The sequence below is a fragment of the Astyanax mexicanus genome, unplaced genomic scaffold (genome assembly GCF_023375975.1).
Source record: "Astyanax mexicanus isolate ESR-SI-001 unplaced genomic scaffold, AstMex3_surface scaffold_45, whole genome shotgun sequence".
NCBI lineage: Eukaryota > Metazoa > Chordata > Actinopteri > Characiformes > Acestrorhamphidae > Astyanax > Astyanax mexicanus.
This window is the reverse complement of record NW_026040055.1, coordinates 502,315-573,969: the sequence shown is the minus strand read 5'-3', so window position 1 is coordinate 573,969 and position 71,655 is coordinate 502,315. Positions and strand designations below refer to the sequence as shown.

At 40.8% G+C, this 71,655-nt stretch overlaps 5 protein-coding genes and 1 long non-coding RNA gene across 6 annotated transcripts; all 6 read left to right on the top strand.

The window, feature by feature from the left end:
* Window positions 1-1,713: 1,713 nt before the first annotated feature.
* On the top strand, window positions 1,714-3,321 carry LOC125795231 (E3 SUMO-protein ligase ZBED1-like). The gene has a single exon (XM_049473729.1). It carries the CDS (start codon window positions 1,714-1,716, stop codon window positions 3,319-3,321), a length of 1,608 nt encoding a protein of 535 aa, XP_049329686.1.
* Window positions 3,322-23,193: 19,872 nt separating this feature from the next.
* LOC111194580 (uncharacterized) lies at window positions 23,194-28,922 on the top strand. The gene is made up of 12 exons (XM_049473728.1): window positions 23,194-23,282; window positions 23,477-23,701; window positions 23,800-23,964; window positions 24,083-24,230; window positions 24,357-24,451; window positions 24,588-24,705; window positions 24,857-25,051; window positions 25,167-25,292; window positions 25,413-25,489; window positions 25,686-25,889; window positions 25,998-26,209; window positions 26,346-28,922. The coding sequence occupies exons 1-12, from the start codon at window positions 23,236-23,238 to the stop codon at window positions 27,281-27,283; spliced, it is 2,550 nt and encodes an 849-aa protein (XP_049329685.1). The 5' UTR covers window positions 23,194-23,235; the 3' UTR covers window positions 27,284-28,922.
* Window positions 28,923-29,064: 142 nt separating this feature from the next.
* On the top strand, window positions 29,065-40,654 carry LOC125795238 (uncharacterized). Its single transcript, XM_049473741.1, has 4 exons — window positions 29,065-34,984; window positions 35,095-35,305; window positions 35,420-37,289; window positions 38,365-40,654. The coding sequence occupies exon 1, from the start codon at window positions 29,704-29,706 to the stop codon at window positions 30,703-30,705; it is 1,002 nt and encodes a 333-aa protein (XP_049329698.1). The 5' UTR covers window positions 29,065-29,703; the 3' UTR covers window positions 30,706-34,984; window positions 35,095-35,305; window positions 35,420-37,289; window positions 38,365-40,654.
* Window positions 40,655-47,002: 6,348 nt separating this feature from the next.
* LOC125795230 (N-lysine methyltransferase KMT5A-A-like) lies at window positions 47,003-51,353 on the top strand. Its single transcript, XM_049473727.1, has 3 exons — window positions 47,003-47,010; window positions 47,082-47,233; window positions 47,362-51,353. The coding sequence occupies exons 1-3, from the start codon at window positions 47,003-47,005 to the stop codon at window positions 47,961-47,963; spliced, it is 762 nt and encodes a 253-aa protein (XP_049329684.1). The 3' UTR covers window positions 47,964-51,353.
* A 4-nt stretch (window positions 51,354-51,357) lies between these two features.
* Window positions 51,358-54,156, top strand: LOC125795241 (uncharacterized). Its single transcript, XM_049473746.1, has 7 exons — window positions 51,358-51,988; window positions 52,185-52,409; window positions 52,508-52,672; window positions 52,794-52,941; window positions 53,067-53,224; window positions 53,347-53,490; window positions 53,610-54,156. The coding sequence occupies exons 1-7, from the start codon at window positions 51,942-51,944 to the stop codon at window positions 53,614-53,616; spliced, it is 894 nt and encodes a 297-aa protein (XP_049329703.1). The 5' UTR covers window positions 51,358-51,941; the 3' UTR covers window positions 53,617-54,156.
* Window positions 54,157-66,031: 11,875 nt separating this feature from the next.
* Window positions 66,032-70,326, top strand: LOC125795244 (uncharacterized). Its single transcript, XR_007434249.1, has 2 exons — window positions 66,032-67,569; window positions 69,442-70,326. It is a non-coding gene; the product is annotated as an uncharacterized LOC125795244 (long non-coding RNA).
* The last annotated feature ends 1,329 nt before the right edge of the window (window positions 70,327-71,655 follow it).

Sequence of the window (71,655 nt, the reverse complement as noted above, 5' to 3'; positions counted from 1 at the left end):
TTACATAGGCTGAATAATTAACTTGCATGCCTTGAAACTGAAGCTTGTTGGTTCAAATCCTCCTTTCAATACCTTTTTTTGAGATTTTACTTCAATATCCACTAGGGCTGGGGCGACGCGTCGACATAATCGACGTCATCGATTACGAAAATTCATCGATTTGCATAACGTGCGTCGGCGCGTCGTAAACATGGCGGCGCCTGTGGAGAGCATGGACTCCGGAGAGCAATCTCCAGCTATAAAAAAACGCCAGCGGGCATCTAAAGTTTGGCAGCATTTTACTCAAAAGGGCAACAATGTGGTCCTCTGCCATTTGTGCAAAATGGAGATGGCTTATCACAGCAGCACAACTGCTATGCAGGAGCACTTGAAGCGAAAACATCCAGGAGCCCTCTGTCAACAAGGGAGCAAGACAACACAGTAAGTACCGTTTACATCAGGGTCTCCGCGGGTGTCCTTAAAAAGACTTAAGGCTGTCTACCAAAGGTTTTAAACCTGCCACAGGCAGAAATTATACATTTTTGGTTTATATTTGTGCATGGCATTTCGCAATTTCCAGAAACAGTAGCATTATTCATAAGTTCAGGTGTTTAGCTAGGCTAGCTGCCTTAAGTTATTTTAGCTAGCGCCGTCGGCGCTGCGGTGTTACACCGTTTTCTGTCACCGTCGGAATTTAGTGACCAGTGCTCACGGTTATGAGCGTTCATTGGCTCAACTTACCCTCAGCCCCTAAGCTTAACCGTTTTGGCCAGTCGAAGTAAACATTAGAAACGAACACGTTTCGAATCGGCCAGTGCACCGGTCTGCTGAGAACTATTGCCCGTGGTCACAAAATCTAGCGGTCACAGAAAACAGTGTAACACACGTTTGTGGTGTTTGGGAGCTTAAACCTGCCACAGGCAGTAATTATACATTTTTGGTTTATATTTGTGCATGGCATTTCGCAATTTCCAGAAACAGTAGCATTATTCATAAGTTCAGGTGTTTAGCTAGGCTAGCTGCCTTAAGTTATTTTAGCTAGCGCCGTCGGCGCTGCGGTGTTACACCGTTTTCTGTCACCGTCGGAATTTAGTGACCAGTGCTCACGGTTATGAGCGTTCATTGGCTCACCTTTCCCTCAGCCCCTAAGCTTAACTGTTTTGGCCAGTCGAAGTAAACATTAGAAACGAACACGTTTCGAATCGGCCAGTGCACCGGTCTGCTGAGAACTATTGCCCGTGGTCACAAAATCTAGCGGTCACAGAAAACAGTGTAAAACACGTTTGTGGTGTTTGGGAGCTTATCCATTTTTAGATCTGAACAACGTGCTGTACATGTAGTGATTATAAGTGTGGGGTTTGGTTTAGTAGGCTTGTATTGTTGTTGTTGTTATTATTATTATTATTATTATTATCATTATTATTATTATAATAAATATAACAATTTATCGTTTTGTGTAGATAAGCCGTATAGTGAAATGTGTAATTGCTGGTTAAAATTAGTCTAATCATCTGGCTGGTTTATGTGTATTTTATTATTGTGAAAGTTGTCTCTAATACCACTTAGAGACAAATTTAAGTCTTAAAAAATAGATTCCTTTTTAGGTTAAATGTTTTTCTCATAAGAAATCTCATTGTTATTCTAACATGCTTTATGTTTCTCTTTGTGATGATCAGGCAAAGCAGTGTGGAGCACTATTTCCACAAAATGAGCCAAAATTCTTGCACACCTAAGATGGCAGCTGAGCTTTCTGAAAGCATCCTACAGATGATTATCAAGGATATGAGACCCCTTGCTATTGTGGAGGGTCAAGGCTTTCGTGAAATGATCAACACTTTTCACTCAGGGTACACACTTCCCTCCAGACGCTACTTTACAGATTTAATGGAGAAGAAATATGAGGCAACTCTTGATAGTGTAAAAGACAAACTCAAAAATGTTGCATCAAAAATCACACTCACCACAGACGCCTGGACAAGTATTGCAAATGAAGCATACTTGGGAGTTACCTGCCACTTTATTAATAAAGATTGGGAGCTCACATCATACAATCTAACTACAATGCCGCTTGAGGAGCGCCACACAGCAGAAAATATCGCTGAGTGGGTTGAAAAAGCAGCAGAGAAGTTTGGATTCTCTCTCAGTGATGTACTGGCTGTTGTACATGATAATGCTGCAAATATTGTGGCAGCTCTTCGGATCTTGGAAGAGAAGTATGGAGTTGCTTCACAGAGATGTGCTGGCCATACTCTTCAGTTAGTAGTCAACCATGCCTTGAAAAAGGATCCCCAAGTAAATAAGACCCTTGGTGCTGCAAGGTCCCTTGTAGAGCATTTTAGGAGGAGTGAACTGGCCAGCAGCAAGCTTAAACAAAAACAAAAGCAATGGGGCACAGCTGAGCATAAACTAATCCAGGATGTTCCTGTAAGATGGAACAGTTCTTATTACATGGTGAGTCGGCTCTTGGAGCAGAGGTGGCCAGTGACTGCAACCCTTTCAGATCCAGAGGTCACACCACGAGGAAAGCACTACTTGGATCTAAAAGCTGAGCAGTGGACCCTTCTGGAGGAACTGGAACAGGTTCTCAAGCCCTTTGAGCAAGCCACTGTCTTCCTGAGTGGAGAGGCTTATGTCACATCCTCAGCTTTACCTCCACTCGTAAAAGGTCTCCAGAAATCCACACAAAAAATTTCCTTTGAGTCAGCTCCTGTCAACTCTTTTCAAACATCTGCAGGACACGAGATGGTTTCAAGGTGGGAGGGTGAGATCAAATTCAAAGAAGTTGGTAAAAATGTGTGTATAATTGCTGCAGCCCTTGATCCAAGATTCCGCAAGCTAAGGTTCCTGTCATCAGATGACAGCCTGAAAGTCCAAATCAAAGTTCAGACTTTAGCACTTCAAGCCAAAAAACATGAACAGGAACAGCTTCAACAACAGGCAGGTGGTGTTGGGCAAGATGACTCAGCCAGTGCCCAGCCACAGGGTTCACCCAGGAAAAGGTCTGTGCTGGACACATTGTTAGGCTCAGACTCAGAGGGGCATAACAGCAATGAAGAAGATGAGGACCATGAGGCAGACAGTGAAATAGTGAGGAACGAAGTACTCATGTATTTTGGTGATCAATGTATATCAAGAGATAAGAGCCCACTCCAGTGGTGGAAGGAAAATGCAGCCAGGTTCCCCACCCTTGCTATCCTAGCCAAATCGTACTTGTCAGTCCCTGCAACATCAACTCCATCTGAGCGCCTCTTCTCAGCTGCAGGAAACATTGTGACAAAAAAAAGAGCAAGCCTGACGTCAGAGCATGTGGATATGCTCACATTTCTCCACACGAATGTCTGAGTAAAAAACAGAACACATGAAAAGCCGTGCACTGTGTTCGTGAGCTAAAATATTTGATTTCATGACTAAAAAAAGCTAACGTTTGCTGAAATTGCACTTTATTTTATTTTGTGAATTTTCTGTGCTGGACACATTGTTGGACTCAGGAGCACAGCAGCATTTGAGAACATTTTATTTCTGGAGTTGAGCTTTGTCTTGAAATTTAATTTGGTTTACTAAGAGAATATTTTAGTTAAGTTTTTTCAACTGAAATAGTTTTTTTTTAGTTCATACTATGTGAAAAGCCGTTCATTCTGTGTTTGTGAGCTTAAATATTTGATTTCTGGACTAGTTTGTGTTTTGTATATAAAAAGGTAACATTGCTGAAATTGCACTTTATTTTATTTTGTGAATATTCTGGTCTAGACACATTGTTGGACTAAGGGACACAGCCGCATTTGAGAACATTTGATTTCTGGTCTGTGACTGAGTTAAGTTTTGAGCTGGAATTTAATTTATTTTACTTTATTTATTTTTATATTTATATTTTGTTTAAAGAACTTGTTTGAGAAGAAAAAAGTAGTATTAAAGGATTATTTTGGTTACACAGCTGTCCTTTTTTTGGCCAGGCAGTGTGTTACTCAAAAGTAGAATTCCTCCCTTTTAACCTCTTAAGCTCCAAGCCTATTTTTACCATTTTCCGCCTGAAATTACATACTCACATTTGAAGGCTTATCACTCCAATATTAAATTATTTAGAGTCAATTATATGAATTAATATTACTTAGAAGCCTTTACACAATTCATTTAAGGCATTTTAATTATTCAATTGAACATGTAATGGCCAAAATATGGTAAAAACCAGGAAAATTTTTAGGCGCTTTTCAGATTTTCTATTAATTTTTTTTATTTTCAGACACATAAAATGAACTATTTATATGGATGAAGGGTTTTGACAGCTCTATATTTTACTATAATGTGTTTACAATCATCATATAAAATTTTAAACTGCTACCTATTACTGGTTAGAAGTTATAGTGATTTGAACCAGTAATGGTCTTTTCTTTCTCCAAAGGACTGGAAACTTTATAAGAATAAAAAATACCACTTTTATAACTCATTTTGCAGTAAACTCTGGGTTTTTGTGTGGTCTACTCATATACAAACAGAAATCCGCAGTGTCTCTTTAAGAGCGGTTGTTCTGCTGAGTGGAAAATCTATTAGACTCAGTATCTCTGGCCAAGCATCTCTCTTCCTTAGCCTTTCAGCTGGCCGAGCTCGCCACCTGATTGGCTGAGAGACCTCATTCTCATACCGTCATGTCCAGTAGGCTCCGCCCTGTCTGGCTTTGGGCCAGAATCGGAGCAGCGTCGAATAAAATGCTTTTAATTCGGAATTAAAGTTAAGATTCCGTCTCACATTATTCCTCGCGCGGGGTGGATATAACTGTGGATTATAGGAGACTGGATTGATGGATTTTCTTGAGTCTGGACTCTTTTTGAAGGTAAGAGTGGGGGACGCGCTGATGGGTGTTGGGGGGGTGGGGGAGTGACTGTAGGTAGATACAGGACCAAACCTGTGCATTTTTCAACTCTGAACACGCGCTGCAACGCGCTCTTTCAGCTCTAATTCAGGGACCGTACATCCTACACTAAAACGGAGCACAGTTTCGGAATCCGGAGAGCCAGACGGTTCGAATGGTGTATAACATGTCCGCATTCGATCAAATATGGACGTCCGATAAACGGAAATATGAAAATTATGATATTTTCATAACCAAGGCATATTTCGCCCTAAATGTTTATTTTCTGAAAGGAGATACAGCTAAATAGGCTATATAACTGAAAAGCAGAGATTCTAAGCTTTAAAATGGTATATTGGGTGTCTATATTGAACCTATAACTATTCATAAACACAGCCAGATATTAAATATCATATTTTTCTGGCCCGCCGGCGGGCCAATAATTATTTTATATATGTTTCTCAATGAATAGATTAGTCGACTAATCGAAAAAAATAATCGTTAGAATAATCGTTTAAAAAATAATCGTTAGGGACAGCCCTAATATCCACATAATTATCCAATTATATATACCAAATAAATATCACGTAGGATGTAATTTAAGAATATAAAGGCTGAAATAAATAATATTATTCTGCCATTTTACAATCCTAAAATTTAATGATGAGGCTAAATGGACTAAGAGAGAAAATGTGTACTAGGACTGTATATCAGAAGTTGTGAAAATGAGAATAAATGTGGCATATGTAAACTTATGATTTCATTGGTTCCCTAAATAGCTATTTTCTATCCCTTCTGACTTCTCATCCTGCTCATTCCTTGCTTACTTGGAAACCTTGATTATTCCTCCACCCATCCTTATTTTTTATTAATTTCCTGTCATTTAATCTCACATTAACACACCCCACCACCACATTAGTTTATGTTCATCATTTTTCCGCTCTCATGGTACTAACAACACACTGATACACCCTAAATCAAGCTGTGTGATGGACGGCTCACAGTAAATGGCCAAAATAGGGCTCCTTGTGTGTAATGCTGTTTAGCTGCTCAAATAGGTTCTGTAGAAACTCAAAACTTACTTAATTTAAAAAATAATATGTGAGGGAGTGCTATAATGTGGGTTATACCAGTTACACACAATGTGATTGGCTGAGGGACATCTGAGATTATATATTGTTCCATGTTTTAACAGTGAAATTCATTAAGATTATTATAATAAAGATTATAGGACTAAAATGTACTGGCAATGTATTTTAAAGCAAGCCTGCATTCAGCACAAATCTAAATATATAGACGTTATATGAAATATAGACGTTATATGAAATAGAAAAATAAAATAGATGCATTCAAAAAGGCATAAGAAAAAATGTAGGTACTATATTTTATTTCCCCTGGTAAAGTTAAGATTAAGTTAGTTTTCTATTAACTTAATCTTAACTTTACCGGGGGAAATGCCTTGGATCTGAGATACCCCAAGAATCTCAAATACAGTTTTGAGTTTTTCCAAAAAGTACTGCTGGAGCTGGATTCTGGAAACCTTTCCACTAAGGTTCAAAGACTCAAAAACTACCTGCATGTGTAGTTTCAAAGTACTGATCAGAGAAATCTTGCTGTTGGAATTTTCCATTGTCAATGTATATCTGAGGGAAGGGTCCACTGTTCTCTTTAAATGCAGGTGGATATTTCTATTTGTACTGGAATTGATTGCTTGTTTAAAACCAATCTTCTATGCCATTTTGAGTTTTTGAATCACAGCCTGTGATTTGACAAGAGACTAATACAAAATGTGAAATGTAGCATTTGTCCTCAATTAGCAATTTCATATTTTAAGTCTGTTAACGCTCAAGTGTTTTTTTTTTTTTTTTGTGATTTTACATGTAAAAATCCAACAAATAATTTATGTAATTTTAAGGCAGGAAGATTTTATCCTAGCACAGAAGCTCACAGAACTCAAGCTTTTAATGTATGTCTAATCAGACTTTTTCAAGTGAGGATGTTCGTTGAAAATGGGCAAAAATGAAAGAGGAATTCCGGTGTGAAATTGACCTTGTCTGTAATAAAACATGAAAACATGACTAACCTTTGTTGAATAGCCATCTTCCGTTCTACCACAGCTTACGTATGCCCAGTGTAGCCAATTCTGAAAAGTGGAAAATATTCTGTATTCTGGAAAGCTGCGGGAGAACGTAGGTTGTCTAGTCAGCAAAGGTTAGTACCCTTATCATGCTTTTTACTACAGCCAGAGTCAATTTTACACCGGAATTGTACTTTAAGATAAAGAAGAGGGTATTCGCTTTCATGTCACTTCCCGTGCTAGTAATGTTATTGGAATATTCATTTATTTGAAGATTTATTAGTCTAAATGCATAAGGTGCTGGAACAACCAGTGGTTCCATGGAGTTTAGGTGTGTTTCACCCAGTGACTGTAGAAAACATTGATGCCATAACTTGGCCTGTTTCACCTTAAATGCCCTGTTCTGTTGGCTTAGAATTTTCTACTTAATTTTTTTGCTCACCTTTACTCAACTCGGAAGATTTATGTAAATGATTTCACAGATTTAAAGTCTACTCAATATTTTTAAGTGTAAAAATGTTTCTCCAAAAAAATTAAGTATAACACTGTTTTACTTTTTAGAGTGTATATATTTAATGATTTGATTAATAAAAGAAGAAAAATAATTAAAATGAATAAATAAAAAATATAAAATATAAACTAATTAAAAATTCGTTTAAAATAACCCAGGCTTTCTGCAGAATAATCAAAGTTTCAGTTAGTTTCAGTTTAAAATCATGAAAACAGCTCACCAAAACCTCAAACTATTCTTTATATTTGACAATATTTACTTACAGGTCCTTTGCTTGTACTTACAGGCCCTTACTTATTTTTATTCAACTGAACTGAGTTTTATATTATCTGTAGCCTCGCGCTGAATTCAGCTCCGCGCTGCGGAAGAGAGCGAGAGAGAGGCGCAGCGCATTTTGTCCGATTTATCTTGATTAATTATCAGTACATTTATTAGCTTTAATACCATTAATTTTACTACACTTCTCCGACCTTATTTATTAAAACGTTTATTTTAGAAGACAGAGGTTATTCTGCGCACAATGCCACGCGCTACGCTAAGCTGGCTTTGCGTGGCTAATATTCTGGAGCACTGGACGAGATTTTAATTAATAAATTAATATATTTATAATTTTAATAAATTTGCCCTGGCGAAAAGAAACGAATTATAAAATATAGCTTTATATTTGCATGTTTTAAGTTTTATATAATTGACGGGCAGCACCAGAGGCTGACAATGTGCTTTATTTTTCAGATATAATAGCAAAGTGAAATAAAATAAATTTATGTTTGTCAAAGTTATTTTCTCTTTTAATTTCTTAATTTCTTATCTTTTCAAAAACTCCAGCTATTGACTGAGAATAAGCATCTGTTGAAATTCTTAAACAGCAGAATACCTGTGTCTGATATATTAAGCTATAAGTCTGTGTACCGAACATAAATATAAATCTTTATAACTGACAGAAATAAACATGACTAATAATAATTTATAGTTACTGTGCAGATTTTTGGGAAAACAGGTCGTGACGTTTAGAAATCGGCCCGCAAAACAGCTCACACTGAGACAAGCGACCAAAATTTCTGGCATGTCAGAAATCCCTGGTCGCGTCCGACTGCTCATTCGCAGCTCCTATGGGAAATTAATCTGACATCGCTTCCCCTCTCACACTGCACGACAAACGACGCACGATCAAGCTAAAATTCGTCCCGATCATGAAATTCAGTCGCATCCGACCAGATCGGGCTTAAAATCGGGCTAAAATCGCACAGTGTCCGCCTGGCTTAAGACGGCCGCCGCCAAGCGATTTTCCGAGGAGGCAGTTCTAGCCCCCGAGGAACCAGCTCCAGCTGGTGGACGTCGACTTCCAAAAAGTGGAAGTCGACGTCCAAAGAGTGGAAGTCGACATACAAATTTGGAAGTCGGCGTCCAACTTCAATTTAGACGGAATATGGACGTAATTTGGACGCAGTGCGTTTATATTTTGGACGCAGCGCGTTCACTCAGTGGACGCAGTGTTTTCTGATAAATTTGGACGTTCTTTAGTGGATATTTAGACGCAATCGCAGTGGGACAGGGTCTTAACCCAGAGACAGTCCTCCTGCATCAGTAAAAGGTTTATTTCCTTTATTCATGACTGGAACTGATTGTATATACTTCCTTTGATAGCAATAATTTGAAGTAAAGAAGCTGAAGACCTCCGCGGACCAATGCGCGTTCTCAGGACGCGGCATTGCGCGGCGGGGGTCCCGAAGCCGAAGCGCAATACAGACAAGGCTGCAGGTAGAGACGGCCCGCAAAATCTAAACACTGTATTATTTAACTATTACAATACATCAAGCCTACAGCAGGCAGTAGGCTTTAGGTTATAAATGTATGTAATTTATTATGAGGACGTCGTTGCCTCGTTATTCCACGCGCGAGCATCCGTGCACCAGCGCATCTGCGCCAATTTATTTATTTTTTATTCAGACAATTGTTTTTTTTTTCCCCAGCATTTTATTTTTTACTCAGTAATGGGGAATACTTTTTTACAATTACTTGTGTCAAAATGTTTGTTACTTTCCACCTCTGGTAATAAGTTATTAAATATTGTTTGAGTATAAACATATGTCAGCAAGCAGAGAAGTTATATGAATAATGTCCCAAATGTTAACTGATAGTCGTTTAGAAAAAATGAAACGAATCAGCATGCAATGTCAATGTCACCGCGTGTGATGCTCCTTGCGATTGCTTTGCTGAATTTCATAATGGGCTGAATTTTAGCTTCATCATGCATTGTTTGTCGTACAGTGTGAGAGGGGAAGGATGTCCGATTAACTGCCCAAACGAGCAACCGATTGTTTCAAATATAAAAGCGAATTTCAGTTAAATAATAGCGAAGTGAAATAAAATAGATTTATCTTTAGTCAAAGGGCTTTTTTCTTTTAATTTTTTATTTCCAAAACTGCAGTTTCACGATGTGAGAGAGAATGAGTGAGAATAAGCATCAGGTGTATCTGTAATTCTCAAACGGCAAAACATTTCATCTATATATATATATACTGTGCACATTTTAAGTATATTTTATTTTATAGTTACGGCTGGTAAACAGAGGCATCTCCGCTTTCCGACGCCGGTCAGCAGGCAGTAGGCTTTTTATTCGCGATGTCTTCAGGATTTGCAAAAATAAAAAATAAATTATTTTTTAATAGCATCATTCGAGCTTCCACAGCAGTAGAGTTTAGATTATCAGCCCGAGCCTGACCCGATTCCCGACCCGAACTCACACATGCGCTCCTCCTCTACGCATTACGCACTTGTCTTGCAGAGCTGTGTGTAGCTAAATAGCCAACAAAATGGAGCCTTCTGAAGTGAGGAGAAACATTACATAAGGTGAGCTAAATTTGGTCCAATGCAAAGGACAGTCAGAGGTATGGAGCTAGTTGTTGATAGAAACAAAAGGTGTGTCGGCTTAGTAGAGTGTGTTAAGCTGCTATACGCTTAAATAATATAATATATATTAGGCCTGGACAATATTTCGATATCGGTATTTATCGCGATAAGAAATGTTTCAATAACGGTGATATCATTTTTGTGATATATCGATATGTATTATTTACAGACAGGCGTTTTTTAGCGGCGTCAGTTCACTGCAGCCCTGAACATAGCCGGGCTACGTCAGTGCGTGATGACGCAATCATACAGGCACGTAGCCAGCTAGGCTAGGCTAGGCTAAACCTGGGTCGCCTCCTCTCCGCACCGCACCTAAAATCTCCCGCGATGAAGCGAAACCGACCCTAACCGAGCGGATCTCCGCTCCGCACCTAAAACCCGCCCGCCTTGAAGCGAAACCGACCCTAACCGAGCGGATCTCAGCTCCGCTCCGCACCTAAAACCCGCCCGCGATGAAGCGAAACCGACCCTAACCGAGCGGATCTCAGCTCCGCTCCGCACCTAAAACCCGCCCGCGATGAAGCGAAACCGACCCTAACCGAGCGGATCTCAGCTCCGCACCTAAAACCCGCCCGCGATGAAACGAAACCGACCCTAACCGAACGGATCTCGGCTGCGCTCCGCTCCGCACCCAAAACCCGCCCGCGATGAAATGAAACCGACCCTAACCGAGCGGATCTCAGCTCCGCTCCGCACCTAAAACCCGCCCGCGATGAAGCGAAACCGACCCTAACCGAGCGGATCTCCGCTCCGCACCTAAAACCCGCCCGCGATGAAACGAAACCGACCCTAACCGAACGGATCTCGGCTGCGCTCCGCTCCGCACCCAAAACCCGCCCGCGATGAAATGAAACCGACCCTAACCGAACGGATCTCGGTTGCGCTCCGCTCCGCACCCAAAACCCGCCCGTGATGAAACGAAACAGACCCTAACCGAACGGATCTCGGCTGCATTCCGCTCCTCTCCGCTCCGCACCTAAAACCTCCCGCGATAAAACGAAACCGACCCTAACCCGCTCGTTTTCATCGCAGGACATTTTAAATGAAGAATGAGCGGATAGTTGAGGGAGGCAGGTCTAATTCAGTGGTTCGACTTTCAAAGGTTTGATAAACTTCAGACTTCAGCTTGCTCCAAATTGTTCTGGAGAGTGGAGCCGATCAGCAACAGTAATACATCCGTTCCTCCACCTCAAGCAGTTTCACTACACACAATATCTTCCTTATTCTGGCTAAAACACTTTTGTAGTTTATGTTGTATCCAAGTTATTTATAGTTGATATAGGTTTGTTTATTTGACAGGGATATCATGTTCCCTTTATGTATATGAAGGCTTTTTCTATTCCCTATTCTGGTTGAAGCACTTTTGTTTTGATCTGTTTAATATGTTTACAAAAGAATAAGAAGCTCTGCCTCTGTTGTAATGTAAAGTTATTTATATTGGTAATATGTATATAGGTTATAGGTTTATGTTTGACAGGGATGTCATGTTTTTATTTTGCTACATGCAAATAAAAGTGAGCATTGATTTATTCTGATCATTTTTTATTTATAAAGTATTATACAGTTTTTTGTGAGAGGAGGCTTTAAAGACTTCAATTTAAGATTTCAGACATTAGTGTACAGATTTCCATTGCAGGGATTCTTAGCAGTTCTTCTGAGGCCTTCAAAGTATTTTATATAGTTTTATATAGTTTATATCGATATCGAAATTATATCGTATCGACCGAAATTAAGGAATATATCGTGATATAATTTTTTGCCATATCGTCCAGCACTAATATATATATATATATATATATATATATAATAATAATATAAATATAAGCTATAAAATTAGGCTATATGCTTAAAATAAAAAAATCGTTTGTTCAGAAAGTATTTTATATTCTTAAACATTGTTAATGATATATTTATAAATTAGAATAATTATAAATTAATTATAAATTAATTAATTATTAATAATACAGTATTGTTATTGGCCTAATTTCGTTTAGTGTTGTTAAGAATGAACAAAATTTTGGGATATGAACCACGCCTCAATTTACCGAGCTCCTCCCCCTGGTCCTATATATATATATATATATATATATATATATATATATATATATATATATATATATATATATATACCTTCCAGGTGCTCACCTACGTGACTTTCGACCTCGCACGTGACGATCCTGCCGCCCTTGGCCTTGATCTGGTTGCCTCGGATTTCGAGTTGTTCTCTAACCGCTCATCCTCTGCCGCTCTCATCGCACTCCAGGCTGCGCTCCGTGGTCTCCCCGGCTCAGCTGGTCAGAGGCCCGGCCCAGCACGTTACCTGCCGGACTCTACTCGCTGATTCCACGCTTCAGCACCGGCGCCAGCTAAAGCAACTCGATTCAGCGAGTCAGCTACCTGGTTCGACTCTTCGGATCTTTGGCTCACCGCCAGCTTAAACTACTCGACGCAGCCAGCTATTCGGTTCGGTCCGTCAGATCCCCGGCTCTTTGCCGGCGCCGCTGCAGGTCTCGTCGGATCCCTGGTTTAGCGCAGGCGTCTCCCAGCGCGATTGCTTGGCTCCCAGTTAGCACGGGCACCCTCCCTCCCTGCCGGTGAGACCGATCTAATATTGAATTAATACATGGTTCCCTCGGTTAAATTTATTATTCCATCTATTAAATGTATTCTTCCCTTGATTTATTTTATTGTTCCCTCTGTTTAATTTATTATTTACTTGATTTATTCATCGTTCCCTTGATCTATTTCACTGTTCAACTTTATTTATTGTTCCCTCCATTTAATTTATTGTTCCCTCTATTAAATTTTTCGTTCCCTCTATTTATTCAATTGTTCCCTTTATTAATTTCCCTTAATTTATTTCACTGTTGTCTCAATCTTTCACTGTTTCCTCGATCTTTCAGTTTCCTCAATCTATTTCACTGTTAGAATAAATTTATTGTTCCCTCTGCTCATTGTTACCTCGGTCTATTTCTCAGTTCCCTCGATCTATTTCTCTGTTCGATTTTAATTTATTGTTCCCTCTATTTAATTCGTTTCCTCTATCTTTTCCATTGTTCCCTCGATCTATTTCAATGTTCGATTTATTTTATTGTTCCCGCTAATTCATTGTTCCCTCATTCTATTCCACTATTAGATTTAATTTATTATTTCCTCTATTTACTTTATTGTTTCTTCAATCTATTTTTTCGTTCAATTTAATTTATTGTTCCCTCTATTTAATTTCTTGTTTCCTTTATTTAATTCGATTCCTCTTTTTTATTCTTTGTTTCATCTATATTAAGTGTTTCCTTAATTTATATCATTGTTTCCTCTATATATAGTGTTCCCCCAATTTATTTAATTGTTCCTTTGATCCTATTTCATTGTTTCACTGATGTAAATTTTTTGTTCCCTCAATTTGATTAATTGTTTCCTCGATTCTTTTGTTTCCTCGATTCTTTTGTTTCCTCGATCCCAGCCGGCCAGGTGGAACCCTACGCCTGGCATTACTACATACATTTACAATGAAGGGCTGCGATGGTTCCTTCTGTTTCCTATATTCTTTTCTCTGTTACCTCTATCACAGCCAGAGAGGCGGACCCCACACTGTAAAAAAAAAAAAAACGGTAATTTTCCGGCAGCAGGGGTGCCAGAAAATGTCTGTAAAAAAACAGAAAAATTGTGTAATTTTTAAAACATACATAAACCGTAAAAAAACAGTTATTGTATTTACTGTAATCAATGTCTATTATTGTAATTTTACAAGAAATTGCCCTTTAATTACATGAAATCTTTTTATTTTAACATATTTTAATTCTTAGTGTCATGCACTCCTTATAAAATGGAATAATTCGTCATTTTACAAGAAATTGTCCTATAATTGCATGATTTTTTTTTACTTTTAACATATTTTAATTCCTAGAAGTGTCATACACTGTTTAAAAAACAGAATAATTATCTTTAACAATGATAAACAAGTTTAAGTACAGAATATTACTACAGAAAATACACATAAAAAAATTACTTTACGAAAGCCCAAGTTTTAAATGGCGGTCAGACATATTACAAGGGTTTTTTTTATTTTTTATTCTTCAAATACAAGAATTAACTGCAATTTCCATCTCTAAATGTGTTACATTTAAATGTTATGAACTAAAATGTTATACGTGTAGTAATAGCAATTACGTGTAATAATATTTGGAAAATATTTCACAATACACAGTTAGTTATACCAATACTCATTGATTCCTTTTTAAATTTTTATTATAATTATAAAAGTACAAAACACAATTTCTTTGTTGTGCTTAGTATAAAAACTTAACAATGGCTTCCATATCCTTTCAAGTTAACTTAAAATGTAAAAGTGGTGCCTGCTTTTGTTGGCCAAAAACCCACTCTGTAAATGTAAAATACTATAGTGTCACAGGGGGCAGAGTAACAAAGCTGGGCCATGTTCCCACTGAGCAGCGGCTCCATTGGCAGTAACCCTATCCACCCCCCATTCCAAACTTAAGAGGGTGAATAAAAAAATTCAACTCGTACATATACAACACATAAGGCCCAACAAATCAACATAATTCTCCCTAAAGAACTCTAAACATGCTCGGAATGCATATCCTTTTTATACTTTTCACATGCAACAGTCTTAAAACGTAGCATCAAAAAAAAAAAAAAAGAAAAAGAAAAGAAAAAAAAAGTGGTGCCTGCTTTTGTTGGTTGTAATTTTTAAGGCCAAAAATTTACTATCTACAACGCTTTTGCTTATACATAAAATATAAGACTCAATGAGTCAAATGACACCTATACAATAAATTAAAAAAAATATATATATATATATTTAGTAATTATAAACTACGCAATTATAAAAATGTTATTTACTGCCGACCCACCTGTATGTAATATCAATGTGAAAAATAGTGATTAAAAAAATCAGTTAGAAAAAATGTAAAATACTCTAGTGTCACAGGTGGCAGAGAAACAAAGCTGGGCCATCCACCCTTCACTCCAAACTCAGGAGGGTGAATAAAAAAATTCAACTCGCGCATATACAACACATAAGCCCCAACAAATCAACATAATCCCCCTAAAGAACTCCAACCAAAGAAAAAGGGCAACCATCAAACATGCTCGGAATGCATATACTTTTTTATACTTTTCACATGCAAAAAACTTAACATAAAAAAAACTGGTGCCTGCTGTTGTTGTACTCTCTACAACGTGCGTGTCCGTGTGTCTCTCTGAAAATTTGCCTTTTACTCTCTCCATTCAAAGTCTGCAATATTGGTGATCAATGACAGAACTTTGGGATTGATGGATAGTGTTTTCTTGGACTCCCTTTTCTCCACTTTGCTCCCCTTGTCCGGGTTGATCTTGAAAAGGCACCTGTTAAGAAACAATTACATTTGAATGTAGTGCTACAAATGATTAATAGTGCTATGAATCGTTTTGATCATCACAAATACTGTGGGTGATCCAGATTTTAACTGACTTTACACTACAGCTTAAAAACAATATGAAATGGAAAGGCAACACTGATCATAAATTTATCATATGTTACAATCATGAACCTTACATGCATTAAGATAAATCATACACAATGTGTGCCTTTTCATGTAATATAAATAAATGCCATTATTGACAGTTTTCTGCTCCATTGCTGTGCTTGTCCTTTTAACAGTAACCTTATGAGCACATTGTATAGGCCTGATTAGATGGATGGATGAACGTGTGTATGCATTTATGGATAGATGCATGCAGGTATGCATTGGCGGACATGTGGGTGTGCAGGTGGATGGAGGGAGAGGCAAGCGCTGTAAATAAAATTGTTTTACCTCTGCAAGAATTCCAGAGTTGCTGCCGTTTCTGCTGGATAACTGATGTTGAGGCAGTAGTATGTTGCAAACATCAGTACCAGGGCATTGCCAAAATCTGTAAGATTTCCATTTACGATGGTCTGATCAACTGCAACCATGAAGTGTTCAGATGTCAGGGCAGAACTCCCTTTGGTACACAGCAGAAAAATACAGTGACAGTCTATTAGATTTAACATAATGACTGACAAAGGACCACAATAAAAAAATAGATAATCACATTAGCACAATGAAGACAATATCCTAGGTTTTACCTTACGTTTCACTCAATATGTTAAAATATACTTTATGAACTTCTCAAAACTGAACATTGTACAATCAAATGTATTTAAGAAATGGTGAGGCACTTCCATGTACCACTATATTTTCTGATAACATTTAAGGGGACATTACACTAGATGTAGTTACTATAGTTCAAAAAACTGATTCCAACTTTCTATCTTTGTTATTAAATATAATAAGCTTTTTTTAAAGAGCAAAATCACATCTCAGAAACTCCATCAGCTCCCTTTTCACAGAGAACCAAATCAGTACAACATTGACTCCTTAGCTAAATGAATATTTATTACCATAGGCATGTCCATTAAAATCAAAGAACAGATTCAGGACAATAAATTGAATGATCACTGAATCGATTCTCTCAAACCTAGTTAAACCAATGAATCAGGCATGTTTGAGCAGTGAGCACAGATAGATTTAAGGAGTCACTGTTGTACTGATTTGGTTACCTGTGAACACAGCCAAGTTTCTGAGATGTTTTTACTTGTTTTAAGATACAACGCTGGAAAAAAACACCCCAAACAGTTTAGAAAGTTGAAATATGAAACATGTAACATATAATGGAAGACAGAGAAGCTGCTGTGTAATTTAAGGGATGAATTAACATTTGATATTCACTGGCTTATCAGATATAACATGTCAGATTATCTATTTTATATTCTTTATATTCAAAAACCAGTTTTAATCAAATGACTGTAATAAACAGGCCTTTATATTATCATCTTCAATAGTTTTTTGTTTATTTATTCTTTACTAATGCCTACTGAAAGAAACTAGCTTATTTCCTACTGGTATGTGTAGCAATTAATTTTCAGTATCTCCTTAAAGTGTGCAGCAGGATATTACAATAATGCACCCTGTAAACCAACGTCTCTATTTTATTTTAGATTTTATTTAGATTAGTACAGTAGTTATAGTAATATACTATACTGGTGCTACACTTGTTAGAAAATTGTAATTTATAAAGCTTAATTTTAATTCCGTTTTACTGATAGTGTTAAAAACTAAGTGAGGTTTGAGAATGTAAATCAGTCTTCTAAATTATGCTAAGTACTTCAAGTGTCTCATGTCCCCTTTAATGTAACCATAAGCCTTTCAGAAGTGAAACTTGGAAAAGAAAAAAAAGTCATACCACACACAACGATGCACGGTGTGCTTGGAAGCTGATCAACTTCAGAGGGCAGACATGTTTCATCAACTGTCAGGAACATCTTGTCCTGGTCTTCACAGAAATGGCTCAAAAGAAGCATCACACATGCAGGAATATCAGCATCTAGATGCTTAGCTTTGGCAATTGCCATACCTGTTAGGATGTCTTCAGTTTTTCTTTTTTCTCACAGGACAGGAGATATGAAACGACTCTCCCACATTTGCTTGACAGAGCTTCTCTATCAACATCCACTCCTGTTAGTTCTTTAAAGTGAGCAATCATGCCACACATTTCAAACAGATATGGCCACTCTGTGATCAGAAGAGGGGTTTCCATTCCGCTTATTATGTCACTTCTTTGAGTAAAGAAAGTTGACACCATTTTCTTTTCAACACTTTTGGTATCCTTGCTTCGATTTTTGTGCATGTTTTTTAAGTCTTCTTTCGTACATTTCTGTGTCTCCATGGTTTCACCCAGTGGCATTCGCTTTGGTTGCCAATTTACACAGCCATATGCATCAACTCTGATCTTCTTTAAAGGTACGTCTTCTCCCTCCTCACTTGTGCTAGATGCTTGTCTTTTTAAGGAAAGGGAAGTTTTCCCCCTTTTAAGATTGTCAGCTCTGCTCTGCAGCTGCTTGGTTAATGAATCATAACCACTGCCCACAACTTGACCTTCAATGACGTCTCTGAATGACAGAGGGTAGGCTGAAACAATCTTCCTAGCGATTGCATCAAAGTGTTTCTTCCCTGGTGTGGGGCAGATGGTTAGGACCTCTCCTACCACCAGGCGGATCATCTCGCGCCTTTCCCGTCCTGTTGGCCGCTCTTTGTTTTGGAGTTTTCTCATAATCCCTGATGGTATTTTACTCCATGGGAGTTCAAAAGTAAAGTGCCAGTTGTTGTCTACTGGAGTTAATCTATGAGGAGCTGAAGATGCAGTTGAGCTTGAGCTAGACAGTGGAGAGTTGGGATCATTTTCATAGCGTTCACCTGAAGAGGACACAAAAGTATTTAAAAATAGTGATACATTTTTGCATTAGCCATTGGCCCTGAACAAAACTTCTACAACATACAGAAAATGTGGGAAAAAGAAAACACATGACCTATGGTTTATGGTTAGCCAATAACAAAATTACAAATTGTATCTACTGTGCATTGATAGCAACAGCATCTGTTTCCAATAAAGGGGCTGACTAAATCAGAATGGTATAAGAATCATACAAGAATTTTCAAATTCAGATCACGAAAAGGGTCTCAATTCCCCATACCGAGTCTCAATTAACTTCTTTAGCATTAAGTTATCAAGCTATATTTATTTTTTTTTTTTAAATTGGCTAACGTGAAATTATAGCGAGATCATGAGGTGTTCAATGTATTCTTGTAAAATGTAGTTATGAGCTAAAAAAATAGTTTGAAGGAGAAATTTGATCATTTATCTAACAGGCGGAAGATATGTAGCCCATGATACAGGGTTGTGGTAAGAGAGAGCTGTGGCATACGCTTTCACACAGCAATATAAAATTCATATCACAGAAGAATTATGACCTGTTTAACTTCCCAACACTACTTCCTTATAACATAAATAATCTAATATCAATGTTTGTTTCTGTAAAATAAAATATTTAAATCTAAATGAAACAATGTATGTCTTACTAATTTGTATTGTGTACTTTTTTGACCATAGCCAATTCAGATGAAAACACGATTAAGGATAAAATTAAACCATTTGGATGGTGTGCAAGTGAAAAAAAGTTTGAATTGAATATTAATACATCATATGACTTTTTAGAACTATGTACAATGCAAGAATAATAATAATATGAAAAAATATGCAGTTTTTATAAATTTACCCCAGCCAAATTCTCAAACATACTTGAGGATGAATAGTCTCTGCCTGGCATTACACTTGTCATCATTCCACTGGGTGTGGCTGTAGTGCTCATCATTCCACTGGGTGTGGCTGTAGTGCTCATCATTCCACTGGGTGTGGCTGTAGTGCTCATCATTCCACTGGGTGTGGCTGTAGTGCTCATCATTCCACTGGGTGTGGCTGTAGTGCTTTGTGAATCAGCTCTGGGTGATGGGTCAGGATTCTCACTGACATTCTTTTCAGCTGGATACAAGACAAAATTGGAATTATGGTTCTTCCATCTCTAATTTTGTTAAAGAAAATATTGCAAATAGGATTATCTCAAATATTGTTGTTTATTTTTTTCCCCACACATACACACATTTTTATAACTCAAAAAAAAAATTATACTTACATAAAGCTTTAACACGTGCAATGAGTTTTCTAGCTTCCACTGGCCTCAGGACATTGACCAGGGGGGTATTCCAGAAAGCGGGTCAAGTGACAAAACCGGGTAAGTAAACTCTGAGTTAACGGAAACTCAGAGTTTTCTGAGAGAGTTTTCTCTCTTCCCCTCAGTCGTCCAACTCCCCCTCCCTCAGTCGTCCAACTCCCCCTCCCTCAGTCGTCCAACTCCCCCTCCCTCAGTCGTCCGAACCCCCTCCCTCAGTCGTCCAAACCCCCTCGCCGCTGCTGCAGCTCCCGCACCCCTGGCGCGGCACCAACTTCGCCTCAGCGCCTCGTTTCTCTCGTCTCTCTCGTTTCCCTCTTCCCCTCAGTCGTTCAAACCCTCTCTCTCAGTCATCCTCCTTCTTTATTTCTGCGTTCCTCCTGCTGTTCTCCAACAGTGTTGCCAACTTGCCAACTTAGTTTTTGTTTGTTATTGAGAGTTTAAATGAACACACATGCTCTTCAGTTTCTCCTCAGCGAGCAGCAGGTGCTGCCGCGAGCCCCGCCCACGTCACTCACAGCACAGTCTCAGTCAGACCACACACTCACACCGCTCTTCAAACACGCTGCAACGAACTGCACATACCTGAAGCCGCCGCTGACTGTCAAAAAAAAAAAAAAAAAAACTTAATCATGTAATTTACGTTAAAATGGAGTTATTTTCAGAAGTCTCTGCCTATTTATAAAAGCAACAGACGTAGTTCATTTGTTAGAGTTCATTTGTAACATTTCTAACATTTAAGGGGTTTTAATCACAAATTGCAGCCAATGGCTACTTTCCTTACTGAGCAGTTGGCAACACTATTCTCCAACCCGTCCCTTCCAGCCAGCCTTTCTCCTTCCTTTACTCCGCCAATTCTCTCCCCGCCTCCTCTCTCGCCGTTTCTCACCGGGCTGCAGCACCCGCTCAGCTCCTTGCTGGAGCTTCATGACCTTCATTCTCCATCTACAGCGCCGCCCCCTCTCAGCTCGCGCTGCGGTTCATCTCCAACACTGGAACCCTGCTACATTCCAAGACGCCCCGGATCTGGAACTTCATTGACGTGTGTTTGCAGGACGAAGCTCCCCATCCCGCGATGGGCCTGGCTGTCTAAGGCTGACGTGGTTTCGGCTTTCAAAATCCTCCCTCTCCATCCTGACTCCTGGCGCCTTTTCAGAGTCTGTTTTTCAGTTCACCTTGCTTTCGGGTGCAAAGTAACCCCAAGCTTCGACTCCTTTGCTAAGGCGCTCTGCTGGATTTGCTTAACACGGCCCCAGTTCGTGCTCCACCTCCTGGGTAACTTCGTCATCGGTCCTCCTTCCTCGCCCCTCTCGATGGGTCTTGAAGCCATGACCAGCGCTTTCACTCGCCTCCGTGCCCCGCCGTCGGAGAACTCCGTTGGTCCCTCCACATCTCTCGAGTTTCTTGGGATCTTTCTGGACTCCGCCTCCTTTCAAGTCTCCCCGCCCGTACCTAGCACCGTCTTTCCCCCCTCGGCCACTTTATTCACAACCCTAAATCGAACCCAGGGTCGTTCTTTCATTTCCCGCCTCCTCCGCTTGGCTTTTTCGTCCGAGCCCTCCACCATTCGTTATGCTCAACTGATACTGCACGTCAGAGCTCCATTTCTGGCTGTGCCTCCTCTGCAATCGAACGGGTTTTTCTTCTACGCCAACGCAGCTTCCAGCTCTTTTGATATTAAGCTATTCACAGATGCCGCTCCTTCCTCTGGTCGCTTCTGCTTGGCCGGAGAACTTCATCTGCTCCGCCGCGCAGCCGCGCGATTCTTCTGCGCTCTCTGGACTTATATGCGGTCCTCGTCGCTGCCCTCCTTTGGGGACATGAATGGTCAAAATCTATTCTACTCCACTCTGATCAATCTCGCCGCAGTCCACATCAAAAAAAAAAAAAAAAAAAATTGCTCCAAATCGCTAGAAATCTTGCCTTTTATCCGTCGTCTCACTTGGCACTCCATTAAGCATCAGTTCACCACTAAAGCTGTTCACACCTCAGGTCCATTTAATTCTATCGCTTCTATTCTATTCTTTTTCGTTTTCAGTTACAGAAATTCAGATCCTTGGCTCCGCATGCAAATGCAACCCAACCTCGGGACCTTCATTTTCACAAACTACACTTCACCTAACCCCCGTGTAAACGAACTGATCTTCCAAGCTCAACAAACCATCCTTTCAGCCGTCCTTCTACTTAGATTCCTCAGATGCTCAGAATTTACTTCCCTTAAAATCTCCCACAACTCCTTCTCAGCCCCTAATTTCAGATCTCATCATCCTTGACTCAGATACCTTTACCTTCAAGAATGAAGCAAATGGACCAAATTGGCAAAAACCACGATCCTCTATCTATTCAAACTTGACTCACCCCTCAGCCCGTACGAACCACTCGTCCACCACTTAATCTCCGCCTCTTTCAACAAGCATCACCTTTAGATCCTCTGTTCACAACGGAATCTAGTAGTATAATCTCAAAGCACTGGTTCCAACACATCTCCGTCGCATCCTTTCTCCCAGTAGTTACTCACCAGATCAATTCTCCGCCCACTCAGTTTACATCGTGCAGCATCCAACGCCTCCAGACAAGGAATCTCCGAGCACACGATCAAGCTCCCCGGCCGGTGGTCTTCCCAAGCTTATAACCTATACATCCGTTCCCAACCAGACGGTTTGAGACAGGCTCATTCCAAACTAGCTTCCACACAAGCTCCAATTTTGGGGATATAACTGCACGCTTCTTCAAGCACGCAGTTCAGAACTCCAGCCCAAATTTCCCTGAGTTCCCTCCCCTTTTTCCTTCTCCTTTCTCTACTTCTTTAGGCGTGGTCCGCACTTAGCAAAATGATGTTATGTAATAACAAAAGCCCTCACCTGTAGCCTCCCGAAATAGATGCAACATGCGAAACCAGCCGTGTTGTGTAGGCTACGTCTACAACATATTACCGATATAACCCTTGAACAATGTTCAACAACTTGTTCACAAATATAAAAAAACATCATTTCAGCGCCACATACCTCGGATTCAGTTGTCCAGTTTGACAGCCGGTGTCCTGTCGAGATGATCAAATTCCAGTGTCAGAAACGAGAGAGGGCGGGGCAACGCTGATCAAGCGCGGGAAAAACGCCGGGCTCCGAATTTTCACGAAGGGTGGCGGGGAAGAACGAAGGCGTGGCGGACCGCCGCACTGAAATGAACGTGGCGGAAACCCTGCAGTAGCAAATAAGCAGCAAGTTTGAACCTCCCAAACCACCTCTGATCCTTGTCTTACCAAGATCAGCGACCTCCTTGACCTCCTTGACCTTCTCTGCTCCAGTGACCAGGAATCCTCTTGACTGTCTGAGATGGCTTCTTCTTCTGCTGCTTCTTCTTCTTCTGCTGCTTCTGCTGAGTAAGTACAAGTTTGTCTTTGATTTACTGTAGTAAACTATCTGACTTGGCTACAAGGAAAATGCTATGGGAACCTTACTTGTTTTAGGATTACGTAATGCTGAACAATTCTATGTAAATTTAGCTTTACAGGGACAATAAATATGTGAAGATATCTAATGTCTATTTCTCTTTTTTTCTGTTTTTATCTAACAGGAAAGCTAGCAATAGGACCTTCCTCCTGTGTCCTATGTGCAAGAAGACTCATTGGAGCCTTCCAGTTCACCTCAGAAGATCCTGCATGAAGAATTCCTCAGAAGCTGACATTCGGTCTGTGGTGGAATCTGCCAAGAGAGCTGCCAACAATTTGCTTCGTACTGGCCGTGTCTGGGAGTACTCTCTCATCACCAGGATCATGCAGAGCCCTGACCCTGTTGGCAGGTAAGATGCTGACAATGGTTACTTTTAGATATCATAAAGTACGTTTCTTATTCTATTATAAGAAAGCTAAATGTAAATATGTCTTTTATTCCTCGCAGGATGATCGAGGAGCTGCAGAGCAGAGGGATGGCTGTGGTTGGCATCCCAACTGAAGACCCGGCTCCTGTTGCTCCTGCTGTTCCAGCTGTTCCGGCTGTAGCCCAACTGCCAGTTGAGGCTCCGTCTGAGTCCGGCTCAGAAAGCTCTGGGGAACTCTATCAGTGGTGAGTGTTTACGTTCCTTGATTATCCTAATCCCTTTAGATTTTTAGGAGGTCACTGTGTTTCTCGTGAAGTGCAAAACTTCACTAATACTTGTTTTTTTTTTTCTTTTTTTTCACAGCCCTGATCCCACCACGCAGGGAACTTCCCTTAGGGAAAGGATGTCAAGTTTGGGCCTCTACAAGAAGCACTCGCTTGACCATTCTCTCCTTGCCAAATTTGCCAAGTTTCTACAGAGTGACTTGTCAAACGAAAACTTCAAACAGGAGGTAAGAAAGTTGATATTGCAAATATATTAGTCATTACATAATTATAAGAGGACACATTAGTCCATCTATTTCATCTAAACATCAACAGGTTTTAAAGTAAATCTCTTATGTTCTGCTGTTTTCCAGGTGGAGAATGTTGCCAGGTTCCTGTACTACATGGACCCCCAGCAGGCCAGTCTCCAGTTTGTCCGTCAGCATGAGAAGCATGCACCAAGCAGACGGTGCAGAATTACATCAAGAGCGTTAAAAGGTGAGCAGTGTACTCCTGATGTATAGACTATGTATATATATATATATATACACTGCTAAATTTGAATCATAGGGACTGATTTTTCCTTTCTTCTTATCTTCCTTAAGGTTCTTGAAGTTCCACGCGGGCAGCACTGACCTGTGCTTCACGGACAGGGAGTTGCACCAGGACTGCAACAACTACACGCAGTTCCTGGGGAACATCCTGAAGTCGTCGTCAAAACAGGTCAGCTAGGAGACGACCAGGAAGAGGTCAGTATCTTTATTGAATATTATAATGACAGACCGGACAGACAATGTAATTTTAACAATAAATTTATTGATAATAGGTTATTAACAACTCCCTACTTTATTTTCACAGATTTGACACCTTCCAGGAGGGTGTTCTCTCTACGGCGGAGATCACTGCCGTGCTGGCCGCTGCAAAGAAAGACTTCCTGGCTGTCATCGGGAAGCTGCATGAGGGAGGCCATCAGTTGACCCTGACAGAGATGCAGCTGGTCCTCTATTACCTTGAGGCCATTGTGATTCTGGAGCAGGGCCAGCGACCTGGAGTTGTTGAGCACCTGACTGTAAGTTCTAACCTAGTTATCAGTCTTATTTTTGTCTTGTTTTCTTAATTTCTGATTTCAGTATTTGAATGATTCACTCAGTTTAACAAATGAATCACTTGTTTGTGTGCTGTAGGTCACAGAATGGATCAGCCGAAGGAGAGATGTCACTCGTCCTGCTTTCGTTGCGGTAGCAGTAAAGGAGCACAAGACTGCTGCCACTCAGGTGGCCACCTTTGTTCTGAGCCAGGAACAGGAGATGGTAAGATGTTTAGTCTTTGTTTGCTAGTCGTGTTATAAATGGCATTAGGTTTTAGATATGTGTTGTGATAATCCTAGATTTTAATTGCATGTTGTTTTGTTTTTGTGTTTCTTTTCACAGTGGTTCGATCTCTACTTCACTGAGGTGCGCCCAGTCATGCTGGGAAGGAAGAGGAAGCGCGATGATGATGACGATGAGTCAGATGAGAGGTTCTTCATCTCCTCCACTGGCAGAACCATCCACAACGCCTCCAATGACCTGGAGCGGCTGCACAAGAAGTAAGTTGAACTAAATAAACTCAAGCTCTGCAGTACTCTTCTTTCCTTACTTCAGTTTTTATATTATATAATGGAAATAATGTATGAGTACTAAGGAATATATTGTCTTTTTCAGGTATCAGGTGCCAAAGGTGACCAGCCAGATGGCCAGACGCGCGTACGAGACAGCCACGAAGGACATGCCCGATGCTGAAAAGTCCAAGGTGGCGGGCTACCTCACCCACTCGACGGCCACGGCAGAGAAGCCCTACCGGATGAGAGAGATAAGCTCAGCGGTAGATGTGTGCCTGATCCTGAGGAGACTGCGGGGTGATTCAGAGTAAGTATTTGTTCATGTTGTCACTAGGATGGTCTAGCATGGTTACATTTCAACTATTTGTATTTTTTTTTCTGTACTCATCATTTTTCTCATTTCCTCTACTTGCAGTAGTGACCAGAGCTACCACACCCCCACGGGTTCCGCGGCATACTTGACCGACCAAGCTGCATATGACAAGTTGCTCCGGTCATATCCAGTGACGTTGGACGGGGTGCCACCCAAGAGGTCTAAGCGGGTATCCCTGGCTGGGCAGGACGAACGCTACTGCTACGACCGCTGGCGTAGCGAACAGCTCGAGCTTCGGGTGCAGCATGTTCTAGGTGAGTCTTTAAGAATTAATCTCTTAGCCTAGTCTTAGTCTAAACTCTAATTACTACCTGGAATGCACATCATATTTGTTATGTCTGAACCTACTGACTAATTTCTTTTTTTTTTGTTTTTTTGCGTTCTTTACAGAGCACTTTGCCCGTAGACTGCCCTCTGAGTCCAGAGTCAAGGCCTGGATTGAGAAGCAAGGGTGGTCTGCCAACATTCCAGATGCTGCATCCATCATCCAGCAGTGGAAGCCATCTGGGGACATTGACGATGCGATGGACAGTGCTGAGCTGCAGAAGTTTTGCAGGACGCAGAGGTGGAAGGGACTAGCAGTGGCAGAGATAGAGGGGAAGGGTAGGGGAGTGGTAGTGACAAGGCCTTTTGCCTTGGGGGAAGTCGTGTGTGACTACCACGGTAAAGTGGTGTCTAGACAGGAGGGCTTAGCGACCCATGCAGCAACAGCAGAGCAAGAGATTGGGTACATGTTCAAGGTTTCGGTTCTCGCATTTGCAGATGATTTGGTAGTCGTATCGGATTCATGGCAGGGAATGGCATCCAACCTGCAAATCCTTGAGGACTTCTGCCAACGCGGGGGGCTGAAGCTTCAGCCTTCCAAGTGTCACGGTTTTCTGATGTCCTATAAGTCCAGGACGAGGCACCTCAATAACTGCCCGCCGTGGAGAGTAGATGGGGCGGCTCTCCATATGACAGGTCCCGGAGAGGCAGTGAGGTACCTGGGCGTGTCGGTTTCGCCCTGGCTGGGACGGATGAGGCCGGACATTGTTGGTCAGATTTCCGATTGGGTGAGCAGGATTGGCAAGGCCAAACTCAAGCCGACGCAGAAGGTCTCCATTCTGACGAAGCATGCCATACCACGGGTCCTTTACGCTGCGGATCACTGCGATTTGGGTCTAGTTGCATTGTGGGCCGCGGATGGAACAATCAGGAAGGCTGTGAAGAAGTGGCTGCATCTTCCAATGTCGACCTGTAACGGACTTTTATATGCACAGCACCGGGATGGTGGCCTGGGAGTGCAGAAACTAGCCCGTCTCGTCCCATTAAGTCCATTAGCCCATTAAGTCCCACTTAATGGGCTAAGGGGGAGGGAACACATAATACATATAAGACGGCAATCAACACAGCACCACACCTCATAAACTGATATATAGCGTAAACGGATATATAGACTCTTATACAGGCCATTAGGGCCACATAACTCATACTAGATTAGGTTAGGTGACAAGATGCACCTGCTTGCACACTCCTTTCTCCCCAAAACGAAATTTGAAGCTGAGTGTAATCACGGGCTTCTACAGCCGAACATAGTCGTAGGTCGGAACCATGTTCTATGGGAAAGACATTCAAAAAGTCCCACTTAATGGGCTGAGGGGGAATGGACACATAGTACATATAAACCAGCACACAACACTGCACCACACTTCATGAACTGACACACCTAGCGACCCTCCTACAGGCCATTAGGGCCACATAACTCATATCAGATTAGCCTAGGTGGGCATTCCAACCTGTTCTTCTGGTTCGGGGGTAATCTGGGAGACCATGGGGCTGCCATATGGCTTGGCGATAGTCTTGTGTGATTAACTAACCTCCCCCGGGCCGGTTGGCAGGAAGCTGGTTCCAAGCCCCGACCCTTCCGCCTGGTTAAACTGGTGGTAGCGGGACATTGGGATATCGTAATGATTACATTACTGGATCCCACTCTGAGGGTTGCCATGCTGGCCATGCGACAATCTCGACCCCATGCACTGCGTCTCTGGGATGATGGCAAAAAGTTACATACTCGGCTGTTCATCAGACTAGATGGATAGTATAGTCGATGGGGGACTCTAAAATCCCCAGAAGTCAGATCATAGCCCCCGCATAAAGTTTATGCTTGGTTTTTTGCAATTGGACATTTGCCCGCGATGATGGAACGTTTTGAATATCGCCATATTTGAGGGTGCTGTTCTCCGCAAGGCTGTTATGCACATGGATGTGTATGGGAAAAGTTGGAAAGTCTTTTTCTCACACTACAAGTGTCTTAAATTTCGTGTGGATATGTTCAGTTTTCTTTGAGTTACGGCTGTTCAAAAACGGTCACAGTGATACCCTTCATTCTGGAACTCTGCCACCCTCTCTAACTTTTTTGGTCATTTTAAACAAAGATTACTCTCCCTACACATAGGTGATACCCGGAAACATAGCCTTATTGGACAGGGAATGTCCTCGACTGTACGCAGGATAAATCACATGTTGATGGATTTAGTTTTGCTTGAGTTACGGTTGTTCAAAATCGGCCATAGGTTTTAACAGTCCAGCGGGTCACAGCAGTCATACGGCCGCCTGAGGTGCATTATTTTCGGTTATAGAAATCCCATGTTTACCGGTCCATATCTCGGGCTGTGTACATGATACATACACAACCCTTATGTCGTTGGATAGCTCTTGACATGCTCTACAAAGTTTCTGCTTGGTATTTTGCAATTGGACATTTGCCCGCGATGATGGAACGTTTTGAATATCGCCATATTTGAGGGTGCTGTTCTCCGCGGGACTGTTATGCACAAGGATGTGTATGGGCTCCTTAGAAAGGGCATTTGTCACGCTACAAATATCTTAAATTTCATGTGGATATGTTTAGTATTCTTTGAATCATTCCTTACTCACAGACTGAGATAATTTAGGTCAAATTAGCCAATTTTTGCCAGGTTCAGAATTGATTCCGCCTAAAATGGTTAGAATGGCAACCCTTGTAAAAAAATTAAATCCTAAAGACATATACACATATGAAGTATTGCTGTAAAGCAGGGGGTGAGTACTTTCCAAATATGTAAGAATCATTCCTTTAACCTACTCACAGGTTGAGAGATTTTAGGTCCAATTGTTTTTTTTCCAGCTGAAGCTGGTATTTTTCAAACCCATGTAAAATCTTTATTCCTGAAGATATCTGCACAAATCTAGTGTTGTTGCAAAGATTGAGATTAGTTCTTTCCAAATATGTAAGATACATCCCTGGGAAATGTTCACATGTTCTACGCTCCGGGGCCGGTAGCAGCGGCCGCGACTCTGGGCGTGCGCCGGGCCCTTCTCGCGGATCTCCCCGACTACGGTGCTGCGTCGGGGCTAAGCGAGGCCATTGGAACGCATCCTGCCAACTCTCTCAAGAGTTGTGCGGAGAATTCACACCTGTAAGGGGCCCCAGGAACGGGGGGTTTCCTCACATGGTTAGAACGATAACCTGCCAACCTTGCAAGATAATTCGAGGAGTCTCGAATCAGGAGGTTGGCGGAGAGAAAATCTCGCCGCAAGCGGGCAATGGGTAAGAGGGAGCCCACGGGTAAGACCCGACACCATAACTCTCAGGGTAGTATGGCCGTAAGAGCCTTTCCAGTGATTGCGGTTGGTCAGCGATACGGGCGACGGAAGTTTGAGTATCTTACTGATCGGCTGTTGTCATTTGGTTAGGAAATTGTCAGGGTGCGAGACCCGAATTGCCAAAATGGAGAGCGAGATATTTCTTACATCCGGCCCCGCCGGGACCCGAAACCCCGATGCCGTAGTGGGAGGGGTAACTCGTCCCCCAAGCTCTGATGTCGCGGGACCTTCCGACCCAAGAGGGGTAGGGAGCGGTTGGTCCGGGGATCAGGCGCTTGACGGGAGTATCCATAGCCTCAATGTCGGGAACGGCAACGCCTATAACCGGCCCGGACCAGGAAAACTGGCCTTCCCCAGCCCGAACGCCACCACCATGGATAGTAGGGCGTACAAGTCGACTACGGACCCGGCTCAAAGTATGGTTGTGGACTTATTGAGAGTCCCGGTGACTGGTCTCCTGGAGGCGTACAGGGGATTGGCAGCGGAGATGATCGACGCAGCCAGAACCTCCAAGGACCAACACATCTCAGTCCTCAAATTATGGCTCGAGGACGCAGCCGAGTGGCCCGCTCGACTGGAAGCTGCAGCCCGGTCCGTACTCCGGATGTTGGGGGGAGTTGAGGAGAAGGATAGGAGGAAGCATCTTACCTCACGGAAGTCACTTAGGGTACGAGTGACTGGCACTGGTGGGTCAAGAAGGGCGAGGGCAAGAACAGCTGCCTTCAGCAGGTGTCAACAGCTCTTCAGGAACGACCCAGCCCGCCTAGCACAAGAAGTCCTAGACGGCAGTTCACCTGCCGTCTGCCCCATTCCCCTCACGGTAGTAGAGGAAGCCTACAGGAGGAAATGGGAGGTCCCGGGACTCTTTGACGGACTGGGAAGGTTCCTGATCGAAGGGGATGCGGATAACGGTCCCTTTGAATCAGCTCTCACGGCAACGGAGGTATTGGAAAGCCTTCGAGCCATGTCGAGCGACTCCGCACCAGGCCCAGACGGTATTAAAAAGCAGTACTTGCTTGAATGGGATCCTGAGTGTGAGACGGTCACACGTATGTTCAACGTGTGGATGTTCACCGGAGTCGTACCGGTGTGTTTTAAGCGGTGTCGAACGGTGCTCAAATTCTGAACGTGGCAAAAATTGGCTAATTTGACCTAAATTATCTCAGTCTGTGAGTAAGTTACAGGAATGATTCCTAGAACTTTGAGGTTCTGCAAGGTTCCTCATTAGATGGAGAAAAGAGAAGTGCAGTGTTTTTTATTGACATTGTTAGAGATCAAGTAATCAAATGCCTTAGCATACATGTACATAGTTCATAGTTCTTATGATCAGTGTGTGACAAAGGTTAGAGATCCGAGGCCAGTCCACCTCAGAGATCATCCTCAGGGTGGCTGTCCAGCAGGGAGACTCTCCTCGTCACTGTTGCTCTTTAACCTTGCAATTAATCCCCCCCACCTTGGCATCATTGAGACCCACATACAGGGGTTCAGTGTGGTGGACACGAAGATTTTGGCTCTAGCGTTAGCAGATGATCTGGTTTGTTGTATCAGACTCTTGGCAGGGTACGGCTTCCACCTGGGAATCCTTGAAGGTTTTTGCTGACCCGGGGACCTCATGTCTGGGACCTCCCGTCCATTACTCTGGGCCTCTGATGGTCCAGGAGGGGTTGCTGCACCCAGCAGCTGCTTTAGAACTGATTCTGACCAGGGGAATTTGACTGTTTAATTAAAACAAAGCATTGTGAGGACTCTAAACGGGTGCTGACACGATGTGATTTCTGCCCAGTGCTCTGAATGTCAAAGTGAAGAAATTCAATGAAGCGCGGGTAAACGGTGGGAGTAACTATTACTCTCTGAGCACACCCGGAGTCACTGGAACAAGGCAGACTCCAGAGAGAGCATTGAGCATCGTGTCTTAGGCCTCCACCTCCGCGTGGTACACGGCTAAGTGAGGCCATTTGAACGCATCCTGCCAACTCTCTTAAGAGTTGGGCAGAGAATTCACGCTTGTGAGGAGCCCCAGGAACGGGGGGTTTCCTCACACGCATAGAACACTAACCTGCTAACCTTGCAAGTAAATTCGAGGAGTCTCGAATCAGGAGGTTGGCGGAGAGGGAGCCCACGGGGAACACCTGACACCATAACTCTCAGGTAGTATGGCCGTAAGAACCTTTCTGGTGATTGCGGTTGGTCAGCAATACGGGTGACGGAAGTCAGAGTGTCTTACTGATCGGCTGTTGTCATTTGGTTAGGTAATTGTCAGGGTGCGAGACCCGAATTGCCAAATGGAGTGCAAGCAACTTCTTATATCCGGCCTTGCCGGGACCCGAAACCCAAAAGCTGCAGTTGGAGGGGTAACTCGTCCCCCAAGTTCTGATGTCGCGGGACTTTCGGAACCGAGAGGGGTTGGTAGCAGTGGATCAGGGGCTTGACGGGAGTATCCACAGCCTCAATGTCAGGGACGGCAAGGCCCATAACCAGCCAGGACCAGGAGAACTGGCCTTCCCTAGCCCAAACGCCACCACCATGGATAGTAGGGCTTACGAGTCGATCACGGACCCGACTCGAAGTATTGTTGTGGACTTACCAGCTCCCAGCATACTCTGATCTTTGTGGTGTGCAGGTGGGCACTGTTCAACTGGCGGCAAGGCACTTTCAAAAACGTCATAGTAAGGTGTCCATCTCATACAGATGTCGCTGATGTGGAAAAGCTTCCTCTAACCACCACTCAGTGGCCTGTCACATCCCCAAGTGTCCGGGAGTGCAACGGGCAGCTGATATGGTGGGTTGCAGTCACTTCTGCGATAGTTGTGAAGCTTGCTTCCCAACGCGGGGACCTGAGTAGGCACCGTTGCATAGTCCACGGGAAGGTCCCAGAATGTAGGATGGCTGGGACCGCATACCCCAGCGGAAGGGGAAGCAGTCATGCGATGCAGGGCTGATGAGGAAGGAGCCGGCAAAGATATTGAGGACCTGGCTCTGTCTCTCTGTCTCTGCGCATACAAGGGACAAAAGGGCAACAAATGTAGTTTGGACACAAGAATTGAGGGTCAGGAATCTGAGCCTGTATTGAGAGTCCCGGTGACTGGTCTCCTGGAGATATACAGGGGAATGGCAGCGGAGATGATCCTTGTGGCCAGATCCTCTAAACTATGTCTTGAGGGTGCAGCCGAGTGGCCCGCACGATTGGAAACTGCAGCCCGATCCATACTTCAATTGCTTGGGGGAGTTGAGAAGGTCTGTGTGACGCATCTCCTCCCGTAGGTTGCTTAAACGGCAAGCTAACGGCACCAGTAGGTACAGCAGGGCGAAGGTGTGAACAGCCGCCTTCATCAGGTGCCAGAGGCTGTTCAGGAGCGACCCGGCCCGCCTAGCTAAAGAAATCCTAGATGGAGGTACATCTGCCATCTGACCCATTCCCCTCTCAGATGTTGAGGAAGCTTAAAGGGAGAAATGGGAGGCCCCAGGATTCTTTGGCGGGCTGGGAAGGTTCCTGACGGAGAGAGACGCTGATAACAGCCCCTTTGAATTGGCTCTCACGGCGACTGAGGTATTGGAAAACCTTCGAGCCATGTCGAGCGATTCCGCACCAGGCCCAGACGGTATTAAAAAGCAGTTTTTGCTCGACTGGGATGCAGAGTGCGAGACGGTCACACGGATGGTCAAAGTGTGGATGTTCACCGGAGTCGCACCGGTGTGCTTCAAGTGATGCCGAACGGTGCTGATACCCAAGACTGGGGACGGGGCGGCGATGGAGATCGGCAGTTGGCGGCCGATCACCATTCTTTCCACAGTCTTGAGACTCTTCACTAAGGTGATCCACAGTAGACTCGTTAGAGGGTGCTCGGTTCACTGCAGTCAGAGGGGGTTTATCAACACCCCCGGTTGTTCTGAGAACATTGAGGTTCTGCAAGGCCTCATTAGACGGAGTACAGAGGAGTACAGCCCACTTGCAGCAGTATTCGTCGACATAGCTAAAGCATTCGACTCTCTCATTAACATATCTGGTATGTTCTACAGGAGAGAGGAGTGGATATCCATACAATAGGAGTTATTCGCAACTCCTATTAACAAAGTGTGACCACCATTATAATCGGAGACCAGTCCACCTCCAAGATGTCTCTAAGAGTTGGTGTCAAGCAGGGAGACTCCTTGTCACCATTGCTCTTCAATCTGCCAATGAACCCCCTCATTGCCTACCTTGAGACCCACAGACAGGGGTTCAGTGTGGACTAAACGCTTTCAGTGTGGGCGATTGCAGACAATCTGGTGGTTGTGTCTGACTCATGGCAGGGTATGGCCTACAACTTGCCAATCCTCACAAAAATCCTAGCATTTCTGCCAGTGCAGGGGGGCTGAGGCTTCAGCCTTCTAAGTGTTCTGGCTTTATGATGTCCTTTAAGTCCAAGGCAAGGTGCCTCAATGGCTCTCCATGTAGCTGGGCATTTCGATGTCGCCCTGGCTGGGTCTGATAAGGCCAGACATTGTCGGTAAGATTTCTGATTGGGTGAGCAGGATTGGTTAGGCCAAGCTTAAGCCGACACAGAAGGTCTCCATTCTGACTAGACCTGGTATACCAAGGGTCATTTACTCCGCCAGTTACTGCAGCCTTGGTTTAGCTACTCACCGCACACCTCGAACAGGATAATCAGGAAGGCTGTAAAGTGTACCAAAGTTAAATTCCTTTTGTATGTTAAATATACTTGGCCAATAAAACTGAAACTGAACTGAACTAAAACTGAACTGAGATGGCTACATCTTCCTATGTCGACCTGTGACTGGCTCTTGTATGCACATAACTAGGTTGGTGGCCTGGGGGTGCAGAAAGTAGCTCTTCATTCCGTCCATCCAGGCCAGGCGGCTGTTTCTACCAGAAAGCTCATGAGCACAGAGAAAGTATACACAAAGTTCAAAGCTGTATGTAAGAGGACTGGAGGATGATCGTTGACTCACTCGCGGTGGCTTTGGTAGAGTACTTTGGGTTCCCTGTGGGAGCTAGAGGGCTCTGGCCGCTCTCTAAGGAAGTGCTGCTCAAGATTCTGGGTCTTCCCTCTACGAGGAGGAAGACATTTTCCAGACTGATCAGTAGAAGGACCCTACTGTACTTCTTGGATTTACTTCAATTACTGTACTTCAATGCAGTTCTGCAATACTCTTCTTTCCTCACTAAAGTCTTTGGAAATAATATATGAGTATTAAATATATTTATCAGGCATTAGGTCCCGAAGGTGACAGCCCAGACGGGCATACGAAACAGCTACAAAGAACCTGTCTGATGCAGAAAAGTCCAAGGTGGCAGGCTACCTCACGCGCACCTCGGCCACTGCAGAGAAGCACTACCGAATGAAGGAGATTAGCTCAACGGTGGATGCTTGCTTGATACTCAAGAGCCTCTGTGGGGATTCAGAGTAAGTATTTCTTTGTGTTTTCACTAGGATTTTCTTGCATGGTTATATTTCAAAGTTTTATATTTTTTCGGTTTTCTGTACTCATTTTCTCTCATTTCCTCTACTTCTAGTGGTGAGTGGAGTGACCACACTGCTATTGGTTCCTCGTCCTTCTTGAGCGATCAAGCTGCATACAACAGGTTGCACCAGTCATGCCAGTGTTGTTGGACGGGGTTCCACCAAAGCGGTCAGAGCAGGCATCCCTGGCAGGGGTGCATGAGCACTATTGCTACGATCCCTGGCATAGTGATCAGCACCAGAATCAGATGCAGCAAGTTCCAGGTGAGTCTTTAGGGATTTATCTCTTACCCTAGTCTTATCAACTCTAATAGCTTGAATACACAATATATTTAGTTATGTCTGAATTTACTGACTATTTTTTTTATTTATTCACAGAGAACTTTGCCTGTAGACTGCCCTCTGAATCCAGAATGAAGACCTGGATTGAGAAGAAAGGGGTGGTCTGCAAACATTCCTGATGCTGCAACCACTGTCCAGCAGTGGAAGCCATCTGGGGCATCGACACAGCGATGGACAGTGCTGTGTTGCAGAGGTTTTGCAGAACGCAGAAGAAATGGAAGGGACTCATAGTGGCAGAGATAGAGGGGAAGGGTAGAGGGATGTTGGTTACAAGGCCTTTTGCCTTTGGGAAAGTTGTTTGGGACTACCACGGTAAAGTGGTGTCTAGACAGGAGGGCTTAGCGACCCACAGTTCAACAGTAGAGAGGGAGAGTTGCTACATGTTTTATTAGAATTCTGGACAGGAAGCTTGGTGTATTGATGCTCATGGAGGAGTGTCCGTGCCATCCAGGAATACGCATATTTGGCCAGCTAATTTATCATTCCTCAAAGAAGGCCAAACTAAGGCCTAGATTAAACAGTGTAGATGGCAAGGATGTAATCCTCTTCATCGCCATAAGCAACATTAAAGTAAATGAGGAGCTCCGGTTAGATTACAGCTGGGGAGGGTTTAGGACCAGCAGACTATGAGACAGCCCTATCCATCAGGCTGTGAAGATGCTGAACTCTCTTCCTGCTGTACCCCCATCCCAATCCTGCCCCCAGCACACACTCACTCAGCCCCCTGACCCCCCCCACCAATACAGTACTGAAACTCTGTACTAGAACACACACAGTACTTGAACTTTTCTAATGGACCTGCACTACACACCCAATACCTGCACTACTGCTATACTCGCACGGTCATACACACTTTAATTCCCCGAAAACTGTGAACTTTAAGAACTTTACCAGGGTTCCCGCGGGTCCTTAAAAAGTCTTAAATTGTCTTAAATTAAAATCTGGATAATTAAGGTCTTAAATTGTCTTATATTTATTGTAAATTTGCCGTAGGTATTAAATTTTCAGACTGTAAATTTAATGCCGGTGGGAAAGCACAGTGGCTCACCGTAAACATCTAATTATATTATTTGTTTAATTACTTTAGGACAAAGACGGTAGTAAATGAGTCTAATGAGCTATTAATACCCGCTTTACGGTACGTCAGCGGCAGACGGCTGACGTCAGGCTGCGTGTCGGCATTTCGCGGTTTGGGGTAAAGCACATGAAGATGGGGAAATGTAAATTTAGCGCTAAATGGATGGAAGAGGAGGTTTTTAGGAGGTGGTTGGCGCCGGCTGAAAACAAAAATGAAGCTCTGTGCAAATTCTGCAGAAAGACATTTTCATTAGGGACAATGGGGCTCAAAGCCGTGGAGTCGCATATGAAAGGAGCTAAGCACCAGCGGTTCGTGGCGGCAGCAGCTAGCCACAGCGAGCTAATGCCTGCGTTGTTTGCACCACGTCCCAACGTTATAACTTCGGATTCGTCGTCTCAGTCGACTATGAAAAGCTTTATTTCACCGCCAGCGACCCAAAAGGCCGAGGTACTGTGGGTTCTCCATACTGTGATGAGGCACAATTCGTTTAAGTCTAACGAGGACATAAGTGAGGTCTTTGCTGCCATGTTCCCTGACTCTCAGCTTGCAAAGTCATTTACCTGTGGTGAAAATAAAACTGTATATCTTGCTAAATATGGGATCGCTTCATTCATCAAGAAGGAGCTATCACGCAGCGTTACTGAGAAGCCGTATGTTATCATGTTTGACGAAAGCATGAATAAAAAGACAAAGAGCAAACAAATGGACCTTCATTTGCGGTTCTGGACTACTGATGTTGAGACGGGCACACACCATGTCATCTCCCGCTACTATGGGTCGGCGTTTATGGGTCACTCCAGAGCCGAGGACATGTTGGGCCATTTCACTGTAAGTAACTTTTTTACGATTGTATGATATTATTCTATTCAGATCACAGTATGTAGCTAGTCACTTTGGCAATGTTAACAGGTAACAACACATTAGCTCAGAGATTAATGAGTGTAACTAGTGTTTTAGTCACGTTACTTGAGACCATGAACGAGTGGGCTCGGAGACTGTGGAGGAGACACCTGTTCTGTCGAGTTGTGCTACCTGGTCAAATCGTGCTACCTTAGTGTAAATTTTAAATGTAAATCACTAGAAAAAGCACTATATTTGAAAATGCTCCAGGCAGAAGGCCCAGTAGAATATTGGGAAAGGCTAAATCAACATATCGGAGTACAATTAAGGGAATATTGATGATTAGAACACGTTTTTGTATTTTTCATGATTTTATTTTTACTTGTATTATTAACAACAATTTAAACATTTGTAACACTCAGACAAATAATGGCAGGGGACTTCGGCTGTTTAATGCATCTGAAGTAAAACAGAATTACCATTAAAAAAACGTGAAAACATAAAACGTGTGGGTCCGCGCATGCTCACTGGTGGTAAGAAGCACGTATCATTGGGTAGCACAACTTGACAGAACACCTGCCTCGACAGAACACCGGCTGAGTGATGCGCCCATCTGAGGCAAGTTAACTAACGTTACAGGGGAGAGAACTAAGGTTAGCGGAGTGCTAACTAACTTTAGGTCAAAATAAGTCTTGACTAAGACTATAATTAATAACATAATTTTAGGCTGCATTTTACACCTGCTGTTTTGAAGCTTTTCAGTTGGAGACCCCATTTGTGCATGGTAGTTAAGTGCCACTGCCTCCTACCCAGGGTGAAAACCAAAATCTGCACGCTTTACGTTTTTATTTTAATTTATGTTATCAGGCACCACTTTTACAGATATGGTCAAATAAGATAATGATGAATGGATGCTGATAATTATTATTACCGAGAAGATACTTAAATGTGTTTCATTATTAGTAGTAGTAGTAGTAGCAATGATGTTAGCAGTATTTAGTATTAGAATTATAAACATTACTATACTTTAATTGATAATTCCCCTTTTTTTTCATGTGTGCAGGAGGCTACAAAAGATCTCAACCTGAATAACAACCTGAATAACATAAGGAAGAAGGAGTTTTTACAAAACAACTGACTTCTCTGTTCATTGGTTTCTCTTGTTAAGAGCCATGTGAGAACATGTGTGTTGTTTTGCTGTTTTGCAAACAGTTATGTACATAATTTTTCAACTTATTGGCTTGGGACAGCAAGACTGCTTTAAATGTTCTTTCATCATTCCATGGTTCCTACATGCAATCTTGTGTGTTGTTTAAAGTAATGCATCTTACATGTTATTTTAGCTCTGTTTTGTATCATAATGGAACAAAATAGAAAAATGAGAGAAAAAAAACAGATTTCCAATACAATAAATTATTTTCTACCAAAGAAACTGGGGTCTTAAATTATATTTATTGAGGTCTTAAAAAGGTCTTAAAAAGCATTAAATTTGACTTTTAAAATGGTGCAAGAACCCTGTTTACGCACTCATTCATTTTACCAGCCTTAAGCCATATACCATATTTGCACTACTGTTATATACTATTTATCCTTCATTCCATCTCAATCACCATCAATATTGCACTATTGTCTTCAGTCTTACGTATGCCTTTGTGTTCTTGTTGTTTTGTACATAGTGTCTCCCACTCTTTTATATTATATATCTTATTTCTTTTTATTCATATTTATGTATCTTTTTTCTCCCCCACCACTACTGCACCTTGTTTCTGTCTCATGTATGTCTATTTGTGTCTCTGCTGTATTGTACACATAGTGTCTCCCATTCTCTTTTATTATATCTATTATCTGTACTTGCTGTAAAATTGGGAAGGAGAGTAACGTCATTTCGATTCTCTGTATGTCCTGTACATATGCAGTACTGACAATAAAACTACTTGACTTTAGATTTAACTTGGCTGTGGTCCCTGCAGCAAAAATCTAAATTGCATTATAAATGTAAATATATATGTAACTGTAGATACTGTAAATATTAGGGTTAGGTTATGGATAAGATTAGGATTAGTAATACATATGCTGCAATGTGAAATATATGTTCACAAAGTTGTGTGTGTACACTTTATCTGCAACTTCTGCAAAACTTCTTCAAAAAAGAATTTAATAAAGCAACTGTTTGCTGATATTTGCCTGGTTTTGTTTGTTCTTTAACATGCATGCAGTAAGGTCTAGTCTAATCTAGTCTGTTCTAACCAATAAAAGGCAAGACCTGTAAATAAAGCATCACTGCACCTAAAAAAAGCACATCAGGCGGCTGAAGTGAGCTGGCCTGTTGCACCAATTTCGAATCTGTGCAATTTTAATAATTTACAGAATTAAGAATTTTAAAATGGACTACAAATCAACCTTTAGCCCATAGCGCATAAAAACATACACTTTCAAAAACAGTGCCACAGCAAGAAAAGCAGTACTGAAGACGGGTGATATCTGGAGTCTTCCAAATACTAACATTTAAATGGAAAAAATAAAACACTCATATATTAATTTGCGGTTTGTGCAGAGAAGTAAAGGATATAAATCTGGTCAGGTAGCCAGATGTATTGATGATCATGGAGGGGTTTTGTTAAAAAAAAACTGATCAGAAAAATCAAGTTAAATTTGATTAACTACAGAGAATAAGTTAAACACAAAGCCAAGTATAAAAAAGTGAAGTGTGTGCAGTCTTATTTATATATGCTATGTGTTTCTCCCTCATTCATACCCGGACTTGATAAAGTTTCTTCTCCATAGATCATGATTCTGACTCAGGACTGTGCTCGACTGTCTCTAAACCCGAGATTACACTCAGCTTAGCTTAAACTGAAGAGAGGGAGGAGGCTGCATGTGATTTAATAGGTAGTAATCTACTGTATGTGGTGACCAGGACACTGTTCACCATGGAACTCCCAATGACCGTCTGATGATACAGTGATATAAAGATAAATAAATCTCATTTTTTATTCTCAACTGGATTATAGACTGAACTCCATTAGAGACTCTGCTGTTAAAGAGCACAGAGTTACTCAGTTTATACTGAGAGAAATAAAGTCTGATTCTGATCACAGTAAGAAGAGTTTGGGCAGTAAATCAGATTTTATAGGGTTTCTGTTGATGTGTGAACACAGTCATTAGCACAGCTTCACTCTCCAGAGTGAACATCCCTCTGTCTATCTGCCCCAGTCCTGTCTTATATTAACCACGCCCCCTCATTATCCTCTACACCTGTTGGTAATCTGTAACTCCTCCCACTCGTTACTGTCTCCAGGTGAGTTTTGTCTGTGTTTAGTCTACATATAGACCTTTTTTCTCCTGTTTCTGATGAAATGTGTGTTAATGTGGGTTTTGTTATTGGGGGGATTTTGTTTGTTTATCTGAGTTTTATCAAATATTTTAGCTTTCTGAATCTTTCTCTCCTCAAAAAAGTCCTAATGCGTGGGATTCTAAACTCACCTGCACTGTTTAAGCTATGGCAAGATGCAAACAAGCACAGCAACGACTCTTCCTGAGGGAATTACATGGTTTTAACGTAGATTTACAATTACGTTATTTAACATACTCTCTTACTCAGAACAATTTCCAACTTCACTGTTTACTAATAAAATATCCTTAACTAGTCGAGACATGAACCTAAAGCTCCATCAGATCCTGTTAAGTCTCAGTACAGGTAGAAAAGGTAGTAAAGGTCAAGCTTTATGGGTAGAGTTGGGCCAATGGTCTAAAGCACCAGAAGAAAAACAGCAGATGAATGGCAGATGTTTGTATTTAAATCCATTCACCTTTAATTTAACACAACAATGCAGAATATTTACAAATGCACTCAAAAGGAGAAAAATAAATAAATAAACAGCCTTTCAACAGAGGAAAAGACTGACTGAAGCCATTTAAGTCTTACACACAATCACATGCATCCCTCACACAGGTGTAGCTAGGGTCTGCTACCTATCAGGGAAGAAGAACCCCCATTTTTAGTATGTGTATATATACAGGTTGCCCTGCCCTGTAATATTCTAATCCTAAAAATAAAAATAAAATATTAAGAAATTGTTCATTACTGAAAACAGTAAGAATGTCATGGTGGGGTACAGAATACAGACACTTGCGGAACCAGTTAAGGATTTTATTAAAAACCCACACAAACAGAAACAGAAGGTAATGGATACTGTTAAGCAGAAACCAGGAGGGAGAGACCATTACCGGGTAGTGAAGCAGTCCAATGGTCATACACGAGGCAGGCAGTATCAGAGAAGATCCACAATCAGAATCAAAACACAGTCCAGAGTTCATACACGAAAATCCACAGAGTAGGCAAGGCAAAAATCGAGAGTCGAGAAAACAAAAGCAAGGTCGTACTCGAGAAAACTATAACAGAAAATAACGCTTTGTAATGTGGACAAAACCAGGCAATACACGGTGTGTTTGTGTGTGTGTGTGAGCAGTCCTTATACAACAGGTAATCAGTATTCAGGACTTCCTGGCCGGGGCAGGTGAGGTGTCACGTGATCAGCAGAGTGTGTGATGTCAGTGTGTGGTGAATTCTGGGTGTTGTAGTTGTCTGACTGAGAACCTCCGTTGGAGCTAAGTGTGGAAGGACAGGGACTGCCTACAACACCAGACGTGACAGCCCATATGAGAAATTGTGACCAGTCAGCAGGCTGTTTGACAGTACAGCCTAAGGAATTTGCCTAATTCCTGATTGACACGCTCACACTGCCCATTGCTAGTGGGGTGGAAACCTGAAGTAAGACTAACATGAACCCCCAAATGCTCAAAGAAGGCTTTCCATACTCTAGAAGTAAACGAAACGAAATCGAGAAATCAAAGCGCGAGAAAAACAGAGACCAACTTGCATGACGTGGGTTGAGACGTTTGGCACTACGCAAATACTTGAGGTTTTTATGGTCAGTATAGACAGTGAACGGATGTGCGGACCCCTCCAACCAGTGACATCATTCCTCGAGAGCAAGTTTTACAGACAGAAGCTCCCTATCACCTATGCCATAGTTGCGTTCAGCAGGAGTCATCTTTCTGGAAAAGAAGGCTATAGGATGAAGTTTCGGAGGAGTCCCACTACTCTACGATAAGACGGCCCCCACCCCAGAGTCAAACGGAAACAAACGGAAGATCAGGCTTAGGGTGAGCGAGAATGGGAGCAGAAACGAAAGCAGATTTGAGTCTAGCAAAAGCAGCATCAGCTGCAGGGGACCACCTGAACACCTTGGTGGCACCCTTGGTCAATGCAGTGAAAATTTCTAATAAAGCGCCTGTAAAAGTTAGCAAAACCCAAAAAATGCTGTAAACCCTTCACTGACTGGGGAAACAGGCCAATTGGTCACGGCAGAAACTTTAGTATCGTCCATAAGGACACCCTGAGGACTAATGACATAGTCGAGAAATGTGACCCGTTGGAGGTGGAATTCGCACGTCTCGGCTTTAGCATAGAGACTGTGGTCTAAGAGACGTTGGAGGACAGAGCGAACATGCTGTACGTGAGAGTCTAGGTCTAGGGAGTAGATCAAAATATCATCTATAAATAAGACAATGAACTTATTGATCATGTCTCGGAAAACATAATTCATAAATGACTGGAAGACTGCCGGGGCGTTAGCAAGACCAAAACTCATAACAAGATACTCATAGTGTCCATTAGTGGTGGTGAAGGCAGTCTTCCATTCATCTCCCTCACGGATGCGAATTAGATTATAGGCACTGCGTAAATCTAATTTAGTGAAATACTTGGCTTCCCTGAGTTGTTCGAATGCGCTAGGGATAAGCGGAAGAGGGTAGGCAAATTTTTTGTTAGATTGTTAAGACCACGATAATCTATGCAGGGCCGTACACCCCCCGTCTTTCTTTTTAACAAAAAAGAACCCTGAACCTACAGGCCACTTAGACGGACGGATAAACCCCTGCGCAAGAGCCTCCTCAACATAAGTAGCCATAGCCTTCTCTTCGTCAAGAGTGAGTGGGTAGACTCTAGCTTTAGGGAGAGTGGCACCTTCAATGAGGTCTATGGCACAGTCACAAGAGCAATGAGGTGGCAGCTTAGTGGCACTAGCTTTACTAAACACCTCTGCATAATCTGAATCCTCAGGAGGAATTACGGGAGCATCTACAGCTTCGGGGCTCTCAATAGAAGTAGACTGTACAGATACATCAGACAGAGTAAGACAGTGAGAAAAACAAAAATCAGACCAGACCGTAATGTCCCCCTCAGGCCAGGAAATCACTGGGTTGTGAGTCTTGAGCCATGGCATGCCCAACATCACTGGGTGTTCGGTGCTGGGGAGCACAAAGAGCGATAGTTCCTCATGGGGGAGCACGCTGGCTTGAAGGGAGATCGGCACAGTCTGTAGAGTCACCGGTCCTGAGCGCACTGACTTCCCATCAACAGCATGGATGGACAGAGGACGGCGAAGTTCTCTCGTGGGGATGCCATGTTCCTTCACCAACTCCAAGCTTATGTAATTCCCCTCCGATCCGGAATCTACAAGTGCTGAGACGGAAAAAGAACCAGTGGGTGACCTAATAATCACAGGCAGTGAAAAATTCTTGGAATCACGACAAGGAGTCAGATTACGTACCACGTTAGCAGGATGGTGTTCCGCGCGCTTTCCCGGAGCAGAAGACCGCCCGGATCGGGTCAGGAAACCACAGTCAGCCTTGCGGTGGCCAGGCTCTCCACAATAGAGACACAGATGTGAGTGAAGGCGGCGTTGACGTTCTGCTGCCGATAATCTGGACCTCTGGATATCCATGGGTTCAGAGACGGATACAGGAGTAGGTGGTGGAGCTTTACCGGAACCGCTGGTACAGGCGTGTGGATTATCCGTCGGAGTCGAGTCCGAGTTGGTCTTGGGACAGCGAGACATCAGCTGATCCAGCCGGATCGAGAGAGAGATGAGCTGATCAAGGGTAAGTGAATCGTCTTTAGATGCTAACTCTCTCAAAATGTCTGGGTTAAGTCCGTTTTTGAATACGGAAAGCAGCGCTGCGTCATTCCATCCACTACCAGCAGCTAGTGTCCGAAACTCCAAAGCATACAAAGCAGCAGACTTGCGACCTTGCTTCAAAGCCAGTAGTAACTCTCCATTAGACTGTCCATAGCGTGAGTGATCAAAAACAGAGCGAAAAACATCTGTGTAGCTAGTCACTGAAATGCTATCCCAAACAGCAGTAGCCCACTCGAGTGCTTTGCCTGAGAGACGAGAGATAACATAACCTATCTTGGCTGTATCAGTAGTGGAGAGTTACTAAAAAACACGGAGCACTGTAATATAAAGCCGCTACACTTCTCCGGATCACCATCATATAACTCCGGTTTGCACACGAAAAAAACGGAGGATGAAGTGCTGGGGCTGGGCAGACTAGTGTTATCCATGGAGCTAGGGTTAGCAGTAGAGCTAGCGTTGGCTAATGCTAAGCCCTGAAGGTGCTCGAGTATGCTAGTTAGCTGTTGCTGCTGGTTAGCTTGCTGGCTAGCTAGCTCTGAGACGGCGTGGGTCACACCAACGAGGGTTTATTAGTGCTGACCGAGAAGTTGTCCCTGGTTAATCAACCCTGTTTTTAACTGGTCAGAGATCGCTGTCTGTTCACAAGAGGCCGCGTGTTGTGTCATGATGGGGTACAGAAAACAGACACTCGCGGAACCAGTTAAGGATTTTATTAAAAACCCACAGGGTACAAAACAAAACAGAAACAGAAGGTAATGGATACTGTTAAGCAGAAACCAGGAGGGAGAGACCATTACCGGGTAGTGAAGCAGTCCAATGGTCATACACGAGGCAGGCAGTATCAGAGAAGATCCACAATCAGAATCAAAACACAGTCCAGAGTTCATACACGAAAATCCACAGAGTAGGCAAGGCAAAAAACGAGAGTCGAGAAAACAAAAGCAAGGTCGTACACGAGAAAACTATAACAGAGAATAACACTTTGTAATGTGGACGAAACCAGACAATACGCGGCGTGTGTGTGTGTGTGAGCAGTCCTTAAATACAACAGGTAATCAGTATTCAGGACTTCCTGGCCGGGGCAGGTGAGGTGTCACGTGATCAGCAGAGTGTGTGGTGCATTCTGGGTGTTGTAGTTGTCTGAGAAACTCAGTGGAGCTAAGTGTGGAAGGACAGGGAGTGCCTACAACACCAGACGTGACACTATCAGTGGTGAGTTTTTACATTCCTTGATTTCTCTCATTGCTTTTAGATTTTTTGGGAGATCACTGTGTTTCTTATGAAGTGCAAAACTTCACTAATACTTGTTTTTTTTTTTCTTCTTTGTTTTTTAGCCCTGATTCCACCACGCACGGAACTTCCCTTAGGGAAAGAATGTCAAGTTTGGGCTTATACAAGAAGCACTCGCTTGATCATTCTCTCCTTGCCAAATTCAGCACTGCAGCAGCATTGACCTGTGCTTCACGGACAGGGTTCTGCACGAGGACTGCAAGAACTACATCTCGTTCCTGAAGAACATCTAGAAGGCGGCGTCAAAACAAGTCAGCAAGGAGACGACCAGGAATAGGTCAGTATCTTTATTGAATATTAATATGTAATGTAATTTTAACAATACATTTATTGATAATAGGTTATTAACAACGCTTCACTTTATTTTCACAGATTCGATACACTCCAGGAGGGTGTTCTCTCTCCGAAGGAGGCCATGACTGTGTTGGATGCTGCCAGGGAAGACTTCCTGGCTGTCATTGGGAAGCTGCATGAGGGAGGCCATCAGTTGACCCTGACAGAGATGCAGCTGGTCCTCTATTACCTAGAGGCCATTGTGATTCTGGAACAGGGCCAGCGGCCTGGAGTTGTCGAGCACATGACTGTAAGTTCTAACCTAGTTATTAGTCTTATTTTTGTCTTGTATTTGTATTTCAGTATTTGAATGATTCACTCAGTTTAACTAATGAATCACTTGTGCTGTAGGTCACAGAATGGATCAGCCGAAGGAGAGATGACACTCGTCCTGCTTTCGTTGCGGTAGCAGTAAAGGAGCACAAGACTGCTGCCACTCAGGTGGCCACCTTTGTTCTGAGCCAGGAACAGGAGATGGTAAGATGTTTAGACTTTGTTTAGTCGTGTTATAAATGGCATTAGGTTTTAGATATGTGTTGTGATAATGCTAGATTTTAATTGCATGTTGTTTTGTTTTTGTGTTTCTTTTCACAGTGGTTCGATCTCTACTTCACTGAGGTGCGCCCAGTCATGCTGGGAAGGAAGAGGAAGCGCGATGATGATGACGATGAGTCAGATGAGAGGTTCTTCATCTCCTCCACTGGCAGAACCATCCACAACGCCTCCAATGACCTGGAGCGGCTGCACAAGAAGTAAGTTGAACTAAATGAACTCAAGCTCTGCAATACTCTTCTTTCCTTACTTCAGTTTTTATATTATATAATGGAATTAATGTATGAGTACTAAGGAATATATTGTCTTTTTCAGGTATCAGGTGCCGAAGGTGACCAGCCAGATGGCCAGACGGGCGTATGAGACAGCCAGGACATGCCCGATGCCGAAAAGTCCAAGGTGGCGGGCTACCTCACCCACTCGACGGCCACGGCAGAGAAGCACTACCGGATGAAGGAGATAAGCTCAGGGGTAGATGCGTGCCTGATCCTGAGGAGCCTGCGGGGTGATTCAGAGTAAGTATTTGTTCATGTTGTCACTAGGATGGTCTAGCATGGTTACATTTCAACTATTTGTATTTTTTTTCTGTACTCATCATTTCTCTCATTTCCTCTACTTGCAGTAGTGACCAGAGCGACCACACCCCCACGGGTTCCGCGGCATACTTGACCGACCAAGCTGCATATGACAAGTTGCTGGCTGGGCAGTACGAACGCTACTGCTATGATCGCTGGCGTAGTGAACAGTTCGAGCTTCGGGTGCAGCATGTTCTAGGTGAGTCTTTAAGAATTAATCTCTTAGCCTAGTCTTAGTGTCAACTCTAATTACTACCTGGAATGCACATCATATTTGTTATGTCTGAACCTACTGACTAATTTCTTTTTTTTTTGCTTTCTTCACAGAGCACTTTGCCCGTAGACTGCCCTCTGAATCCAGAGTCAAGGCCTGGATTGAGAAGCAAGGGTGGTCTTCAAACATTTCAGATGCTGCATCCATCGTACAGCAGTGGAAGCCATCTGGGGGCATTGACGATGTGATGGACAGTGCTGTGCTACAGAAGTTTTGCAGGACGCAGAGGTGGAAGGGACTCTCAGTGGCAGAGATAGAGGGGGAGGGTAGGGGAGTGGTAGTTACAAGGCCTTTTGCCTGGGGGGAAGTCGTGTGTGACTACCACGGTAAAGTGGTGTCTAGACAGGAGGGCTTAGTGACCCATGCAGCAACAGCAGAGCAAGAGAGTGGGTACATGTTCTTTTACAATTCTGGACAGGTAGCCCGTTGTATTGATGCTCACGAGGAAGAGTGTCCGTGCCATCCAGGAATGTGCACATTTGGCCGACTAATTAACCATTCCTCCAAGAAGGCAAATTTACGACCACGGTTGTATAGTGTAGATGGCAAAGACGTAATCCTCTTCATTGCCATACGCAATATTAAAGTTCAAGAGGAGCTCCTGTTTGATTACGGCGTCAACAGGAAGTCTTTTGCTGGGGAGGGGTTAGATTAAGTATGGCTGTAGTCCCTGCAGCAAAAATCTGAACTGTAAATAAATATGTAGATAGAACTGTAAATATTAGGGTTAGTTAGAATAATGCTATTGTCTTCCAAATGAAGGCCCTCTGACTCTAAGATCCCCAGCAGGCTTAAGTTCTTCACTGTGGACACTGCAAACAAAACAAATATATTCAAAGCTCTGTATCTTCATAGAACAAATTGCAAAACGTCAATAGACCGTTTTGTAGAGCATGTCAAGAGCTATCCAAGGACGTAAGGGTTTTGTCTGTATCATGTACACAGCCAGAATTATGGACCGGTAAACATGGCTTTTCTATAGCCGAAAATAGTGCACCTCAGGCGGCCGCATGACTGCTGTGACCCGCTGGACTGCTAATACCTAGGGCCGATTTTGAACACCCGTAACTCAAAGAAAACTAAATCTATCAACATGGGATTTTACCAGAGTACAGTCGAGGGCATTCCCTGTCCAATGAGGCTAAGCGTCCGGGTATCACTTATGTGTAGGGAGAGTAATTTTTGTTTAAAATGACCAAAAAAGTTAGAGAGGGTGGCAGACTTCCAGCATAAAGGTATCACTGTGACCGATTTTGAACAGCAGTAACTCAATGAAAACTGAACATATCCACATGAAATTCAAGATACTTGTAGCGTGAGAAATGCCCTTTCTAAACAGCCCATAAATATCCATGTGTATAACAGTCCCGCGGAGAACTGCACCCTCAAATATGGCGAGATTCAAAACGTTCTATCATCGCGGGCAAAGGTCTAATCGCAAAATACAGAGCAGGTACTAGAGCATGTCAAGGGCTATCGAACGACATGAGGGTTTTGTCTGTATCTTGTACAGAGCCCGAGATATGGACCGGTAAACATGGCTTTTCTGTAGCCGAAAATAGTGCACTTCAGGTGGCCACAGTATGCGACTTTTGCGCCACATATAAACAGAGCTAACGTGCCAAAATGTTAACCAATGTGTCTGAAACTTGGACTGATTATAGAAGCATTCAAGTGCTTTCCAACATCATCCTGACTGCCTGTAACAGTTTGGTAGAATCAGAGATACAGAGCTGTAAATATCACCTGTCATGTTACATTTGAACAGCTGTAACTCTGTGAAATCTTAATAAATTGTATTAATACCAAGATATGTTGTAGAGGACGTCAAGACCTATCCAATGCTACCCTCATACCTTGTAAAAGTTTTCACAAAATGTAGCACTACTGTAGTGTTCCCTGCAACCAATAGGTTGGAAGTGATGATGCAAACGTGTTGAGGATTGTGTAAAATGTGGGCTTTTTGTGAAAACAGCAGCTTAAAGTAGAGATAAGTAAGGGAAAAAATAATCGCCGAAAAGTAGTAGTATGGACATTCCTCTCTGCAACACATCTGTTGCAAAATGAAAAAAGGGTATAAAAGTGAAAAAAAAAAACAACTTAGATCAAAGCCTGATAGCACAAAGACTCTAAAATAGCAAGCCCTATGCATCTGTGCTGTGCATTTGCTGTTAAAAGCAAGAAAAACCAATGAGTTGCAGGGCCTGACCCCGACTTGAACTCTGAAAAACGAAATTCGGTGACTATACCTAACTTTTCGACGCGAATCTAATGAGCATAAAAGTTTTGTATGGAATTTTTTTCGAGAGTCAATCCGAATTATGCAACACGTGTTGCATAACTCATAATTCATAAATGACGTGCGAACCCCAATTTTGATAAAAAAAAAAAACACACAGGGTTGAGCCTTAAGCGGTGACGTGCCCCCTCACTGTGTCTCACTGTTCTGGGGTACCCCCTCACTGTTTTGGGGTGTCACTCACTGTTACTCACTGGTTCTCACTGTACCACAAAAAAATTAGTAAAAATAGAACGCCTTCTCCGATTTAACTCAATCGGGTATGTGTGCGTCCGTCCTGCCATAAGAAGAACAACGGCATTTTTATCTTTTTTTTTTGATCTGAGGCTTGACCTTGGTCAGAGTTTCAACTCATGTATGGCCGGATTTTTCGGAAGAATATGTAAATTTTAGCAGGGAAGGCAAGTTGCAAATCCGTTCAATTTAGGCTAGGCCTCAAGTCTGTGATATGATTAATCACCCATAATTTTTTTAGCTAGATAGGAAAAGCTAATCATAATTTAATCAGTTTTATCGCAAAAGTTTCGCCACTCGCGCCTGGCTTGAACAAGCGAGGGTATATGATGAGGGTCAAAAAACTCACCATGGGAATCTACATGGGAAATAACACTTTGGGGTGAAGGAAGAACACTTCAGCTTAACAGTCAACCACTCCTCACTCAGTTTGAGTGAAAAATTGACATTTTATGGCTAAATATGCAAATTTTGTTGCTCGGCTCTCATGCTACAAAACGCTTTGGGTACATTTGACTGGAAATTCCTCAGCCTGTGAGCAATTCTCAGGGATGTTTCTTACATATTCTTACATGGAAATAACTCAACTTAGTCTTTACAACAACACTAGATTTGTGCAGATATCTTCAGGAATAAAGATTTTACATGGGTTTGAAAAATACCAGCTTCAGCTGAATTTTTGTTTTTTAACCTGCCCAAAATGGGCTGATTTGGCCTTAAAATTATCAGCCTGTGAGCATTTCCCAGGGATATTTGGAAAGAACTAATCTTAATCTTTACAACAACACTAGATTTGTGCAGATATCTTCAGGAATAAAGATTTTACACAGGTTGCCATTCTAACCAATTTAGGTGGAATCAATTCTGAATCGGGCTAACACTGGAGTTGCAGTTCCCAGCTTCTCAACCTATAGCACCCAGATATCAACTTGGCATTTTGACCTACAATCTCTCAGCCTGTGATTGTGTTACAGGAATGATTTATATATTTGGAAAGTACTCACCCCCTGCTTTACAGCAATACTTCATATGTGTATATGTATTTAGGATTAAAGATTTTACAGGGGTTGCCATTCTAACCAATTTAGGCGGAATCAATTCTGAACCTGGCAAAAAATGGCTAATTTGACCTAAATTATCTAGTATGGTACAGGAATGATTCTTACATATTGTGAATGTATTCATCACAAGCTTTCCACAGATACCAAATATGTGCATATATCTGGGTGTTCCAGGTTGAGAAGCTGGGAACTGGAACTCCAGGGTTGCAGTTCCCAGCCTCTCAATCTCAATGTCTCCCAGCCTGTGAATTGACTTAATTAGCATATGACTTGTGCTCCCAGCTTGTAAATGGGCACATCAGGCCAGTTGATAGGCCATGCTAATGAGGCCTGCCCCCATGAGGCCTGTGAGGTGGCAGTGAGAGGCTGGGAGACAGCAACCAGTTCTCAACCTCATGGAGTATGGTACAGGAGTTATTCTTACATATTTGGAAAGTACTCATCACAAGCTTGAGAAGCTGTTACAGGTTGAGAAGCTGGGAACTGGAACTCCAGGGTTGCAGTTCCCATGTTGAGAAGCTGGGAACCGGAACTCCAGGGTTGCAGTTCCCATGTTGAGAAGCTGGGAACCGGAACTCCAGGGTTGCAGTTCCCAGCTTCTCAACCTGTAACACCCAGATATATGCACATATTTGGTACCTATGGAAAGCTTGTGATGAGTACTCTCCAAACATGTAGGAATAACTCCTGTACCATACTCTCAGGTTGAGAACTGGTTGCTGTCTCCCAGCCTCTCACTGCCACCTCACCCAGCCTGCTGACTCCCAGCCTGTGAATTGACTTAATTAGCATATGACTTGTTCCTCAATTCAGAGTTCAACCTGTCACCTCATTGGCCCCCACTGGACCACAGCCATCATCCAATCAGGTGATACCCCAGTCAAGTGGGGGGCGTGTCCTTTTGTTTACAGTAGCATATAAGCAGCTGGTTTGAGCCTCCCAAACCACCTCTGATACTTGTCTTACCAAGATCAGCGACCTCCTTGACCTCCTTGACCTTCTCTGCTCCAGTGACCAGGAATCCTCTTGACTGTCTGAGATGGCTTCTTCTTCTGCTGCTTCTTCTTCTGCTGCTGCTTCTGCTGAGTAAGTACAAGTTTGTCTTTGATTTACTGTAGTAAACTATCTCTGACTTGGCTACAAGGAAAATGCTATGGGAACCTTACTTGTTTTAGGATTACATAATGCTGAACAATTCTATGTAAATTTAGCTTTACAGGGACAATAAATATGTGAAGATATCTAATGTCTATTTCTCTTTTTTTCTGTTTTTATCTAACAGGAAAGCTAGCAATAGGACCTTCCTCCTGTGTCCTATGTGCAAGAAGACTCATTGGAGCCTTCCAGTTCACCTCAGAAGATCCTGCATGAAGAACTCCTCAGAAGCTGACATTCGGTCTGTGGTGGAATCTGCCAAGAGAGCTGCCAACAATTTGCTTCGTACTGGCCGTGTCTGGGAGTACTCTCTCATCACCAGGATCATGCAGAGCCCTGGCCCTGTTGGCAGGTAAGATGCTGACCATGGTTACTTTTAGATATCATAAAGTACGTTTCTTATTCTGTTATAAGAAAGCTAAATGTAAACATGTCTTTTATTCCTCGCAGGATGATCGAGGAGCTGCAGAGCAGAGGGATGGCTGTGGTTGGCATCCCAACTGAAGACCCGGCTCCTGTTGCTCCTGCTGTTCCAGCTGTTCCGGCTGTAGCCCAACTGCCAGTTGAGGCTCCGTCTGAGTCCGGCTCAGAAAGCTCTGGGGAACTCTATCAGTGGTGAGTGTTTACGTTCCTTGATTTTTCTCATTCCTTTTAGATTTTTAGGAGGTCACTGTGTTTCTCGTGAAGTGCCAAACTTCACTAATACTTGTTTTTTTTTGTTTGTGTTTTTTCCCAGCCCTGATCCCACGATGCAGGGAACTTCCGTTAGGGAAAGGATGTCAAGTTTGGGCCTCTACAAGAAGCACTCGCTTGACCATTCTCTCCTTGCCAAATTTGCCAAGTTTCTACAGAGTGACTTGTGGAACAAAAACTTCAAACAGGAGGTAAGAAAATTGATTACAAAATATATTAGTCATTACATAATTATAAGAAGACATATTAGTCCATCTATTTCATCTAAACATCAACAGGTTTTAAAGTAAATCTCTTATGTTCTGCTGTTTTCCAGGTGGAGAACGTTGCCAGGTTCCTGTACTACATGGACCCCCAGCAGGCCAGTCTCCAGTTTGTCCGTCAGCATGAGAAGACCCGGGAGTATTTCCTCAAGCTCTCAGAGGCCGGACTCTGCAAGCAGACGGTGCAGAATTACATCAAGAGCGTTAAAAGGTGAGCAGTGTACTGTTGATATAGACTATGCTACACACTGCTAAAATTTGATTTCATATGAAATCTTTTCTGAATTATTTTTAAGTGTGACTGACTTTTCCCTTCTTCTTTCCTTTCCTAAGGTTCCTGAAGTTCCACGTGGGCAGCACTAACCTGTGCTTCGAAGACAGAGTCCTGCACGCTGACTGCCAGAACTACGTCTTGTTCCTGAGCAACATCCAGACTGTGACTTCTAAGCAGGTCAGCAAGGAGACGACCAGGAAGAGGTCAGTATCTTTATTTAATATTAATATAACAGACTTGACACACAGTGCAGTTTTAATAATAATAATTAATTATAGTTTATAATAGTTTATAATAGTTTATTGTTCTTTTTCCGAGGGAGGCCGTGACTGTGTTGGATGCTGCCAGGGAAGACTTCCTAGCTGTCATCGGGAAGCTGAATCAGTTGAATCATTCACTTAGTTTAACTAATGAATGATTTGTTTGCGTGCTGTAGGTCACGGAATGGACCAGTCGCAGGAGAGTATATGGGTGTTACTGATGTATGGCTTTTACTGCAACAGGAGGGATCGAAGATTACCTGTACTCAAATTCTCTGAATCTTTTAATGGCATTATGAACGGAGTGTTTCAGGCATGCTGCCTTTATATCTAATCAAGAGGCTGACCTGTTTCCCATTAACCTGTTCACCTGTGGAATGTTGTAAACAGGTGTTTTGTTGCAGCAGTCCCAACTTTTTCAGAACATGATCCAAATAAAAATGAGTCAATATTTGCAAAAACTGTTTCTGTTTGATTATTAAATGTATTTGTAGCGTATTCAGTTAAATATAGGTTTTAAAGGATTTGAAGCTCAGCATATTCTTTTTTGTTTAGTTATGTTATACGCAACATCTTAATTGAAATTGGGTTGTAATAAAGCACAAACAATTTGTGAAGTTGTGTCTAAAGATTTTTTTTAAATAAATCTTCAAGTCAAACTTGCTTCTTTGCTTCAAGTTATTCACACCCAGTGGTTTGTAGGTAATGGGAATTGTTTGCTTTCATTGTTTCCTGTTAATGATCATTTTAATAGGCATTAGTGTGTGACTAGTTAACTGCATACTATTGAAAGAAGTAAAAGAGAGACTTGTTATTTAATGTAAATTAAGGTGATTAAAGAGTGTTGATACAAAACGTCTAAGATGATATGAAGGATTTATATTTTTGCTGCTTAAGTAGATGGTTGCGTGAAGGCAAATAGTGTTAATGTAATAATGTATTTTTGCTCAACAGACACTTTAAACATTTATTGCAGTAATATATGCATTTTGTCTTTCGTATGCCAGTGTTTTTTTTGTCTGTGTAGAGCAGCTTTGTGACTATGCCTGTAGTAAAAACATCTACAGAAGTACCCTTTTATTTAATTTTTAAAATTATTCTTTGTCCATGTGTTGTGGATGGTACTAGTTTTTGTGAAGGGTGAATGTTTTATAAAATGTACTGACTTACATCTACGAACTCATAGAAAATCATAGAATAGAAAAATGTTCCTTTCAAATGCATATAAATATAAGTATAGTTTATTTAGTACCTATCCTAAAAGCTATATAAACGAGGCTAAAGTACTCCATAGTGATCAAGGTAAGTTAAAATAATTCATATGAGTATTAGTGCTAAATCAGACAGTAAGGATGGTTTTGTACAAGTTCTAAATAAGATTAAATAAAGCTGAAGTCTTAACGTTTGTTACATACTTATTGGAATTCTATGTTGAGATACATATATTTTATATGTTTATTGGTTTATAAATGTATGAGCTTACAGCGGTGTTAAGAACAACAGTATATGAGCACAATGAAAATAAATGTATGTAGAAAATTGAGTGTGTGTGTGTGTATATATATACATACATACATACATACATACACACACACGCAAAGCACTTTATAGTGCCATATGTTTTTTTTTTTTTTCGAGGAAAAGCATTTAGTCACAGATTATTAAATTAATTAATGAAATGCAAAACACAGGATGGCACTTATGATTAAATGTATTGATGAATTGATTTCTGATTGGATGCTTTGTAGAAATGAATGAGTAATGTAACCAAAATTTAACAGTTTGCAGAAGCCATCAAAGTAAACTTCATTTCACATAGTAGTACATTCATACACAGTCAGCTAATCTATTTTTACATTTTAGTTTTATAAAGCAAAAACATAACATGCTTCATAAACTTATTTATTTGCAAATAAAAGTGTAAAATGTACCCATACTCACTCGTTCAGATGTGATACAATATGCATAGTGACAATAAAAATACAACAAGCACTGTGAATAACGTTAGTAAAGACAATTTAATTAGATTAAAAGTAAAAACTCTCCACATAAGGAGCTAACACGGCCTCCAGCTGGTCTTAGTGGAGTTTAGCTCTCCGTTATAAGAGCCTTATCCCTGGCCCAGTAATCGCGTTCATTCCTGGAGACAAATAATCTGAATTAGTAACAGCGCTTAATGGAGAACACAATCATAATTCCACTATTTACACATTAAATCACTCAGTCACAGGTTAATCTAAAATTACTTTGTGTAACAGTTAACCCTTTTACACTTGCGCGGGGTTAGCTTAGCATGTTAGCGGGCGCTAGTTTAGCGCAGCAGCCGCGTTTGCTACTCGGATATTCGGCTAACATTTGTAGCTTACCTGGTATATCGGCTAAACCCCAAAGCTAACTAAAGCTTCACCCGGTCAGGTCTTACTTTAAATAAAGTACATGTGGAAAAACAACACTGGAAAACCAAACTCAAAACCGTCTATAATATACTAGTTTGATACTCACATACAGCAGTGAGTGGAAATACAGACACGCCCTCGTAGTGCCGACTGTTTTTAAATCTGAGCGCTAGAACTCTCCACTTGGGAAGCTATGGAAGTAAAACAGTGTCACCAGACTTTGAAATTTAAAAGCACTTGAATTTTTAGCACTGAATTATTTTACATTGAATTATTGCATGTGATTTTTTTGCCTCTGAAAATTCAAGTTTTAAAAATTCAATTAAAAATATAGCCGCAAGCGGCAATCATCGGGTTCAAGCACCAACTTGCACAATGGTGCCTACTGGAGCATTGAATGGTGATGTGTAAGAAGGTCTAATATGATTGGAGATGCCCTGTCACATTTAGAAATTATCAAGTTTTTCACCTGTTATTAATGTTGAGCAGAGGCCTTTCAACCTGATCAGTGCTTAAATTCACATGTAAATCTAGTGAACTTTGTAGGATATTCATTAAGTGAGTTAGAACTAGTCAAAAGGTGTCTACATGTTATTGGTATTGATCAGGTGGCTTCAACCAGAATGTTCACAAAGTGGTATTCAGATTGACCTTTGAACCTTTGCAGAACAAGCTGAAATGTTTGACCAAACAAGTTTAAATTAACACAAAGGAGTGAATGTTCTGATATGACATGTAATTACGAAGTTATTATAAATCTAGTTCTGAATTAAATGGCGCTTCATCAAGCACCAACTAGCACAATGGTGCCTACTAGAGCATAGGATGGTGATGTGTAAGAAGGTCTAACACAATTGGAGACATTCTGTCACATTTAGAAATGATCAAAAGTCTTTCACCTGTTATTAATGTTGAGAAGAGGCACAAAGGAGTGAATGTTCTGATATGACATGTAATGTCAAGTTATTCTTAATCTAGTTCTGTATTAAATGGCGCTTCATCAGAGTGATATTGTACAGAGGTCTTTAACATTGTGAGATTACAGCAAATACTGCAGAGTTACAGCAATTTAGGTTAGAAATTCCAAGGACGCACAGATTGCTTGATGCCTGGAGAGTATTGTATGTGAAATTTTCACAAATGTTTTTAATGAACATTTACCTAGAGACTCTACAGTGTGCAGCAAGACTGAAATGCAGGTGATAGGCCAAATATCCAGAGAGTAGTTTCAATATAGCTATTTTCAAACAATTAGCAATTATGAATGAACAAAGCACTTTTTAAACATAGTTGTATTGAGAAATTTGTCAGAGCCACTGTACTAAATTTGGCAAAAACAATTAGATGTCAAAATAGTACAGCATGATTGACATATACTCGTTTTTTTTGGAACAGCGCCCCCCAGTGGGCGGATTGTTTCAGCACTTTGCAGGTCACTACAGTGTCTCCACCTGAACATAACTGCCAAGGGTCATCCAGATTGGGCAACATTCAGCCTGCCAAAATGTCTGCTGAATGCTGATTGGCTGATGGTGTTCAGCCATGTTGATTGATTAAGTTGCCCTTTGAACATCCTTTAGAGGCTGTATGATAGATTCTGCATGCAAAGTTTCAACTTGCTAGGTTGCACGGTTGCTGAGAAACAGTGCTCCAAATTTACCTCTTGAAGTGAATGGGGCATATATCCGGAAGGACTAATTTGCATATGGCGGCCATATTGTTTACATATTTCAACTTTTTCTTAATGAATATTGAAGCGCATGCTCTCACGAGTGTTTTGATACCAAACATGCCAGGATTGGTCAACATTCCTAGGACTAGTTTGCAAAAGTAGGTTTTGCATATTATGCAAATTAGCAAAAAATCTATATAGACGGAAGTGCATGGTCCAAATTGGAAAGTTATTGGTATTGACCCAAGGAATCCATCAAAAAAAGAATTTTGAATGTAGGTCTTATGGTTTTTGAGTTATTGAGAAAATTGTGAAAAATGAATTTCCTTGTTTATAGCGCCACCACTTGACCAATCGGTGCCATTGTTGTCCACCGAGATACACTGATCCTACATCTACCTACCAAGTTTCATTTCTCTATGACTTACGGTTTAGGCTGCACAACTGTTTTTTCAGGAGAAAAAGAATAATAATAATAAATTACCCCGATTTACGGGGTTCGAGCGTTACAGGCAAAGAGACCCCTGGAGGCCAGTTAGGCTTAAAACATGTTGCCGGTTGACCGGCATCGCCAAACTGGATGAGGATGACCAGCATGACCGTGAAGACCAAGCTAGATTACCAGCATGACTAATCTGGATGACAAACTTGTTGACCATATTGACCAAGCTGGAAGACCATAATGACCAAACTGGATGACCAGCATGGCAAAGGTGGTTGGCCAGTATGACCAAGCTGGAAGACCACCATTACTATGAGGACAAAGCTGAATGACCAGCAGGACCATAATGACCAATGTGAATGGCCAGCATAACCAAGCTGGATGGCCAGCATAACCAAGCTGGGTGACCAGCGTGACCATAAAGACCATAATGGCAATGTTAGATGAGTGGTGTGAGTAAACTAGTTGAAAAGCATTGATAAATTGAGCTGTAGTGTTCATCAGGTTTTATGTGGTGTCTTACTGCACTCTAGTGGGCATTTGGTGAAACAAATTCAGTTCTTAAATTGAAAAAACACAAGGCATAAAAAGGGCATATAAATAACCCGTATATAGTATATAAGTTTTGACCTGATTAACATTCCGCCTGTTAAAAGCTTGCTGGAATGTGATTGGCTAATAGTGACCACAAAAGTGTCCATATCAAATTTTCATTTGGTGTACCATTAGTGCATGGGCCATAGATGATAATTGGCTAGGATGACCTTGATAGCTTGTATGGTTCTAGAGAAACAGCTATCGAGCATTGGCTCCGCCCCCTGGGGGTGTATGTCTACTTAAACTCACAGGGTATCTGAGAATCATGTAATGATCAAAGGACTGAAGTGGTATTAGTGTCAGGTTAAGCATTCAAAAGTTATAAGTGTTAAAGACATTTTATTGCACCATGGTAGAACTCATTTGCATATGGCGGCCATATTGTTTATAAATGTAAAGATTTTTTTAATAATTATTGTGGAGTAAGCTCTGCTGAACTGTTTGACACCAAACATGTCATGATTGGTCAAGGATCCAAGGACAAGATCTCAAAAGTAGGTTTTGCATATTATGCAAATTTTTAAAAAAAATTAAGTTCGTGGAGCATAAACAAGAATGACCCAGGTGGCTGACTATCATGAACAAGAAGGATAAATATGTTCAATTAAGCAAGACAAGCAAGATTGAATAAGTTCAGCAGAGCTTTAATTTAGAATAATTCACCTGTAGCTGTTTCACCAAATGACCACCAGAGCGCAGCAAGAGACCACATATAACCTGCTGGAAATCTATCACTCTATCAGAAAGACAGAACATTCCCTATCAGTGTGTTTCTATTTATTAAAAAGAGAAGAAAAGTCCGATTGGGCTCCAAATTGATACTCATGATCAAGTGGTCTGTATATACATGTATGTAAATTTGTGTGTTGATAGGGTCAAAGGTTCCTGACTTCTGACCATTTAGGTTTGAAAAAAGTGATAATACAGGCTTATGGCCTACAAAATGGCTGTTGCTCTTTGGACATATTAGAGGCAAAAAATATCTGATTTGGCTCAAAATTTGCAGTCAAGATCACAATATCAGTCTATATATGTATGTCAATTTCTGTGTCAATAGGTTCAAAGGTTCCTGACTTCTGTCCATTTAGATTTGAAAAAAGCGATAATACAGGCTTGAGGCCTACAAAATCGCTGTAGTTTTCCAGCCGTTGTAGAGGCAAAACATGTCCGATTTGGCTGAATATTTGCAATCAAGATCAGATTATCAGTCTATATATGTGTATAAATTTGTGTTTTGATAGGGTGAAAGGTTCCTGTCTTCTGTCCATTTAGGTTGGAAAATAGCGATAAATAGAATAAATTGAAAATAGTTATTTTTTCACTGTAGAGCCTACTGAAGACTTATTTGGCTCATACTTGGCACATGTACTTCAAATGTCATTGTTAATTAGTAGCTTCAACAGTTTTGGCATGTTTTAAACTTTGACAGAGTTTTGGCCAAATAACTCTGAAAAGGCTTTCACGTACATGTTTGATCAAGGTTTATGGGCCTCAAATAGTTAAAACGTCAAGATTTTTTTGATAATTATTTACCTACAGGGTCTCAAGATTGCATCAGGACCAAATTTGTTTTGATTGATTAAGGACTTAAAGACAAGTTCGAAAAGAGCAATTTTTACTCTTTTGGCCACTGATGAAAATCTTTGCATTTTTGGTAAACACATGTAATTACAAAGTTGTAAAGGCTACAGCAAAGTATACAACTAAAAAAGAATAACAAGCCTAGGCCACTTGTACCTTTAGATATAACTGATTTTCTGCTATAGCGCCCCCTTGAGGCCAATCAATATCCATATTTTAATGGATGATAGAAGGCCCTGAGATACATGTAGGGTATATTTTTAATTGGTTGAAATGTGTAACAAGTTTTCACAGTTTGCTTATTTAAGACTGTTTGTCTTTAATATTTTGTACTTTTTTGTGCTAATTGCTTGTATTAAACAATTAACATGCTTACCTTTACGTTATATAGTGAAGTTATTTCTTGTGCATTAGCTATTTGTTACATATGTCTTACATTGTTAAATCTGTCAATACTCAGCCAAACACTTAATAGTTAGTGTAAATGTTTCCAATAAAGTTTTTTGACTTGGATGAATGTAGTGACTTGGCATTTCTAACACAAATGTGTATGCGCTTATGGCAAAATTGTGAGCACGTGCATAGTCGTATGGTAACTATTTAACAGTGTAGATCATACACACGTTAATTAATGACCTTTGTACCCTCTCTCCCAAATTACTAAGACATAACTGACTATTGTAGTTCAATCAAATGGTCTTTTTTTTTTTTTTTACAGTATGTTCTCAATATTGATAATTGTTTGGTCTGTCATCTCTTGTACAAGCTTGTTTCTGGTTGCACTGGAACCCCAAAGTAGAATTTTAATTGACAGTAAAATCAACATAAACATAGTTTTAAATAATTTGTTTGTCGTCTGTAGTTCGATTTTTTTGTAGGCAGGTGGGGGTGGGATCTATTAATCATAGTTTTTGTGAAATCTACTATCAAATCAAACCAAATTTATTTATATAGTGCTTTTTACTATTGATGTCCCAAAGCAGCTTTACAGAAATGTAAAGCACAGGACAGAGAGCATCAGGCAAAACATTTAACATACAATACAGCACTCTCAGTGAGGGCATAGGCAAAGAAAAACTCCCATATGTGCTTGTTCGTGCAAGCCCGTTAGCACGGTTTTAATCAGCATAATAAAAGAATGCAGAGTAAATATATTATGTTCTTTATTTTGTGTTAACCTACAATCCTACCTGGGGATGCACTTATTCTCATTCCATGTTTTATCTTTATTTTTATTTTATATTGTTCTACATTGTAGACATCATAACTATGAAGGAACAAATATGGTATAATGTAGTAATGAATTTTTTTTATATACTTTTATATTCTTCAGAGTAGCAGCTCTAATTGCTTTAATGACAGAAGATGATAAGACGTGTGTACAATAATTGACTGGTACTGTATCTTAAGGTTAGATGATATACATTTACAATTAGATCATTGTTTATTGGTTTATTTTGTATTTACAAAATCTCCAGATTGCAGCATCGCTCCTTGTGTTTGTAGGCATCACAAGTTGAAGCAATCTATTTAGAGCCAGTTTCCCCCCTAACAAGTAAAATGTGACAGGCATCTACTGTCTGAAAATGTCAATTTGTATGCACCAATATACAAACCTTGCTGCATCAGTACAGATTGTATGAATTATATATTGAGTTACATATATTTTATACTTTTATACAAATCTGTAAATTTGTATACAGTGGTGTTAAGGATAGCAGTATGAATACAATGAAAACATGATGTAAGTAGAAAATTGAGTATATATGTATATACACACACAAAGCACTTTATAGTGCCATACTTTGTTTGTGGACTAGCATTAAGTCACAGTCCATGGAATGCAAAATACAGGATGGCATTTATGGTTAAATGTACATTTAGGCATAACTATTGAAGAACAGGGATTGGGGACTTTTATATTGAAATCACTGAGCTCCGCGGCTGGTCACATGCTTCACTCATCCTGCAGACTCTTCAGTGGTAAGTTCCTGTACATGAGGTAAGACGCACCTCGCCATTTTAAAGCTGAATTGTGTTAGCTAAATGCATTGAGGTAGTTTAAAACTGCGATATAAAATGGGTGTAGTGGTAAAATAATGTAAAATTTGTGTAGCTGCTTAAATTAACATTTGTTGGGGCGGTTTAAGCAGATGAATATTAAAAATAGCACGTGTGACTAATTAGTAGTGATGGGCAGATGAAGCCTCATTGGGTGTATGGCACATTTCCCAAACTGTATCGACACTGTGTTGAAACTGTGTTGCTGTATCACTTAATGGCGACATCTGCTGGACTAAGAAAGTCATTGCAAGCAACTGCGCAAGGAAATGCATCGGTCACATGGTTTTCCTTAAAATGATATGCGGTCCGACACAGGGGTTCCCCTTGTTTGCTCGGTGCATGCGCTGAAGTTTCAGTGTCGTCAGACCCATCGCTACCAAACGATACAGGAAGTGTATCGGTCACGTGGTTTTCCTTAACTTGATACGCGCACCGACACGGGGTTTCGCCTTGACAGCTCGGCGCATGTGTCGAGGTTTCAGGGTCGTCAGACCCATCACTAGTAATTAGGTCGTTAGCTGGCTATCTAGTCAATTAAATACTAATCGAATTCCCAGTCATATTAAGTTATTTACACGCAAACTGTCGTGTTAGCAGTCGTCTTATATGTCTTGGGTAGGTAGTTAATTAGTTAACTATGTAGCTAGGAACTATTAAAGCACATGCATTCAACCAACAGAACGTATAAAAGTCAACAGAATTCATCTACTGTCTCTTAACTAAGCTGAAGTTGGCGTTTTATTCGCCAGTGTCTTATTCAGATTTTCCGGTCCACCTTAAAAAGTCGAAGTACCAATTATTCGCCAGTAGAGAGCAGGGTTGAGCCGAGCAAAACGAGTTTGGCATAAACATTGAGAATAGATTGCCTGTTCTGGGTATTTCCAGTTGCCCTAACTCCAGATTAAAAAAATAGTCTGTTGAATCTGACACCACATTATGAAAATAGAACTAATAGACTGTGAATTGCCTAAAAATACAAAAATATTACTGTACAGTTTTTTTTTATTATGACCCTCTGAACTTGGCATTTGAGAAGAGTAAAGGAGAATAAATGGCCTGTTCTGCATATTCCCAGATGCCCTAACTCCAGATTGTCAAATAGTCTGTTGAATTTGACACAAAATTATGAAAATATACCTATTAGACTGTGAGGAGGTTAAATAACTAAAATATTACTGTACAGTTTTTTTTTATTATGACCCTCTGAACTTGGCATTTGAGAAGATGTCAGTAGAATAAATTGCCTGTTCTGCATATTTCCAGTTGCCCTAACTCCAGATTAAAAATAGTCTGTTGAATTTGAGACAACATTATGACAATATAACTATTATACTGTGAATTGCCTAAAGAACTAGAAATATTACTGTACCATTTTTTATTATGACCCTCTGAACTCTGGATTTGAGAACATTCATTGACAATGAGCAGCCTGTTCTGCATATTTCCAGTTGATCTTACTTCACATTATCAGTTTGTTTTTGAAATTCAAGCTTATTTCCCACTTCTATATAACAATATTTCATGCAAGTGTGTGTCATATTTGAATCCTTACCTATTACAAAATTGTTAGCATTGTAATACTACCACGCACAAAGTACTCTGCGAAGCATGCACAAAAAAAGGTGTTATAGACAACTTTCAAAACATTTCACACGTTATAGTGCTTTGCTAAGCTACACTATGAGTAATTGTATATTGTATTCTTACTTATCACTAAAACTATGTGACATTTTTAATTTTAGACCAAAAAAGTTTGAGTATGCACAAAGAAATGACATCAATATTCAGGGATATAAACTGTGTCGCTTTTACGCTTATTTCACATTTTGGCCAAAAAGTTCCATTTTGGTAGATTTGCAGTGGTCTGATACTCATTCCATTTCAATATGATCCCTTGCACAGTGCTCATTGAGTTTGTTTAAAGCTTGGGAAATCTTTTTGTATTCAAATTCAGCTTTAAACGTCTCCACTACAGTATCTCAGACCTGCCTGGTTTGTTCCTTGGTCTTGTAGTTTGCTGCACTAAAAGTAAAGGGGCTGAAAAATGTTGCACGCTTCACCTTTCAGTTATTTATTTCTACAAAAGTTTAAAATAGCCAGTAATTTTCATTCCACTTCACAATTGTGTCCCACTTGTTGTTGATTCTTCACAAAAAAAATACAATTTCATATCTTTGTTTGAAGCCTGAAATGTGGCAAAAGCTTGAAAAGTTCAAGGGGGCGAATACTTTTGCAAGGCACTGTATGTGTGAGAAAGAAATATTACAATGATAAACTAATAATGCAATTTATATTCATTTTTTCAGTTTTCACTTGCATGAAATATAGTTATATAGAGGTGAGAAATAAGCATGCATTTTAACGGACTGATAATGTGGAATAAGAGCAACTAGAAACATGTAGAACAGGCTATTTATTCTACTTCAATATTGTTTTAAGTGCTAAGATCAGAGAGTCATAATAAAAAGGTACAGTAATATTTCTAGTTCTTTAGGCTATTCACAGACTAATAGTTCTATTTTCATAAATTGGTGTCGAATTCAACAGAATATTTGGTAATCTGGAGTTAGGGTAACTGAAAATATGCAGAACAGGCCATTTATTCTCCATTAATCTTCTTAAATGCCAAGTTCAGAGGGTCATAATAAAAAAAACTGTACAGTAATATTTTTAGTTATTAAGGCAAATCACAGGCTAAAAGGTATATTTTCATAATTGTGTGTCAAATTTAACAGACTATTTCACAATCTGGATTTAGGGCATCTGGGAATATGCAGAACAGGCAATTCATTCAACTGACATCTTCTTAAATGCCAAGTTCAGAGGGTCATAATAAAAAAACCGGTACAGTAATATTTTTATTCATTAAGGCTAACCACAGTCTAATAGGTATGTTTTCATAATGTGGTGTCGAGTTGGACAGACTATTTGACAATCTGGATTTAGGGCAACTGGAAATATGCAGAACAGGCAATTTATTCTCCTTTAATCTTCTGAAATTCCAAGTTCAGAGGGTCATTATAAAAAAACTGTACAGTAATATTTTTAGTTATTAAGGCAAATCACAGGCTAAAAGGTATATTTTCATAATGTGGTGTCGAGTTGGACAGACTATTTGACAATCTGGAGTTAGGGTAACTGGAAATATGCAGAACAGGCAATTTATTCTCCTTTAATCTTCTCAAATGCCAAGTTCAGAGGGTCATAATAAAAACAAATGTACAGTAATATTTTTAGTTATTAAGGCAAATCACAGGCTAATAGGTATATTTTCGTAATTGTGTGTCAAATTTAACAGACTATTTCACAATCTGGATTTAGGGCATCTGGAAGTATGCAGAACAGGCAATTTATTCAACTGACATCTTAAATGCCAAGTTCAGAGGGTCATAATAAAAACTGTACAGTAATATTTTTAGTTATTAAAGCTGTTTACAGTATAATAGGTATGTTTTCATAATGTGGTGTCAAATTCCACTGACTATTTGATAATCTGGAGTTAATGCAACTGGGAATATGCAGAACAGACTACTTATTCTACTGACATAATAAAACATAATAAGGGTCATAATAAAAAAGCTGTACAGTAATATTTTTATCTCTTTAGTCTATACATAGAATAATAGTTCTATTTTCATAATGTGGTGTCAAATTCAACTGACTATTTGATAATCTGGAGTTAGGGCAACTGGAAATACCCAGAACAGGCAATGTATTCTCAATGTTTATTCCCTAAATGCCAAATTCGTTTTGCTTGGCTCAACTCTGCTCTCTACTGGCGAATAATTGGTATTTCGACGTTTTAAGGTGGACCGGAAAATCGGAATAAGACACTGGCTAATAAGACGCTCACTTCAACTTCGTTGTCTCTTAAAGTCTTCACGCTGTGTTAGCAGTGCATGTACTAACTGACTAGCTTTAGCTTAGCGATTAGCACTAGCTAGCAAAAAGCATTAACTATCGCTTTAGTGCATTCATACACGTGGATAAACATTTTCAGAACTCCCACTGGTTATTTATTTCCCTAATTTCTCTTGTAAAACATTTAAACCTAAACACAGCATAGTATCGGATGTTAGGTAAACTAGCTTAGCTTAACATAGATAGCTAGAAAACTGACACTTGGTGCTAAATCTGGATATCTATAAAGAGATTCCGACTGTGGAAGAATCGTTATGTCAGTGAATCATATGTAAAGATTAAAATATCCTGTGGGGTGAATTCGGCAAACCTAAATGAGTTTCTCTGTTTATTTATAGTTATTTATAGTTTACATTTGTATCTGGTAATATAAAATTGACTGTATTTTTATGAATATATATATATGTGTGTGTGTGTGTGTGTGTCCAGAAGATTTTTTTTTATACTATGCTGATTTAGCTAGCCTGGTGAATCAGCATGGATTATCAGCTTTTTGATTTCCGTGACCATCTAAAACCAATTACCAGGAAGTGATGGTCTTTAGCTGGGTTTTCTGAAAGCATAATGCAGATTTATTTGTGTAAATAACCTCATTTGGGCACGTCATTGACTAATAAACTGACAGTAGAAAATTAATGTGAACACTAGGTGGCAGTGTTATACCGTGTTTTCAGCTTGGCTAATTATTAAAAGCTTTGCACAAGTGGTGTTTTCACAGGTTACAGTTTGTATAGGGTTTCATACATGGTGTTCAGATATCATATGATGAGTTATTGATTAAATATTTAATTAATGCTAGTTGGTTGTATGTTAAAATATATTATAATATTCAAATTGTCTAGGCCTATTAATAAGCAACATAGTTGTTTACTTTATTATGTTTATTTGGCATGTGTAGTTTGTGTTTTAGTTTGGAGCTGTGGGGCTAACTAATTCACATTAAATTATCAGTAATTCTTTTTATAAGAAGAAAACTTGAACCCAAGTCAACTAGGTGTGAGTGAGGACATTTCATTGGAATTAACAATTATATTTGTGTATACAAGTGTTGAAAATGGTTGAATTTAAACAGAAATTGGTATATTTTAATACATATTAAATCATTAATAAAAATGTTACAGTAAGAATGGAAACACACGGTCTTGAAATGTACCTTTTAAGTAATATAAGAAGCATTGTAGGGAAATACTTCATTAAACATTGTCTGATGTGTATTGCAACTTTTACAAACTGTGTACTGTTATCAAAATGTGTAGGTTTCCAATCTTGTCACTAACTCCATTCTCTTTGTGTTTTCGGAAACTCCCTACTGGTGAAAAGGAGTATTGCAGAGGAAACAGTTGTCGAAGGTTTGTTTTTAGTATGTAATCTCAACTTTGTAGGGAATTATATGTACAAGCAAATATTTTGGTTGTGAAGTGTGGCATTTGGGTGTGGCATTTACACACAATATTGGCATCAAAAATCACTGATAAAATGAAACACATGCTGACATGCATGTGCATCACTGCATGTTCCTTGACAGAACCCAGCAAGATGTTTGTGTTGTGGGATTAGCAAATAAGCAACAGCAGAAATGCTATTGCGAAATTTACAACACCTGTAGCAGAGACAATACATGAAGTTAAGAATTTAAAGTAAAACAACACCAAACATAGAACACACACAACATTTGTCTCATCAATAATTGATCATTTAGTTATGTAGTCAACAAAGCTGGTTTAGTGAATTGGTTGCTACATGTAACCAATTAAACTGAATTTGTGTTGACTAGGTTTTATGTACAGCAATTATTGGATGAAAATATACAGTTGTGTTGTCCACTGATGAACACAAATGTTGCTGTATTCTCTGGGTTGATGGTTATTTAACTTAGTGTACAATGAAAAACTGTCAGATTAATTGAGATCACCAGCATACAACATTTACCATCAATCTTGTTCCAGTCAGACAGGGATTTTTAGAGTTTGTTCCACAAATTTATACACCATTTTTGGAACTAGGATTCTAGTGGAACGTGTGGTGTGTGTGATACAAATCATTGTGAAACCTGTTGTCACTTGTACACAAAATGTAGTGCTTTCATTACATAGTAGTAGTAAAATAAATATAATCTGTATTTGGATTTATTTATGGCAATGCTTTATGTGCAGTACTGGAGGACTTACAACAGCTGATGAGTGGTGAGGTTGACACAATTTCAACTTGTGTACTTCTGTGCCAAATAAGGAGCTAGAAGGATGTGTTAGTTAAAGCCTGTTATATGAACAAAAACTAAAATATACAGTGTTTACTTGAAAGCAGTAAAGTAGAAATGAATCTTTTGTTATATAGTATCAAAATTATCACACCACACAAATTATTTAGTGTTTGTTGTATGTGTACAAATTTACTCATGAGTGGACACTTCATAATAACTTTTTTTGTTTGGAATAAATACATAGGAATGTCTCAAATAAATAAATGTAATAAATGTAATGTTAGTTTAAGATCTGTTTACACCACTGATAATTAGAATAGTAAAATACAATTGCACTTAAAAAGAACAATGAACTTATAATATACAGTGTTTACATTAAAACAGGAAACAAAATGTTATGTACTGTCAAAATGATCATACTACAATGTTTTTATTCTTATTTCTTGTGTATGTAATATTTTATTAATGAGTAGACACTTCATAACTATTTTTCTTTGGATGAAATATTGTCTAAAAAATAAATAACTGTAATTATTATTTTCAGTTTAAAATCTATTTACACTTATAATTAGAATATAATAATATTATGCAAATGCAGTTTAAATTAATGTACACATTGGAACTGATTATAACATGGTTTTGTTTCGTAATTAACATAAATTAAATCTTATAAAAAATTAAACAATCAACATCTTAGCTCGTTTAGATGAATGTACTCTGCATGATAAGAGTCACAGAATGTGACATATTTCAGTGAATCAAAATTAATAAGCTTATGGACATTTTTCACATAAACTGTACAATATTGTGTATTACCCATGAGTTTTGAGTCTAGTATGTCACAAGCTGAATAAATGGGTTGTATCATTAGAGTAAGTGGTTAAAGCTGTGAAGTGATACGTAATGTTTTGCAATATGGTTAAATTTGAAGTTTTAGTAATGAATGTGGTGAAACATTGGTATACCACATACAACATGTATAGTATATTATAATACTGTTTTTTGTTTGTTTTGTTTGCAGATGCCGCCCAGCAAAGCATCCCGGAGGTCAGCTGCTGCGAAGAAGAGGATGGCAGACAGGGCTGTGGCTAAGACTGACGGGGTTACTTCTTCATCCCCTGACAAAAAAGATCTGACTCTGTTCCTGCAAGCCACAGCCCACCTGTGGGCCAAGCAGCAGCTGACACTTCTTTACCTCTGACTGACGGGGTTACGTCTTCATCCCCTGACAAAAAAGACCTGACTGACGGGGTTACGCTTTTTCCCCATTATGAAAAACGCTCTAACACTGACCCAAAAGCCAATCTCTCAAGCCATGTCACAAGCAATGTCACAAGCAATGTCTCAAGCAATGTCACAAGCAATGTCACAAGCCATGTCTCAGTCAACCTCTCTGCAGCTCTCTCTACCAATCTCTCTGCCACTCAAAATTGTATGTCTTCACATGTTTGTGCTGTTTATCCTCAGGTCCAGAGACTGACTGGTTCTTTTCATCAAGCACACTCACGGTTTGGCATTAACAGTAATAAACAGTGTGTTGCTAACAGTGTAACTGCAGTTATGACTAGTAGAATAAAGAATGTGCTGACATGGACAACACAAGACCTGGATGCAGTCCTGCTTGATGGAGACCAGTTCTACACTCACATTAGAGATGCTGGCAGGATTCATGATGCTTCAGGATACCTCTTTGTACAAGATTTGCCTACAGAATATGCACTACATGGTCATAGGTTTGAACTGAATTTCAGTGATGAAATGTTTACAGGACTGTTTGGTGTTACTGAATATGGAGATATGCAGAATGTGTACATGTCACATGATGAAGCCATTGTAAGAGTGCTATCTCAGTTTGATGCTTGTCTGTTTACTGTGAAAGTCAATACATGTGCTATCATCAAACAGGGCTCCTGGTACATCATTATTGACTCGCATGCGAGAAACACACACGGTGCAGTAGATGGTTCAGGTAAAAGCTTACTAGCTTATTATGCTAACTTGGAGTCACTTCTCAACCACGTCACAATCCTGGGTCTGTCATTGCAAGCAGAAGGTGAGCCGTTTGAAGTAACTGGTGTTGTGGTTTCAAATTACATGGGGCAGCAGACTTCTGAAGCACACACGCAGGTAACTGAGGGTGTAAATGTGAGGAATGAACTGAAAGATGCTGCAGATAAAATGAACACTGTGAAAGACAGGGTAAGCAACAGGCTGCTCTATAGTGAAGCTGTAAAAGCTAAACATGATGTGTGCAAAATTCAACGTCTGAAAGCAAATAGTGAACCGCAGGTTACAGCAGAAAGGAAAGCTAAACATGTGACGAGTTCAGCCAATCAGGTTCTCACAAGTGACTCTGATGTCGTGTTTATGAGCGAGACTCCAAGCGAAAGCTTTCAGTATGGTCCAATAACTGCAGAAATAAAAGAGCATGTGTCTGAAACTCAATGTTGTGTACAGTGAATCCCCACAGAAACAACTGAGTGAACTGGTTTCAGTAGGAGAACCTTGTGAAACGCAGAGGATAACAGGTGACGGGAACTGCTTCTTCCGATGTCTGGCGTTTTCAATCAGTGGGAGTGAAACGAAGCACTTAAAAATCAGACGTACTGTTGTGAGACACATGGAAAAAAATGAGGCTCAGTATGTTAATCATCTCAGGCAAGGGTACAGCTCTCTTTCTGATTATATCAGTAGCAGCAGAATAAAATATACTGGAACATGGGCCACAGAGGTTGAAATTCAAGCTGCTGCAGATCTACTTGAAGTAGATATTTTCACATACACTAACAGTAAGTGGTTGAAGTACAGTACGCACTACGATTCAGGTGCTCGCAGCCATCAACAGTCTGGAATTTATCTGAAACACTGCAATCAGTCCCATTATGAAGTGGTAATTTGCATGAAAGTAAGAGATGGTGTGTGTTCTGGACTGTGTTCAGCGTTCTGCAGGAACCTACAACCTGAAACTGCATCAAGCCATCGCAAACTTCAAAGTATGAAAAGACAATATGAAACAAATGAACAAAACAAAGAGGACAAAGTTAGAAAAATTCTGACAAAGTACCATGAAAATGAGGATTTTCGGAATTGTGTTAAAAAAAAAAGAGCAGTTGAGCAATATTCATGCAGTGACCAATACAGGCAATGCAAAAAATCTAAAAGTGTCAAAAAATAGCTCAGTGCGGCGATGATGACGGTGACAATATTTGGATGTACAGCATTTCTGACAGATATA

Coding starts and splice junctions, on each gene's coding strand:
- LOC111194580 (XM_049473728.1), top strand. CDS start 23,236: ATGGCTTCTTCTTCTGCTGCTTCTTCTTCTTCTGCTGCTTCTGCTGA. Junction 23,283..23,476: donor TCTTCTGCTGCTTCTGCTGA/GTAAGTACAAGT, acceptor TTTATCTAACAG/GAAAGCTAGCAATAGGACCT. Junction 25,890..25,997: donor AGACTGCGGGGTGATTCAGA/GTAAGTATTTGT, acceptor CTCTACTTGCAG/TAGTGACCAGAGCTACCACA.
- LOC125795231 (XM_049473729.1), top strand. CDS start 1,714: ATGGCAGCTGAGCTTTCTGAAAGCATCCTACAGATGATTATCAAGGAT.
- LOC125795238 (XM_049473741.1), top strand. CDS start 29,704: ATGGAGAGCGAGATATTTCTTACATCCGGCCCCGCCGGGACCCGAAAC.
- LOC125795241 (XM_049473746.1), top strand. CDS start 51,942: ATGGCTTCTTCTTCTGCTGCTTCTTCTTCTGCTGCTGCTTCTGCTGA. Junction 51,989..52,184: donor TCTGCTGCTGCTTCTGCTGA/GTAAGTACAAGT, acceptor TTTATCTAACAG/GAAAGCTAGCAATAGGACCT. Junction 53,225..53,346: donor TACATCAAGAGCGTTAAAAG/GTGAGCAGTGTA, acceptor TCCTTTCCTAAG/GTTCCTGAAGTTCCACGTGG.
- LOC125795230 (XM_049473727.1), top strand. Junction 47,234..47,361: donor TCGGGTGCAGCATGTTCTAG/GTGAGTCTTTAA, acceptor CTTTCTTCACAG/AGCACTTTGCCCGTAGACTG.